Source organism: Nansenia antarctica (genome assembly GCF_963989245.1).
Source record: "Nansenia antarctica genome assembly, chromosome: 14".
Lineage (NCBI taxonomy): Eukaryota > Metazoa > Chordata > Actinopteri > Argentiniformes > Microstomatidae > Nansenia > Nansenia antarctica.
Window position 1 is genome coordinate 19475236 of NC_137684.1, and position 67736 is coordinate 19542971.

Consider the following 67736-nt stretch of genomic DNA (forward strand, 5'->3'; position numbering starts at 1 on the left):
TTCGTATGATTCGCTCGTAGGTCGGGCTGTGGTTGTGATAGAGACATGAGACCAGAGGGTTTTTTACGCACCTGAGTCTCCTGAACAGTAGATATCAGTGACGGCTGGCCGATAGAGGGCGCTGGGGCGCCGCCCCCACCTTCACTTCCTAGTTCCCCACCTTCACTTCCTAGTTGCGATTTGTAAACTTTTTTTTTTTTAAATAAACATTGTTTATTCACAAAATGCGGCTGATATTCTGTCGGCGCCTATCAGCATTCATTAAAAATCCTCCAATACAATAAACATTTTATCTGTGTGTGTGTAAAATTCACTGTTAAAATACATAGGGGGAGGCGTCGGGGCGCCGGTCAATGCAAGTCTATGGCAGGCCGAATACTTTTCGCTTACACGTGAGCTGTAGCAGCGCTCCAATTGGCTGTCTCCTATTTCTAGGCCGGGGCGCAAAAATGTGCGTCCTGAATATCCGGTTGTTAAGTCTGACGTCAAACGTGACGTTTTGCAATTTCCGGCTTTTACAAAAAAAGAAAACAATGTGGTGGTCTGTAAACTGTGCAGAAATGAAATGGCCTATCACAGGAGTACATCTGCAAGGAACGAGCACCTCAAGCGAAAGCATCCTGGAGCTCTTTGTGAAGACAGCCGCAAGATACCACCGTAAGTCAGCGTTGTATTTCTGTTCACTTTTCCAGCCGTGTATGAGTGAAAAATGGACAGCTACTAGCTAATGTTACACAAGCAATGTAGCTCACCACAGTTTGTATGTCTTGTCTTCTGGTGTTAGTAATAATATTTAAAAAAATATCTATTGCCTCTAAAATCACCACGAACAGAACGGCGGAGGTACGGGTAAACGTGCGCGTGCACGCGGAAAAAAATTCGTGCGCGCGAAAGAGGACCCCCCCGCCACTAATGTGAAAAATCCTGGAGGAAACACTGCTGTGCCCCACCCCAAAAAATTTGCACCAGCCGCCACTGGTAGATATCGACCCCTAGTCGATCAGACCTTCTTAGGCTGAGCTATGGTCACGTTTCCGCACCTACCCCCCTGTAATATTGTTTCTTTTTTCTTGTATTGTTTCTTTTTTGTAATGTATTTGCCTTACCTTGATTCCTAGATAAATGGTTCAAAAGGAAAACATTAAGTTAACAAATGTAAAACTGCGGTTTGAATTGTAAATTATTTGTAGAAGACTAAACAGGTGTAGCATTTGGCCCACCTAGAGCCTTAACTAGTGCGGGTCTCTGAAATAGAGGAATACATCTAGTTTGACATTAAATTACCAACCTTATTCTAAACTAAAATATTGTCAGGGTGCAGTAATTGGGGCAGATCTCATTACAACTTAGAGGCGCTACAAACAAGGAATCTTCTGTAAATTTAACGTAAATTAAGTGACATTAATATTATTACAATATAAAACCCTGTCTCAAGCCTGGGTACACAGCAGGCTACAGAGTGCTACAGAGTAAAAACAAAAAAACAGCCTAAAACATAATCAGTTAAAAACATTTAACTTTAACAAAAAAAACAAAAAAAACAAGAATGAACACAGTTCAACAGTCAAAGGCCTTTTTGAATAAGGGAGCCAATGTAGTGAGTGTAGAATGGGGGCTATGTGGGGGTAACCGCTATTCTCTATATCACACACGTTGAGAACAAAAAGGCCTATGCCAGAATTATGTTTGTTGATTTTAGTTCCGCCTTTAATACGGTACAACCCCACGTGCTCGTAGGAAAGCTCAAAGACATGGGTGTCAATAGTACTTTAATCAAATGGATCCATTCCTTCATGTTAGAAAGAGAACAGCAAGTGAAAGTCAATGGAACACTGTCAGTGACTAAACACTGCAGTACAGGTGTCCCCCAAGGTTGCGTTCTGTCCCCATCTCTGTCCCCCTTCTCAGTATACACCAACGACTGTAAAAGTAACCACCCAAGCAACCATATTATAAAATATGCTGACGACACTGCAATTCTAAGTCTCCTTGCTAAAGATACAGACCCCTCGGTGCTCCATGGTGAGATTAACATATTCACTAAATGGTGCGACAGCAACCATCTCATCTTAAACCTCAGACAAACTCAGGACGTTGTGTTAGACCCAAGGCAGGTAACTGACCATGAGCCTGTGGTCATCAAAGACCAAATAATCATCCAGGTGCCCTCTTATAAGTACTTAGGTATTCAATTAGACAACCATCTCTGCTGGAATACACACTTAGACAGTTTATGTAACAAACTACAGCAGAGGCTTTATCACCTGAGGCGACTCAGACTTTATGGGGTGAGAAAGCAGATCATGACTTTTTTTTTTTTCTATCAGTCCATTGTTGAAAGTGTAATCAGATATGGAATAATTGTGTGGTTTGGCAACTTAACTGTACAACAAAAAAACAGACTAGTCAGCATTCACAAAACAGCCATGAAAACTGTAGGTGAAAGAGACTATGTGATCCTAAATAAACTATATGAAAAAGCTGTCCTGGACAAGGCTAATAAGATCATCGCAGACCCCCAACATCTGCTCTCCACAGAATACGAAGTTCTCCCCCTAGGTAGAAGGTTTCGCATGCCAAGATGTAATAATAGCTCTTAAAACTATCATTTGTCCCATTCTCCATTAAACTAATCAATTCGCTCAAGCAGAAACGATGATTAGGTCATGATCACCAGCACCTGCACTTTATCTTAGACACCACTTGAAGGCCCATGTGCAATATTCGAAAACACCACTTGAAGGGTTATGTGCAATATATATTTATACCAAATGATGCCATGTCCAGGTGGAAACTGCTGCCAATGTCACTCAATGTTTGCTGCTGTCCTGTTGTTTACTTTGCCTACTGTGTGTTGTATGTATCATCTCTGTATTTATTCCATATAGTGGCATTAATTGTGGTTGCGCCAACTGACATACCGGTTGCACCACCTGACTTTTGCCACTGATTTCAAATTAAACAGGCTTCTACTTGCACACCTGCATTAGATTTGACCTATGCTAGCAATATCATACAAATCATTTTAAAACAGAATAGTAGTTTTATGATAAAATAACATTTTCCTAGTTTTACATTAGTTGTACCACCTGACATGGAAAATATACCCTCCTACCTCTGAGGTGAAACTATCTATTTTTATCAATATTTGAGAGCGCTCTACAAATCTTTTCACTCAGCCACAGATGTCAGACAGGGTCCTCTGGATGATGAAACATTTGGCTGATGCAATAGTCTCTTGATTTCAAAATAAAAGTCCCATGTTTACGGTTGTGCCACCCTGACATTTAATTTAAAAAATTACGGGACAAAAGTTCCTCAATTATCTCAATAGCTTTAAAACTATTTTTATTTGTAAATGTGTGTTTATTTGAAAGGTTTCAAACATAAAATCATGCCACAGTATTTTATATTGAATATATTATATATATAATAATATATAATAATAATAATAATAATAATAATAATAATAATAATAATAATGATGCATTTTATTTATAAAAGCACTTTACATATAAAATCTCAGAGTGCTACAACAGTAAGATAAAGCAAAAAACATTCAATTAAAAGGCTAAAAAAAGGCTCTATTAAAAAGGTGGGTATAAAAATAGGTATAAAAATACCACTACTCCATTGCCAGCCCACGTGATCCCCTATCACCTCTTTTTGAATATTTTAAATACATTTAACATTTTCTTCCCCCATGATCTTTTCTTTTTCTTCTTGGTCTGAGTCTCCTTCTCTTCCTCCTCCTCCTCCTCCTCCTCCTCCTCCTCCTCCTCCTCCTCACCGACACGCTCTTTCCACAGCCTGTTGCAATTCTCCACCAGCGCAATGTTCTCCCGCCTCCTCTTCTCCAGCCGGCTCGCCTCCGCCCACTCTTCCTCCAACTTCCTCATCTCCTCCTCCACATCCTCCTCCTCGCTGGATCTGGATCTTGATCTGGATCTGGATGACAGACTTCCAATCTCCTCCACCAGCGTTGTCTCTGGCCTCTTCTCCTCTTTCTGGAGCTGCTCTTTCTGGAGCTGCTCTTTGTGGAGCTGCTCTTTGTGGAGCTGCTCTTTGTGGAGCTGCTCTTTGTGGAGCTGCTCTTTGTGGAGCTGCTCTTTGTGAAGCTGCTCTTTGTGGAGCTGCTTTTTGTGAAGCTGCTCTTTGTGAAGCTGCTCTTTGTGGAGCTGCTCTTTGTGGAGCTGCTCTTTGTGGAGCTGCTCTTTGTGGAGCTGCTCTTTGTGAAGCTGCTCTTTGTGAAGCTGCTCTTTCTGGAGCTGCTCTTTGTCAAGCTCCTCCTCTTTCTTAAGGTACTCCTCCCGCATTTGAGCACTTTCTTCCTCTTTCTTCTTTCTTTTCTCCTCCATCATTTGAGCACGTTCTCTCAAACGGATCTGGGCCTTCTCCACTACCACCCTGACCTCCTCCTCCTCTTCATCACTGGAGTCCCAGTCTGAATTCCTCTTCTCCACCAGTCTAACATTTATCTCATCTTTCTCCCTTTGCTCTTTCTTGAGACTGGCCTCCTCCATTATTTTCCTCTCCTCCTCGATCGTTCTCTCCACTCCCAGCCTGGCCTCCCCCTCTTCCTCCTCCTCTTCATCACTGGAGTCCCAGTCTGAATTCCTCTTCTCCACCAGTCTAACATTTATCTCATCTTTCTCCCTTTGCTCTTTCTTGAGACTGGCCTCCTCCATTATTTTCCTCTCCTCCTCGATCGTTCTCTCCACTCCCAGCCTGGCCTCCCCCTCTTCCTCCTCCTCTTCATCACTGGAGTCCCAGTCTGAATTACTCTTTTCCACCAGTCTAACATTTATCTCATCTTTCTCCCTTTCCTCTTTCTTGAGACTGTCCTCCTCCATTCTTTTTCTCTCCTCCACAATCTTCTTCTCCTTTAACTTTCTCTCCTCCATAATCTTCTTCTCCTCCATTCTTTTTCTCTCCTCCTCCATCTTCTTCTTCTCCTTTAACTTTCTCTCCTCCATAATCTTCTTCTTCTCCATTCTTTTTCTCTCCTCCTCCATCTTCTTCTTCTCGTTTAACTTTCTCTCCTCCATCTTTCTCTTCGTCTCCTCCGTCCTTTTCTTCTCCTCGATTTCTCTCTCCTTTTCCTTGAGTCTGGCCTCCTCCATCCGTTTCTTCTCCTCCTCATTGATCTTTCTCTCCTTCTCGATCTTTTCCTTGTCCCTGATCTGCCTCTTTGTCTCCTCCTCGTCCTCCATCTTTTTCTCTTCCTCTTCCATCTTTTTCTCCTCCTCTTCCATCCTTTTCTCTCTCTCCTCCATCTTTTTCTCCTCCTCTTCAATCCTTCTCTTCCTCTCCATCTTTCTCTCCTCCATCTTTTTCTCCTCCTCTTCCATCTTTCTCTCCCTCTCCTCCATCCTTTTCTCCCTCTCCTCCATCTTCCTCTCTTCCATCTTTTTCTTTCTCTCCTCTTCCATCCTCTCCTCCATTTTTTCTTCCTCGTACTCCCTCCTTTGCATCCCCTCCCTCGACTTTTTTTTCTCCTCCTTGATTTGTCCCTTTATTCTCTTCTTCACCTCCTGTATCCTCCTCTCCTCCTCCTGTATCCTCCTCTCCTCCTCCTCCAACCTTTTCCTCTCCTGCATTATCCCTCTCTTCTCCTCCTGTATCCTCCTCTCCTCCTCCTCCAACCTTTTCCTCTCCTCCTCCAAACTTTTCCTCTCCTCCTCCAACGTTTTCCTCTCCTCCATTATCCCTCTCTTCCCTTTGTCTGCCCGCTCTGTGAGGATCTTTTGGAGGGAGGGAGAGAGAGAGGAGGGGTGGTAGAGAGATGGTAGAGGGGGGGGGGAGAGAGGAGGGGTGGTAGAGAGATGGTAGAGGGAGGGAGGAGAGAGGAGGGGTGGTAGAGAGATGGTAGAGGGTGGGAGGAGAGAGGAGGGGTGGTAGAGAGTGGTGTAGAGAGATGGTAGAGGGAGGGAGGAGAGAGGAGGGGTGGTAGAGAGATGGTAGAGGGAGGGAGGAGGGAGGAGGGGTGGTAGAGAGTGGTAGAGAGAGATGGTAGAGGGAGGGAGGAGAGAGGAGGGGTGGTAGAGAGATGGTAGAGGGAGGGAGGAGAGAGGAGGGGTGGTAGAGAGATGGTAGAGGGAGGGAGGAGGGAGGAGGGGTGGTAGAGAGTGGTAGAGAGAGATGGTAGAGGGAGGGAGGAGAGAGGAGGGGTGGTAGAGAGTGGTGGAGAGGGAGGGAGGAGAGAGGAGGGGTGGTGGAGAGAGGGAGAGAGGAGGGGTGGTAGAGAGAGATGGTAGAGGGAGGGAGGAGAGAGGAGGGGTGGTAGAGAGATGGTGTAGAGAGATGGTAGAGGGAGGGAGGAGAGAGGAGGGGTGGTAGAGAGTGGTGTAGAGAGATGGTAGAGGGAGGGAGGAGAGAGGAGGGGTGGTAGAGAGTGGTGGAGAGAGATGGTAGAGGGAGGGAGGAGGGGTGGAGGAGAGGAAGAAGTAGAGAGAGCAGCAGAAAAACAACAGAGGGAGAGTTCTATTAGTTTATTACTAGGTTATCTGCCCACTGCTAGTCACCCCTCCTCCCTCCCTCCCTCCCTCCCTCCCTCCCTCCCTCTCCACCCTCCCCCCCCTCCCTCTCCACCCTTCCCTTCCCTTCCCTCCCTCCCTCCTGCCTAAGATTTCGTTAAACTCATTCCATATACCTCTTTCAAACGTTGCACCTCCCGTCTGCTGCTAGCCCTCTCTTCGTCTGCCTGCTTTGTGAGGCCCTTTTGGAGGGAGGGAGGAGAGAGGAGGGGGGGTGGAGAGAGGAAGAGAGGAGGGGTGGTGGAGAGAGATGGTAGAGGGAGGGGGGAGAGAGGAGGGGTGGTAGAGAGTGGTGGAGAGAGATGGTAGAGGGTGGGAGGAGGGGTGGAGGAGAGGAAGAAGTAGAGAGAGCAGCAGAAAAACAACAGAGGGAGAGTTCTATTAGTTTATTACTACCGGTAGGTTATCTGCCCACCGCTAGTCACCCCTCCTCCCTCCCTCCCTCCCTCTCCACCCTTCCCCCCCTCCCTCTCCACCTTTCCCTTCCCTTCCCTCCCTCCCTCCTGCCTAAGATTTCGTTAAACTCATTCCATATACCTCTTTCAAACGTTGCACCTCCCGTCTAATGCTAGGCCACTCGTCTGCCTGCTTTGTGTGGATCTTTTGGAGGGAGGGAGGAGAGAGGAGGGGTGGTAGAGGGAGGGAGGAGAGAGGAGGGGTGGTAGAGAGTGGTGGAGAGAGATGGTAGAGGGAGGGAGGAGGGGTGGAGGAGAGGAAGAAGTAGAGAGAGCAGCAGAAAAACAACAGAGGGAGAGTTCTATTAGTTACTAGGTTATCTGCCCACTGCTAGTCACCCCTCCTCCCTCTCTCCCTCCCTCTCCACCCTTCCCTTCCCTTCCCTCTCCACCCTTCCCTTCCCTTCCCTCCCTCCCTCCTGCCTAAGATTTCGTTAAACTCATTCCATATACCTCTTTCAAACGTTGCACCTCCCGTCTGCTGCTAGCCCTCTCTTCGTCTGCCTGCTTTGTGAGGCTCTTTTGGAGGGAGGGAGGAGAGAGGAGGGGTGGTGGAGAGAGGGAGAGAGGAGGGGTGGTGGAGAGAGTTGGTAGAGGGAGGGAGGAGAGATGAGGGGTGGTAGAGAGTGGTGGAGAGAGATGGTAGAGGGAGGGAGGAGAGAGGAGGGGTGGTAGAGAGATGGTAGAGGGAGGGAGGAGAGAGGAGGGGTGGTAGAGAGTGGTGGAGAGAGATGGTAGAGGGAGGGAGGAGGGGTGGAGGAGAGGAAGAAGTAGAGAGAGCAGCAGAAAAACAACAGAGGGAGAGTTCTATTAGTTTATTACTAGGTTATCTGCCCACTGCTAGTCACCCCTCCTCCCTCCCTCCCTCCCTCCCTCCCCACCCTTCCCCCCCTCCCTCTCCACCCTTCCCTTACCTTCCCTCCCTCCCTCCTGCCTAAGATTTCGCTAAACTCATTCCATATACCTCTTTCAAACGTTGCACCTCCGGTCTGATGCTAGCCCACTCTTCGTCTGCCTGCTTTGTGAGGCCCTTTTGGAGGGAGGGAGGAGAGAGGAGGGGTGGTGGAGAGAGGAAGAGAGGAGGGGTGGTAGAGAGAGATGGTAGAGGGAGGGAGGAGAGAGGAGGGGGGGTGGAGAGAGGGAGAGAGGAGGGGTGGTAGAGAGAGATGGTAGAGGGAGGGAGGAGAGAGGAGGGGTGGTGGAGAGATGGTAGAGGGAGGGAGGAGAGAGGAGGGGTGGTAGAGAGTGGTGGAGCGAGATGGTAGAGGGAGGGAGGAGGGGTGGAGGAGAGGAAGAAGTAGAGAGAGCAGCAGAAAAACAACAGAGGGAGAGTTCTATTAGTTTATTACTAGGTTATCTGCCCACTGCTAGTCACCCCTCCTCCCTCCCTCCCTCCCTCTCCACCCTTCCCCCCTCCCTCTCCACCCTTCCCTTCCCTTCCCTCCCTCCCTCCTGCCTAAGATTTCGCTAAACTCATTCCATATACCTCTTTCAAATGTTGCACCTCCCGTCTAATGCTAGGCCACTCGTCTGCCTGCTTTGTGTGGACCTTTTGGAGGGAGGGAGGAGAGAGGAGGGGTGGTAGAGAGATGGTAGAGGGAGGGAGGAGAGAGGAGGGGTGGTAGAGAGATGGTAGAGGGAGGGAGGAGAGAGGAGGGGTGGTAGAGAGATGGTAGAGGGAGGGAGGAGAGAGGAGGGGTGGTAGAGAGTGGTGGAGAGAGATGGTAGAGGGAGGGAGGAGAGAGGAGGGGTGGTAGAGAGTGGTGGAGAGAGATGGTAGAGGGAGGGAGGAGGGGTGGAGGAGAGGAAGAAGTAGAGAGAGCAGCAGAAAAACAACAGAGGGAGAGTTCTATTAGTTTATTACTAGGTTATCTGCCCACTGCTAGTCACCCCTCCTCCCTCCCTCCCTCCCTCCCTCTCCACCCTTCCCTTCCCTTCCCTCCCTCCCTCCTGCCTAAGATTTCGTTAAACTCATTCCATATACCTCTTTCAAACGTTGCACCTCCCGTCTGCTGCTAGCCCTCTCTTCGTCTGCCTGCTTTGTGAGGCTCTTTTGGAGGGAGGGAGGAGAGAGGAGGGGTGGTGGAGAGAGGAAGAGAGGAGGGGTGGTAGAGAGAGATGGTAGAGGGAGGGAGGAGAGAGGAGGGGTGGTAGAGAGTGGTGGAGAGAGATGGTAGAGGGAGGGAGGAGGGGTGGAGGAGAGGAAGAAGTAGAGAGAGCAGCAGAAAAACAACAGAGGGAGAGTTCTATTAGTTTATTACTAGGTTATCTGCCCACTGCTAGTCACCCCTCCTCCCTCCCTCCCTCCCTCCCTCTCCACCCTTCCCCCCCCTCCCTCTCCACCCTTCCCTTCCCTTCCCTCCCTCCCTCCTGCCTAAGATTTCGTTAAACTCATTCCATATACCTCTTTCAAACGTTGCACCTCCCGTCTGCTGCTAGCCCTCTCTTCGTCTGCCTGCTTTGTGAGGCTCTTTTGGAGGGAGGGAGGAGAGAGGAGGGGTGGTGGAGAGAGGGAGAGAGGAGGGGTGGTAGAGAGATGGTAGAGGGAGGGAGGAGAGAGGAGGGGTGGTAGAGAGATGGTAGAGGGTGGGAGGAGAGAGGAGGGGTGGTAGAGAGATGGTAGAGGGTGGGAGGAGAGAGGAGGGGTGGTAGAGAGATGGTAGAGGGAGGGAGGAGAGAGGAGGGGTGGTAGAGAGTGGTGGAGAGAGATGGTAGAGGGAGGGAGGAGGGGTGGAGGAGAGGAGGAAGTAGAGAGAGCAGCAGAAACACAACAGAGGGAGAGTTCTATTAGTTTATTACTAGGTTATCTGCCCACTGCTAGTCACCCCTCCTCCCTCCCTCCCTCCCTCCTTCTCCACCCTTCCCCCCTCCCTCTCCACCCTTCCCTTCCCTTCCCTCCCTCCCTCCTGCCTAAGATTTCGTTAAACTCATTCCATATACCTCTTTCAAACGTTGCACCTCCCGTCTGCTGCTAGCCCTCTCTTCGTCTGCCTGCTTTGTGTGGATCTTTTGGAGGGAGGGAGGAGAGAGGAGGGGTGGTGGAGAGAGGGAGAGAGGAGGGGTGGTAGAGAGAGATGGTAGAGGGAGGGAGGAGAGAGGAGGGGTGGTAGAGAGAGATGGTAGAGGGAGGGAGGAGAGAGGAGGGGTGGTAGAGAGTGGTGGAGAGAGATGGTAGAGGGAGGGAGGAGGGGTGGAGGAGAGGAAGAAGTAGAGAGAGCAGCAGAAAAACAGAGGGAGAGTTCTATTAGTTTATTACTAGGTTATCTGCCCACTGCTAGTCACCCCTCCTCCCTACCTCCCTCCCTCTCCACCCTTCCCCCCCTCCCTCTCCTCCCTTCTCTCCCTCCCTCCCTCCCTCTCCACCCTTCCCTCCCTCTCCTCCCTTCTCTCCGTCCCTCCCTCTCCACCCTTCCCTCCCTCTCCACCCTTCTCTCCGTCCCTCCCTCCCTCTCCACCCTTCTCTCCATCCCTCCCTCTCCACCCTTCCCTCCCTCTCCTCCCTTCTCTCCGTCCCTCCCTCCCTCTCCACCCCTCCTCCCTCCCTCTCCACCCTTGCCTCCCTCCCTCCCTCTCCACCCTTCCCTTCCCTTCCCTCCCTCCCTCCTGCCTAAGATTTCGTTAAACTCATTCCATATACCTCTTTCAAGCGTTGCACGTAACGTCTGGTGCTAGCCCGCAGTCCACTCCATTCACGCGTCTCTTCTCCAGGTTCTCTCATGTCTCTGCTTTCTCTGCTATGAGGAGAGAGGGAGACGGGATTGTGACCTCAGCCTAACTCCAGACAGACAGACACAGGCAGACAGACAGACAGACAGGCAGGCAGACAGGCAGACAGGCAGACAGACAGACAGACAGACAGGCAGACAGACAGACAGGCACGCAGGCAGGAAGATAGGCAGACAGACAGATAAACAGACAGACAGGCAGGCGGACAGACAGCTAAACAGACAGACATGCAGACAGACAGACAAGCAGACAGACAGACAGGCACGCAGGCAAACATACAGACAGACAGGCAGCCTAACCCGAGACAGACAGAGAGGCAGACTGACAGGCAGAGAGACAGATAAACAGACAGACATGCAGGCAGACAGACAGACAGACAGACAGATATGCAGACAGATAGGCAGGCTGACAGACAGACAGACAGGAAGGCAGGCAGGCAGACAGGCAGCCTAACCCGAGACAGACAGAGAGACAGACAGGCAGAGAGACAGACAGACAGACAGGCAGGCAGGCAGGCAGACAGACAAACATACAGGAAGGCAGGCAGACAGACAGACAGATAAACAGACAGGCAGGCAGGCAGAAATACAGACAAACAGACAGGCACGCAGGCAGGAAGATAGGCAGGCAGATAGACAGACGGACAGGCCGGCAGGCAGAAATACAGACAAACAGACAGGCAGGCAGATAGACAGACAGACAGGAAGGCAGGCAGGCAGACCAACAGACAGACAGACAAACAGACAGACAGGCACGCAGGCAGGAAGATAGGCAGACAGACAGACAGACAGGCCGACAGGCAGGCGGACAGACAGCTAAACATGCAGACAGACAGACAAGCAGGCAGATAGACAGGGGGACAGACTGGCAGGTAGACAGATACTTCTTAAACCGTCACTACATCAAACTATACACCTCCTCTATTCACCTATTCTACAGGTAAAGTAATATGACCTTACCTGTTGGAAGTTTCTCCAATAATGACCACTTGACACTTTGACACTCAGTTTTGTCTTGACTCCACTGTGACATCACCACCCCTTATCACCATAGCAACATCATAACACACACTGAGGCATTGCTCTAGTTGATAATAATAATAATAATAATAAGAATCATAATCACAACAACAATAATAATAATAATTGTTACGACGGTCCAGATGCACATCGATTAGTTAGTTTGATTAAGTTCATTTTGAGTAATTAATAATTAATAAGAAATTACCTTGCCCCCGCCCTCTGACATATTTATATATTTATTTGTATTTACATATTTATTAAGTATGGCGCATTATTTTTGGGAAAGACTGTAATGATATGGGTTTTTAAAGCTTGTAGGTTCCCCTACAATTAGCATAATCATTTGTTTGATAAATATGGTTTTGTTGTTTTATCTGTGAAGGTAGCTAGCAACTATTTAATGAGTGATTATGCTAATACGAACTTCGTAGGCATTTCTATGCTAGTAACAGAATATCTTGTTAGCAAGAGATTTCATACAAAAATAGTGTAGATTTATTTCAGAAACGTTAGTGGAAAGTTGCCTTGTCGAAAAATGCTAACCCTGACCCCAGCCTCAACCCTTGCGCATGCGCAAAACCGCTAGGTGGCGATAGGTAGTAAACCTTTCTTCCCATTGAAGACAACGGAGAAGGCCAGGCAGATTGAACATCGTGTCCGGTGGACACAGTCCCTTGGACATAATTCTTCTGTCATGTTTAAATATTTATATAAATAAATACACTATTACCAGAATGGTGATGATGCTAACGTTGTGTATAACTCCCGTCTGGTGCTAGCCCGCACTCCACTCCAGTCACGAGTCTCTTCTCCAGGTTCTCTCATGTCTCCGCTTTCTCTGCTGTGAGGAGAGAGGGAGACGGGATTGTGACCTCAGCCTAACCCCAGACAGACAGACACAGGCAGACAGACAGACAGACAGACAGACAGACAGACAGACAGACAGGCACGCAGGCAGGAAGATAGGCAGACAGACAGATAAACAGACAGACAGGCAGGCGGACAGACAGCTAAACAGACAGACATGCAGACAGACAGACAAGCAGACAGACAGACAGGCACGCAGGCAAACATACAGACAGACAGACAGGCAGCCTAACCCGAGACAGACAGAGAGACAGACTGACAGGCAGAGAGACAGACTGACAGGCAGAGAGACAGACAGACAGGCAGGCAGATAAACAGACAGGCAGGCAGACAGACAGATAAACAGACAGACATGCAGGCAGACAGACAGACAGATATGCAGACAGATAGGCAGGCTGACAGACAGACAGACAGGCACACAGGCAAACATACAGACAAACAGACAGGCAGCATAACCCGAGATAGACAGAGAGACAGGCAGAGAGACAGACAGACAGACAGGCAGGCAGACAGACAGACAGACAGATAAACAGACAGGCAGGCAGGCAGGCAGGAAGATAGGCAGGCAGGCAGACCAACAGACAGACAGACAGGCACGCAGGCAGGAAGATAGGCAGACAGACAGACAGACCGGCCGACAGGCAGGCAGACAGACAGCTAAACATGCAGACAGACAAGCAGGCAGATAGACAGGGGGACAGACTGGCAGGTAGACAGATACTTCTTAAACCTTCACTACATCAAACTATACACCTCCTCTATTCACCTATTCTACAGGTAAAGTAATATGACCTTACCTGTTGGAAGTTTCTCCAATAATGACCACTTGACACTTTGACACTCAGTTTTGTCTTGACCCCACTGTGACATCACCACCCCTTATCACCATAGCAACATTTTTTGTCGAAAAATGCTAACCCTGACCCCAGCCCCAACCCTTGCGCATGCGCAAAATCGCTAGGTGGCGATAGGTAGTATCGACAGAACACCGGTGTAGGTACCGGATTTTCCCACCCTACCAGATTTTCCCACTTTTCCGGTTCCGGTCAAGAACCTTTCTTCCCATTGAAGACAACGGAGAAGGCCAGGCAGATTGAAAATCGTGTCCGGTGGACACAGTCCCTTGGGCATAATTCTTCTGTCATTTTTAAATATTTATATAAATAAATACACTATTAGCAGAAAGTACAGTCTGAGCACAAATTACCAAGAATGCTTCAATGGTGATGATGCTAACGTTGTGTATAACACAGTAGTGCGTGTGCACTATCGATGTTGCCATTTATATGATATGAAACAATTCTAATCACATTATGTAAATCGATAGTCATGTGATCAACATCATGTGAGTGTGTCTATGTACAGTATACACAGACCATAGATGTTTTTATGGCTACGGTATGGATTTTATGTAATGACCTTTTAGTAACAAATATTTCATACTATGTTTCTTTTAAAAGTTTTCATAAATGTTATGCCACTCAAAATATATATTTATTTATTCTTCATCCACTTTACGCATGACAGAGGATGAAACTATTATTCATCTGTTTTGTGATTGCTCCTTTTATGTGTGTTTGTTAATAATTAACATCATAAAGAGAAAGGTTTGTAAAGAGTAGAGGCCTACCACTGAAACCCTGGAACTGAACTAATTGCAAAAACAATCTAGAAAATATAGTTTCAGTAGAAACTTGGTACTTGGTGTGCTTATTGCTTTAGCTGGCTAGTATTCTAATTATTGTCAGTGGAGAAAGTTTATTGACATAGTATAGTTCTATCTTTTATCTACAAATAAGATACATTGAAACCCCATGTTGAGTTGTACAATATGAACAGTATTAAAATAATTTATTCAGCAAGTTATAAATACCATATCTATACTTAAGTTGTTCAAGAAAGTGAGTCAGGTCAACTAAATGTCAATTTTTAATCCATTCTGTCTCAAATAGGCTGTGTTCGGAATAGCGTACTAGCATACTACTCATACTAGATATGACGTAGATTTTGAGTATGTAGTACGTTCGAACTGTACCGTATGCGAGATTTGAGTATGCGAGACATTTAGTAGCTAGTATGCTAGTTTGAAAGGGGCGGGTCTGAACTTGACGTGACGGTTTCCGGAATGAAGGCCCCACGTGTTGAGGGAAGCTGGCGTACATACGCACTATACTGAACCTCCAGAGAAGCAGGTAGCTAGCAAAACCAGATGTTAAATAGAAACAGTTTGGTCTCTGGCTTGCATTTATGTAACTATAAGCAGCTGTCTCCTGTGTATTGTATATGTGTATATGTGTGATTTAGCGTCATTGCGAGATTGCTAGGCTATGTGAGCTAGCTAGCTAGCTAGCTTTCCATTCATGTGATCAGCAACATTTAGGTAGCTATGTGTTGATAAAAGTTGGCAATACCTTTACTGTATCAGCTGAAACTTTGGTGCAATTCGCCAGTTTGGTTGTGCAATGTTATTTAAAGCAAGCTTCGGTAAGATCGTCGTTCGTTTTAATGGCAAGCTTACAAATCTGATCAGATATTTGACTAATCAACCAGTCGTGACGTTAGAATTACAAGGTTCTATCTCCATTTTTGTCCAAATTGAGTTTTTTTTTTACATAATCTGATCCATTGGGTGTTTATTAATGCCTGTGTGGTGTTATTTTTAAAATGTTGACATTTTTGAGTTAGTAATTCATAAAATACAAAGGTTCCATCTCATAAAACATAATGGAATGTAAAAACTTTGACGCTCAATATCTCTGAACTGCCCTAAACGGAGATAGAACCTTATCATTCTAAACGGAGATAGAACCTTATCATTCTAAACGGAGATAGAACCGTATCATTCTAAACGGAGATAGAACCTTATCATTCTAAACGGAGATAGAACCTTATCATTCTAAGCTCACGCAGTGTTGAATAGCCTGACATGCTGCATGCAACACAGTTGCAACAGCTGCATGCAACACACATTGTGTGTTGGAGAATGAAGAATAAGACTCGCTTATCAATTGCTAATGTTATTATTTGATGTTGTTATTTATTCATATTCAGGAATAGGTTTAGCCCTCTGTCATTTTGGCCTCCTAAAAGTGCCTTGTTTTACACCCTATCAGAGTCATCAGAAGTTATTTTGGTGCTGCTGTGAAGAACCACTTCCTCCACAACCCAAAGACACACATCCAAGTCACCGGCATCTCCCCGTTACACAGCTTTCTCCTCCTTCCCTTCTTCCGCAAGCTGTAAGTCAGTCAAGGGTTGACGTGTGTTAACTATGTTCACATGTATACTGTGGAAAAGAAAGTGGTTTGAGGGTTTTAATTTTAATTCACTCGGCTTGTCGTTGTCCCCCCAGCTTGGCCACCATGGCGGATTCTGAGCCCATGCAGGCCTCTGCCGTGGCGGGAGAGAAGAGGGCACGCCTAGAGGAGGAGGTGGACCACACCACCAAGAGACCCAGAGTTCACAAAGATGAGGATAACGGAGGGCACGCTGACAAGCTGGTCCTGGATGATGGAGAAGAGCCAGAGGGGGACAAGGACGAAGAGGACGGGGAACAAGGGGAAGAAGGGCAACAAGAGACCTTTGCAGACATGATGAAGCATGGCCTCACAGAGATTGATGTGGGCATTCTGAAGTTTGTCAGTGATCATAAAGGGTTCTCTGGCATCTTAAAGGAGAGGTTAGTACCCGACTGCCCTTCTGGGAGCTAACTTAAAGCATTATTGTTTGTCTGTTTGTTGTGTGTGTGTGTTTGGTTGGGAGTTAGGCCACATCACATTGTGCTCTGTGTTTTAGGTATTCTGACTTTGTGGTTCACGAGATCAACAAAGAAGGCAAGACGCTGCGATTGGACGACCTCTCCGTTCCCCCGGAGGTGGAGGTGAGATGGGGGACGCGGCAGTTTGGTTCAGCATTGCATAATACGACTGACTGACATAGCCTTCTTTTCTCTCTCTCACTCTGCTCAATAGAACATACTGTAACGAACCTGTATAACGTCCGTTAGCGGCTCCACCAAGGGAGTTAACTCTCTTGGTGTTGTGGTTAGCGCGGCCGGGGGTTATGCGGGAGATCGGGGTTTAACTTTTATCGGGCCCTCTCCTTGTAGGAGGAGGTCGTCCCAGAACCCCAGCCCGAGGACTGCTCCCCGGTGCTGACAGATGAGCAGAAAAAGGAGTTGGAGGAGCTGCAGCTCTACAAGAACAAAGAGGGCGATGTGTCCATAGAGGTCAGTCCATTTAGACCACCGGGACCGAGCTCCGCATCCGGGGTGATGGGGCCTTTTCAGCCGCAGCCCCGTCCCTCTGGAACGCCCTCCCCAACCACATCAGACAGGGCCTAAACACCCTCCCAACATTTTAGGCCCTCAAAACCCACCTCTTCATGCTTGCCTTCACCAGTTAACCCTCTCCCCCTCCCCTTCCCATGTGTCCCCAGCACTACCGTAATTAGGCCCCTATACTTTATTTATTTTGTTTCTTTTTATTATTACTACGATTACTTCGATCTTTTCAGTTTGTAAAGCGTCTTTGAGTGTCTAGAAAAGCACTATATAAGTTAATAATAAGGTATTATTATTATTATTATTATTATTATTATTATTATTATTATTATTTATGTCACCATACTATGGGATGGCACATCGTTTCTGAAGGGGATGCCTAACCATTGCCAGCTTTGCGTGCCTCTATATTTAAGACCTCTAGACTAACTGAGGCACCTAAAGACTTGAGAAGTGACTTTTTCTGTTTTTGGACGCTCACAGGTGGTGGACGACACCAAAGAGAAGCGGACCCTGGTCCACAGAGCCATCAAGACCCTGTACCCTGGTCTGGAGACCAAGACAGAGGACCGGGAGGGCCGCAAGTTTATCGTGGCCTACCACGCGGCTGGGAAGAAAGCTTTGGCAGGTACAGCAAAAGGGGAGAGAATGGAAGACGGGTTTCTCTTAATGAAACGTGATGATCTGTGACGATATGAATACCGCACTTTAGGGACTGTAGTGTTTTTTAAGGGATAGATCAGCTTTGAAAACATTTGAAGTTCTATCCGATAGTAGGCGATTGCTTGCTTTTCAGAGGACCGAAGTACTTTGTTTGTTTTATTCAGTTATTACAAAAATATTCTAATAATAATATCTATTAGGTACTTTTTAATATAGTGACTGACTATATTATAGTAATATTATTATATTATATCATCAGTCCCGGTGTCTACATGTACGGTAGTTTCTGGAACTATCCGTAAGAAGTTTGATGTATTTCAGAGTGATGTAGGAAAATCGTCGTCATCTATTATATGCTGCAATTCATATTTTGTACAAGCCAACCTTCTTGCGCCAGTGTATGGCAGCTAAGAACCCCTACTTTATTATACCAATTAAAAGTTATAGGAAATATGTTAACTACAATGTCTGTTGAAAATATCTGGACAATATCTGGCAAAGTGGGATATACTAATTGGATATACTCAGTCCTGAGGTTTCTGTTATCGTGTGGTTGGAAAAGGGTTTTGTTGCATGTCCCTTTATTGTTCAGCTTGGCCTCATATTGTTGCATTGCATGTGGTTCTGTTGGGGTCAGGTGGACGGTTATGGGGTATATAGGCTGCATGCACAGATGCATGTGCAAAGCCAACACACCTGCATGATGCTGGCTAAAGATCCAAACCAGTTCAACTTGATGTCTTTGGGTTGTTAACGCACCAAATCGGAATCTCAACCTTTCTGTAAAGCACCTCAACCACCAGACAGAAGATAGAGTGAGTGTGTGTGAGTGTGAGTGTGAGTGTGAGTGTGTGTGTCAGTCAGTGTGTGTAAGTGTGTGTGTGTGTGTGTGTGTGTGTGTGTGTGTCAGTCAGTCAGTGTGTGTAAGTGTGAAAATGTGAGTGTGTGTGTGCGGTAGGGCTGCACGATTTGGGGAAAAAATCGAATTGCGATTATTTGGACAGATATCGCGATTGCGATTAATTTGCGATTATTATTTTTTTAAATAGCAAAAAAAAAAAAAAAAAAAAAAAGGGAGTTTTTGTAAAGTGTGGCCATATCTCCGGCTAGGAAGGTCGTATCAACGTGCAGTTTGTTTGTACGTCTTCAGGGGACTTAGAGGCTCCCTCCTCTAGCACCCCCACAGCCCGAGCTACGAGTGAAATAACTAAACTTACATTGGGTTGCTTTAAAGTTGGGTTGCTTTAAAATCAAGCTTCAGATTAAAACATGTGATGGAGCATTACTAACCTGACTCAGGTGGTTTGTTTCACACAACCATCTAGGAAAGCTTAATTGGAAGCTGTTTGGAAAAGGGCAGGTACTTTCAAAAAATACTTGGCAGGTGATTGGATGAATCTGTCTATCACCTATTTTCAGAGAGCATTACCACATGATACCATCAAACTATTAACTGCTCTAATTCTAATGCAAGGATGAGAACTTAAAAGATATGAATTGTATATATGATAACCTCATCTCATCTAGACAGGTGGCTACTTTCTAAGATGATCCAGCTATTAAAATGATCATTTGGGGATACACTGTGACTATAACTGAAAGGACCACATCTAGATGACTCGGTCAACAGTCGAACTGATGAATGATAGAATGGTGGTCTCTGACTATGGAGCACAGACACACGTCACCTTGACTTAGGAATCTGTGACATACTTCAGCCCAAGGCTAGGCTAGGCTAACCTCTGCGTCTTTAAAGCCGGCTGGTATGAACGAATGGTATGAGGTTATGCATACAGGACACATTCATGTTTGACAACAGAACAGTTAACTTCCATGTATCCATAAGCCTGCTATACTATATAAACACCAACCCGCAGGTTGCTGAGACTGTCAACTCTGTGTCTGTACTTTAACGCCGGGTTAGCATGAGTAGCTAAGCTAAGCTACCGTCTCGAAGACTACAAGTTAGCTAAGCTAAGTTTAAGGCTGGACTAACAGCACCGACATGCACTTGGCTGGTACAGTTAGTATAGTGAAATTGTACACTTACCTGTCGCAATTATAACATACTAACGTTTATCATACGTCCAGTAAGCCATGTGGTGTCTAATTGTCTCCGTTACGTTAGCCCAAAGTCTCATAATAATTGGACTGACTGTCGTGACACAACCTATGCCTGCGTTCGTAAATTCGCTCTGAGAGCGCCGGGTTCAAAGTCATAAAGAGACCAAGTAATTTGATTGGACAAGAGGCATTCCATGAGTGCTGATCAAATTTCCAAAAGAGGTTTTAATCTCAATGTGACTTCCTGGTAAAATAAAAGTAAAAAAAAAAAAAAAAAAAAAAAAAAAAAAATCGCGGGCAAATCGCAGGCTTTGCGATTAGCTAATCGCATCATTTCAAATCGCGATTTCGATTTAAAATCGATTAATCGTGCAGCCCTAGTGTGCGGGAGTACACATTTTCTTTAATGGTAGCATATGATATGGTATGCACAGAGATGGAGGAATTGGCACAATCAAATCACCATTGATGGATCACCATATCTTGACCCATAGTGGCGTACTTTTGTCTGAGTGTGTTTGCTAGTTTTTGTTCAAACCTGAAACACTCCCTGTACTGTGGCTCAAAGCGGTGAAGATTATTGACAACACAAATATAGCATTTGCATGAAAAGCTCCTTATGATATGTGAATTTGGCACATTTAAAGAGCTTAGTACTTTAGTACTGCTCTGTTGTGCCAATGTAACAGTCCAGCTGCACAGAACAGTTTGGACACAACCCTCCACCCCACCTTCCCCCTGCATGCTGACAGTCACCTTCCCCCTGACAGTCTGTCCGGTCCATGAGCGTCTTTTAGTAACATTCTTTTATCCTCCTTTTGCTCTTCTCTGGGTGGACAGAGGTCAGAACAGCAGCAGGTAAGACTTTCTCGTCCACTCTGCTCAGAGAGAGATGCGCAGAAGTGTTTGAGGTTACTGGATATGGAGAACCGATTTTTTTAGACTGTTCTGTGAGTTTTATTGGTGGTGTTTTTCGCAGCTTACCAAGTCGCAGGTTGTTGTCTGACATGGCATCATCAGCCTTGAAGGATATGTCGATTCCGCAATTCAGAGGGTTAAAACTTGAGGTTGATCCTTGGAGTGTCTTTATCATAGGGGTTTTGCAGAAGAGTGTGAGTGAAGTATCCATATTTGACTACAGACTCTTAAGATCTTTTGTTGTGTCTTGGGAAATACAGGATGCCCCTTACATGGAAATAAATGCATTCCCCACAAATGAACAGAGCTGCCTCCACCAGAGAGGATTGAGGAGCCAAAGAGTAGTTTGGAGTCCATGTCAAAGCCCCTGTATACTGATGAGGATTTATGACATTGTCCCTCAGGTGCATTATCGTTACTCTGCCGTCATCCTCTAACCTCGTCCTTTTCTCTGTCTCCTCGGAAGCCCCCAGGAAGCACTCTTGGCCCAAAAGCCGCGGCAACTTCTGCCACTTTGTCCTCTACAAGGAGAACAAGGACACCATGGACGCCATCAACGTGCTCTCCAAGTTCCTCAGGTTGTAGCCCTCCATGTCTTAGCCTTTCAGACACTGTACAGAGCCTACATACCGGCAAGACTCTTAATTCTATCACTTTTGCACTAACGTGTGTGTGTGTGACTGGTTTTCACCAGGTTGAGGCCCAATGTATTCTCCTACATGGGGACCAAGGACAAGAGAGCGATCACGGTGCAGGAGATCGCAGTTCTTAAGTAAGTGTGTGACGGTCCGGATTACAACAAACAAATTAAGAAGCACGAAAGAATACTGCGCTGAGATTAAACAAGAATACTACGCTGAGGTTTGACACCTTATAGTCAGATAGTTCCGTGCCCCGAAAGTAGTCCATGGGCCAGGAGGAGCTGTACTCCATGGTTCAGATTTGTTAAAATGTGCATTAGCAATACGTGGCAGTGCGTGCCCCTGCCAAGACCCTGTGCTTTTTACAACTTGCTTATTGGCTACCTACTGCCTGAGGTTCAAGCATTTTGTCAGTGCTGGAAGCCGGCCTAAGCAACTGAAGCTTTGTGTGCAAAACAAATCTGTGATAGACGAAGGCTTCACAACGCATAGCTGGTGTGTAGTTTAGGTATATCTGTGAGAGGTCTCAGTATGAATGCACAGCTGCTGGTAAAGCACTCGTTTTATGTGAAATGTGAGTGTCTCTGCTGGCTGGTTCATTTCCATGTTCATGTTTCCATGTACATTTCCAAACAAAACAAAAACAATTGATTTCAACCAGACAGATCCCTTTGCTAATTTCAAGGTCATGTATCTTACGCCACCAACCTTACCTTACTTGTGCGTGGCGGAACTTTTACTGGACTTTTTACTGTGTCGTCCTCACCAGACGCAGCTGGGTTGCTGTGTTACCTCTGGCGCGTGTCTAAAATAGTGGGTTTTCTGTTCTACAGGTTTTCAGAGGTGTGCAAAAACATGTATGCACTGTTGTGTCTGCTTATGCTGGTCTTACTGTATAGAGTCTGTTGTGTTGGTTCAGAAGGTCACACAACACAACCCTCTGTTGACCGGTCCTTTGGTCTGCCCCTCCAGGATCACAGCAGAGAGACTGTCACACCTAAACAAGTGCCTCAATAACTTCAAACTGGGAAACTTCTGCTACAAGAAGCACCCGTTGAAACTGGGAGAGCTGCAGGGAAACCACTTCACTGTGGTCATCAGGTAAAGAATGAGGCGCCAGAGATGACCGCTTTTCTACCATCCCTAAGCACTGAACCGTCATATGTGACAGCAGCTGGTGAAACCGGTGAACAAGTCGCCAACCGAAGGACTGAACTGAATACATTTCAGCGTTGTTGAAAATCAATGACACACTCGCTAGTCAAGCCACAACATTGCAATGCAATTCGGTGAGTAATCCCCACTACTAGTTAGTGTAGAGTTACGGGGGTTACTCACCGAATCCATTGCATTGCATGCTGCTGTCACATATAGAATTCATACAAGCCATTCAAATGCATGTGATGTGTTGGTTGACATGCGGCCCATATCGTCTCTGTGTTCAGGAACTGCACCGGTACGGAGGAGCAGATCCAGCAGGGCATGAGCACCCTGAGAGACACAGGCTTCATCAACTACTACGGCATGCAGCGCTTTGGTACCACGGCAGTGCCCACATATGTGGTCGGCAAGTAAGAACATGAACCCTGCAGACAGTAAGCATGGATGGGGTCAGATGTCACGGGCATAGAGGAGGAAGGCGGGGGGAGATGATTGACTGATGTGTCCCCTTGTGTTTGGACCAGGGCCATCTTGCAAAACAACTGGACTGAGGTGATGGATTTGATTCTGAAGCCTCGTCCTGGAGGTAAACATTATCCATAACCCCCCCACCCTGAACTACTGACAGTGAACCTATGTACAGGAGAACTCCCACTGCTGCAAAACATAATCCAGCAGGGACAAAGTAAGGGACAGTAAGGACAAAATACATGGGCTCCAAAGGAGATTCCCCAAATAAATGGCTTTAGACAATTATTCAGAGATGTTAAATGGCAGTCTGAATTATTTCCAAGGGCGGTGTATATGGTTAATATGATGCAAATACAGAATTTGTACAGTATTCCTTAGTCAGGAAGAAAGAAAGTCTGTCCCTATGACATTGTCAAAAGAGAATTTACGAAAATGTCAGATCATGCAAGGCTCACTGTCTTTGAATACATTATGGAGATTGATTTGAGCTTTTTAGCTGCTTGCCCCCCCATAATAGGCCTCTTTACTTTGCCTTACGTGATGTGCGCCCTCTGCTGCTAACGTCAGGGAAACTGCAACTCACTTGAATGGGAAAGGTCAGAAGTGGAATGGCTACCCTACAAAGGCTGTGCTACTGATCATAAAACATCAGAGCAGGGGCATGTGTTAATGCATTTGTTATATCCTTATATCCTTCACCCCTCCAGCGGAGAAGAGTTACCTGGTGAGCTGCAGGGAGGAGTGGGCCAAGTCTCAGGACCCAGAGGCGGCCCTGAAGAAGCTACCCGTCAAGCGCTGTGTGGAGGGACAGCTGCTGCGCGGCCTCTCCATGTACGGCAAGAAAAACGTCATCACTGCCTTCGGACTGGTGAGCTTTCTTTTGCTCTCCCTAACAGGCATACACACACACAGACACACACACGGCCATGCTGTGAACAATCATGCATGCACACATGCCATCATCACCAGTCATACTACAGTTTTTTTCCCATGAACTGTATTTGAATATTATATTTTTCAACATTGTTGTTGTTTTTCGGCCCTCTCCACAGATCCCCCGTAACAACCGGTTGATGTATATCCACAGCTACCAGAGCTTTGTGTGGAACACCATGGTGAGCCGGAGAATAGAGGCCTTCGGCCTAAAGGCTGTGGAGGGGGATCTGGTGCTCAGGGGAGGTGTGTGTTGTGTGTTTGGATATGTGTCTGAGGGAGCATGTCATGCAATGTCAACACTTGCACACACACACACACACACACACACACACACACACACACACACTATCACAAATGATCTACCGATTCATTGAATCGGACGCCAAACAACGTGCAAACCATGTCTCGTCCAGCACCTGCTCGGTCGGCCTGGTCTGAATTAAGTAGCTTTTACAGTGGTCTGTATTTTCACTGATGTTTCGTGGGGGGTTTAGACTAACTAGTTCGGACATTATATTCTCCAGGCACTGCGTGCGTGCTGACTGCAGCGGAGGCGGAGACCCACTCCATCCATAACATTGTGATGCCCCTGCCAGGGTTTGACGTCATCTACCCCACTCACCATGGTACGTGGATCTCGTGTTCCCTTTCAGGACAAAGTCCCCCCAAGGCACTGTCTCATTTTGCATGCCCTCTGTTCAGATCTGCTGTCTAGATCTGTGTTTTGATTTGTAATCGTTTTTGTGTCTGTCGTCGTCGTCCTTGTCTCTTGGCAGTGGGGAAGGGCTACAGGGAGATGCTCTCTGCTGATGATCTGGACATTGACAACATGAAGCACAAGGTGCGGGACTACTCTCTGGCCGGGGCTTACCGCCGCGTTCTCATCAAACCCAATGACGTCAGCTGGTCAGTCACCGGTCACCCCGTTACCACAGAATCGAACCAATACAGTCGTGTGTAACCGTAGCTGCCCATAGAAGAGTTGTATTTCCTGATGTTTTTAGTTTTTTCCTTGAAGGGAGGTGATCCACTACGATGACCCCCGTATCTCCCTGGTCCACACTGATGTGGAGAAACTTGAGGATAAACCTGCCCCTGTCTTTAACAAAGGTCTGCTCTAGTGTGTTCGTCGTTGGTGCACAATACATTTACCTTATGGACTGGACTTGCTTGAACATGACCACATTACAGAAGATACTAGTATTCTCTTTGGTAATATTTGGTAATAATAACTCTCTTTGTAAATCGTTAATTGTTCTCACACTCACACTGTCACACTCTCTCCCTCTTTCTCTCCTCTGCACCCACCAGAGGGGAAGTACAGGGCACTGAAAATGGACTTCTCCCTGCCTCCCTCCACCTATGCCACCATGGCCATCCGGGAGGTGCTCAAGATGGACACCAGCATCAAGAATCAGACACAGCTCAACACCGTCTGGCTCAACTGAGCATCACTCACACGGCATACGTTACATAGACTAGGCTGCTTTTACAGACTGCAGAGCAGTCTGCCTGATAGCGTGTTCTTACTGTATGTGAGAGTTTATATTATGTGTGTGTGGGGTTCCTCGCCAACCCAAAGGCCATTCCTTTCAAGGTGCCATGATGTGTGACGTAATCAGATCCACCCATAGAAAGAACAGCAACAACTCTGACATTATGTCATTAGTGCTCATATTTAGTTCATTTATTTGTTTTTGTTTTTGTTTTTATCAGGAAGCTTTCCTGTGCTGGAGAAATGTAGAGAGTTATCATTTCGGTCTGACTAATGTGCTGAAACAGCACGTCAAGGGGATGCGAGTTTCTCTGTAAGCCCATGGTGCTGTGGGGGACTTGTGATGGAGAGATCCCATCTACGTAAGGGTCCTATAAGACTCGTCACACAGAGACCCCCCCCTTACTTCCCAGGGTATTTAAATGAATTTTACTCTGGTTTGTTGTACAGAATTATTCAACTGTTTGCTTTTTAACTGTAAATGGGTTTGTTTTGAGAGCTCTCTTGCGAAGAGAATTAAAATGTTGACTGCAAAAACAGAACTGGTGGTGTGTGTTTCCAATTCTCTCACAGTATTGTCATCTAATGTTTGAGACTGTTGTTGACAAGGCATGAAGCATTCACACTGAGACCTACAGTAATGGTTCAATGGATGTAAACCTTAAAGTTTTCGAGTTTTAAAACCTTGGTTGCTCTTTGAGGTTTACTGTAAAGAAACCTATCACGCCACCTTACTGCAGTGTTTTGCAGGCCTCTAAATAACAGTCCTATTTTCAAAGTGGAATTTATTTAGCTATTAGTTGGGAGTTTCTTAAACCGATGTTGCTAGTGTGGAGGTCATGATGTTCTAGCACTAGCATGCCTATGGGAATTCATGAACATTGTTTCAGAGGATAAGTGTCTCGTACAGACTTTATTTGGCCTCCAATCTGCCGTGAGTCACTTGTCCTGCTGCTGGTCATAGTTGGTCACCGTGCCAGATGCTGCTGAGCTGGCCATCTGGCGTGGTGGCTGATGCCAGCTGGCAATATTTGCTGTCATCGCCTCTAAAAAAAATGTGTTTGACTGGAACCAGTACTGTATTAATGACAATAAAGACCATTCATTCATTAATTCAACTCCATCATCACGTTTGCTGATGACACCACTGGGGTTGGTCTGATCACTAACAACGATGAGACAGGTAAGAGAAAATAACCTCTCCTTCAACATCAGCAAAACTAAGGAGCTGACCGTGGACTTCAGGAAGAAGCGGGGGGGGGGGCGCTCTCTGATTGGTCCGTAGATGCACAGCCCGGTGGTGCTCTCTGATTGGTCCGTAGATGCACAGCCCGGTGGTGCATTTTTCGAATGTTTTCGAGTGTTCATATTTGTCGTGTAATAGTAGGATAATAGTCTAGATTTTATTTCGGTTGACTTGGATCTGGGGAAACGATGCTGAATATATTCGAGAAGCTGTCAGAGAGGCCTCCTCTCCGAGTAGCAGGTCATCGTACTCCCCCCGCGGGGAGCGGCCACCGCTGCGTGGCAGACAACACCAACCTGTACGTGTTCGGAGGGTACAACGCCGACGGCGACTTGTTCAGGGAGATGTGGAGGTACCACTTCGCCACGAGCACCTGGCGACAGATCCGCACAGAGGGCTTCATGATCACCACGAAGCCGTTAGCCGTTCTGCACGGCAACAACCTGTTTGTATTCGGAGGGTACGACGTCCACGTCTTCAACGTCAAGTACAAGCGGTGGTCGCTGCTCAACTGCCGATGGACGAAGCCCGACAGAATAATATACCAGGCCATGGCCATCATTAACGGCTTCCTGTATGTGCTTGGAGGAACCCCATCGTACATCTTCCGCACAGACGTGCACAGGCTGGACCTGACCACCAGGGAGTGGATCCACCTCAAGCCCAACAACCCCCAGCCGGGGGAACGGTACGCCTGTGAGATAGCACACGACGGACAGAGGATCTACATCCTGGGAGGGGGGACCCACTGGACGTCCTACCCTCTGGACAAGATTGACGCCTACAATCTGGAGACCAACTCGTGGGAAGAGATCGCCACCAAGCCTCATGATGGAATCGGGTACCCGGCTACTAGGAGATATCACAGCTGTGTGCAGATAAGGAACGACGTGTTCCTGTGCGGCGGGCGCGGCGGGCACGACGGGGAGCTGATCCTGGCGGACCTGTGGAAGATGAACCTGCAGACGTTCCAGTGGACCAGACTGCCGGCGGTGATGCCGGAGCCCGCCTACCTCCACTGTGCTGCCGTCACCCCGGCTGGCTGCATGTACATCCACGGTGGCGTGGTGAACACCATCGGGAACACGCGGACTGGCTCCCTGTATAAGATCTGTCTGGTCGTGCCCAGCCTGCTGGAGCTGTGCTGGGAGCGGCTGCTGAAGGCCTACCCCCACCTGGCCCAGCTCTCCACCATGCAGCTGCTCAACCTCGGCCTCACACAGGAACTCATAGAGCGCTTGAAATAGGGGAACGGACGGACGGACGGACAGGGAGGGAGGGACGGACGGGATGGGAGGAGAGGAGAGGTTGGAGGGAGGGAGGGATGGGAGGAGAGGAGAGGAGAGGTTGGAGGGAGGGAGGGAGGGATGGGAGGAGAGGAGAGGTTGGAGGGAGGGAGGGATGGGAGGAGAGGAGCGGTTGGAGGGAGGGAGGGAGGGATGAGAGGAGAGGTTGGAGGGAGGGAGGGATGGGAGGAGAGGAGAGGTTGGAGGGAGGGAGGATGGGAGGGAGGATGGGAGGAGAGGAGAGGAGAGGTTGGAGGGAGGGAGGGATGGGAGGAGAGGAGAGGAGACCATATATGTTCACAGTGACCTCCTCTGCTCGTGTCCTCACCTTCATCTGAACTGAGAGACAAGGGAAAACAGTTTCAAGCGTGGTGAATGCCTGCTGGGAATGAGTGTTCACATGTCCAGTATCGGTCCTTTCCATCCGTGCAGATGAGAAGAGGAAGGAAACTACATCGGACTATACAGCAGTACCACAAGTCAGACATGGTGAGTTGACTAACTCAGTCGTTTGAATTATTTATGGAACCTAACATGTTCAAGCCTAGGTGAAAATTAAATCAAATAGGCTAATATGCTACGTAATTCATTCAATACTTAAATCAATACTTTAATCTGTTTAGGAATTCCCTCTCTGTTTAACTGAGGCTATTTGATAGCAGTGATTAGGGGCTTAGTTATGCCACCTAAATGTTGACAAAAGGTATGGAATGTTGAGGGTGAAGTACACTGCTACACGCGGGAGTTATGGCGCGACTTTCCAGCGCTACTGGGGGGCAGTGTCGCGCCACATCGCTCACATTCACTCTTGTTTGAGTTTGGGAACAATGGCCTACCGGTCCATTGAGTTATAGCACCGCACAGTTGTTGTTGATTTTATTGTAATCTTCAACGAATGCACATTTAACTTAAAATAAGACTAGCCTATCATAAACTCTGTTATGGCCATTAGGCATAATACATCATTGGTTATGACACGGGTTACACCAGCCACCCATTCGTTCACCATGGGATACTGACAACTCGCCGTCCATCTTTTGTGGTGTCACTTTTCTATCATTATTATGTAAATGTCTCCTAACACATTAGAAAAAAGATTTCAAATATCTCTACAGGGTGTGTTGACAGTAGCCCCTAGCCTACACATGATGGGTACTTTGTTCATTGTTGAAGTTTAAAGTTGAATAGTCACAAATGATAGAGGAAGAGTTTGTGATGATACGAAAAGTGACAGTAAAGCTGACAGTTGGGTCCATAAGCTCCAGTAGACACTGTAATGCAGTTTGTAAAGATGATGACTGGCATCTTATCTTTGTCATGCCTTTTCCTGCCTCCTGACACATCCATGCAGATCCGTCTGAGGTTTGAGCCACCATGAGATAGGTTTGTTACGCAGCTCCTCTTGTTGAAAACATTTTGTGAGAAGGCCACGCTTATAGTTTTGAAAATATATTATTATTATATATATTAAATATATTATTATTATAATATTTTGAAAATATAGTTTTAAAAATTGTGAGAAGGCGGAGCCTACGCTTATAGTCACGTGACACAACAAACATGTCTGCGCCCTGACCAATAAAACCTGTCAGGTTTCAAAAACGTACAAGCTCTGCCACATCCCCCGCACTGTGCAAAAACATTATCGGATTAATTAATAAAAAGTATTTTTTTTACAGTGGCTACTCGGTTTGTATACGGTAGGTCTGCGCTAGTTGCTAATATTGTGCATTATATTGTGTGGTCACACTAAACGAGGAGTAGGCTAACTAATGCTGTTGCCAGCCTGCTTGACATGTCGTGACGTTAGAATTATAGCCTAAGGTTCTATCTCCGTTTTTGTCAAAACTTTTTTTTTACATAATCTGATCCATTAGGTGTTTATTAATGCCTGTGTGGTGTTATTTTTAAAATTTTGAAATTTTTGAGTTAGTAATTCATAAAATACAACGGTTCCATCTCACAGAACATAATGGAATGTCAAAACTTTGACGCTCAATATCTCTGAACTGCCCTAAACGGAGATAGAACCTTCAGACATTCTAAGCTCACGATTTCCCTCTAATTCTTTTTTTGTGTTATGCGCATGTGTGCATATGTGCATTTATGATCATAGGTTTATGCATAAGCCTCCTGCATATCTTTCACCATGTTTTTAGTCATCGATTATGCCTGCCCTGCCTGAATCTTGATTATCCTGATGCTTGGCTACGTGCACTTTTGCAGAAAGGCAAAGATCAATTGTTTTATTGGTGAAGTGGTTATCTCTGTCAATGTGTTAATGTCTCTGGCAGTGAGGTCTGGACATCGTTGAAAGATGGCATCGAGCACTGCACTGGTATATGACGAGGAGATGACCCGCTACAAACTACTATGGGTTGAGTAAGTAGACCTACCTACAATCATTTCGTTGCATTGTCTTGTACTATGTAATGACAATAAAGTGAATCTGATCTGATCTAATCTAATCTACTGTGCCCTGTACCTTACATAATCATGCATAGTTAGCTCTAATTTCTTGGATGTCCCAAAGGGGGACTTTACTCTTTGTGTAGTATGTGTGACCACACATTAACCTCCTGTGTACAGTATTATGTGTGTGTTGTTTTTGTCCCCCACGGTGAGGGCACTGTGGGTCGTTCTCCACCAGTTTGTAAGTTTATGTCACACACCATATCTCCGACTCTGCGACTGGGACAATCTTGCCATAGAGATCCGGCATTTACAAGATTGCACTGATTGGCTGCGGTGGACAACATGTTTACTATAGACTGGTGTTTTACGAGTGTTTTTAAATTGTATTTCCTCAGCCCAGCATGTAAGATAGAAGTCCCTGAACGTCTGACTGTGAGTCACACAGCTCTGCAGGAGTGTGGTCTGGCTGAGCGCTGTGTCTCTGTGCCTGTACGCCAGGCTACTGAAGCAGAGATCCTACTGGCTCACAGGTCCGTCTATCTCTACCACACACACACACACACACACACACACACACACACACACACACACACACACACACACACACACACACACACACACACACACACACACACACACAGAAAAAAGTGTGTGTGTGTGTGTGTGTGTGTGTGTGTGTGTGTTTGTGGCCCCTGGTTCTAGCATAGATTTGTTTTTCTTATGATGACTGATGTATAGATGATTCATTTACTTTAAACAAATCTACTTGTTGTAAGTCACTTTGGATAAAGGCCAAAGTGACTTACAACAAGTAGATTTGTTTAAAGTAAATGAATCATCTATACATCAGTCATCATAAGAAAAACAAATCTATGCTAGAACCAGGGGCCATTTGCAGTTACAATGTTAGAAGAATTACTTTTTGTATTTTTATTTACAGTAGAAAAACTGTACAGGATAGTGGGGACGAAGAGGTCTTTAGGAGGGACAGTCAAGATGTATATAGGCATCCACTTAGCCCCTCTACTATCCCTCCTACAGTGAGGAGTACCTGGAGGCTGTCAAGAAGACTCCTAACATGAGCCTGGAGGAGCTGATGACCTTCACCCAGCAGTATGGAGATGTCTACTTCCACCCGGTGAGATGGCACCATAGAAATAGACAGAGTAGATCTGTACCTATGTATGGTAAACTACAGCAGGCATAATAGATGAGCAGACCCTGAATGAGACCACGGAAACACGAGCAGCAACATAGCAGGGCTCTGAGTGGCTAGCAAGAGTGTGAAACCCTATGTTGTCTATGCTTGTGTTCTCAACTCTAGAACATCTACCACTGTGCCAAACTGGCTGTAGGGGCCACTCTCCAGCTGGTGGACAGTGTGATGACGGGTAAGGTGAGGAACGGCATGGCTCTAGTCAGGTGAGTGATTATCTCTATAGAGAAACAGAATTAGAGACTGTATAGTGAGTTTAGAGCCTCTAGCTTACATATTTGCAACAAAATTAGATTTTAAAAAAAATGTTTATTACCTTTTCTTTTTTAATGACTCTTATATCTGGCAATATCCCCCAGACCCCCTGGACACCATAGTCAACGCAGCGCTGCCAATGGCTTCTGTGTGTTCAACAACGTGGCCATCGCTGCACACTATGCAAAGAAAAACTACAATGTCAAAAAGTGAGGAGAGTGTCATAGGCTCTACTTCCTGAGCCACAGCCACCCACAATGTCAATATGTTCCCTAAAACAACCATACTGTATATATATACTGACCAAATTGTTGTTGTTGTTGAGTGTTCATTAGAGTATCTTTGCTTCCCCAGGGTACTCATAGTGGACTGGGACGTCCATCACGGACAAGGGGTGCAGTACAGTTTTGAGGACGACCCAAGGTTAGAGTCTTTAATTCTGTACCCCTACAGGACCATTGAACTAGACTTTTGTCTGATTTCTCCAGCCCTCTGACATCCCCACATCATTAACATCACATCATTCCTAAATCAAGTGTAGTGCTGAGGCACAAATATGTACATTTCAAGCCTGCAAACTGCGACACTTTAAATGAATGTGCAATAACACTATGTGCAATATGACAACCCTAGTCGTCTATCTGTACAGTATAGTAGAGTGGATAGTGTACATAGCCTTTATTTATGTAAACCAGCTCCTTTCCCTTCTTGTTTTTTTAGTTTTTTTTCTTCTCTTTCCTAACACCAGGGGAGCCACCCCTCCCAAATGTCGTTGTTTGGTACCTGTACTATAGCAATGACAATAAAGACCATTCATTCATTCATTCATTAACACTTCATTTCCCAGTGTGCTCTACTTCTCCTGGCACCGCTACGAGCATCAAGGCTTCTGGCCCAACCTCCGGGAGTCCGACTTTGACAGTGTGGGCAAGGAGAAGGGCGCTGGCTTCAACATCAACGTACCCTGGAACAAGGTTAGCTCCACCCGCCGCCTCTACCTACCCCAGGCCTTCTCACAAGTGTTACGCACACCACAGTTCTCATTTGACCTCTGACCCTGTTCCAGGTGGGGATGGAGAACAGCGATTACCTGTCGGTCTTCTTCCACGTGCTCCTTCCTATTGCGTACGAGGTGAGTCATCATCCTGGATAAGCTCTCACAAAAAACACATAATGATGTTAGACCTGTCAATATACTCCACACTTATACATGAATGAATTCATGCCTGTTTATTTACTATACACTTTGAACTAAAACTTCCATCTCAAATGAACGATCGCTCTGTGTTCCAGTTCAGTCCGGATTTGGTCTTGGTGTGTGCCGGCTTCGACTCAGCTATCGGAGACCCAGAGGTGAGACGTTCAACCCGTCAGGAATATCCAGCTAGTGTATCATCTCCTGTAACGTGGTTATTATTCTGATGACTGTCTATGCTGTGTCCTAGGGTCACATGTGTGCCACCCCAGACATCTTTGCCCACTTAACCCACCTCCTGATGTCCTTAGCTGGGGGCAGGCTCTGTGCTGTCCTGGAGGTGAGGGTCACCCCACTGGAAAATGACTCACATCCATCCGCCAGAATTAAACAGGAACTAACTTCAGCTACTGGTTCCTTCACACAAAATGATTTTTAAATACTGTTTCTAGGGAGGGTACAACTTGGTCTCGCTTGCCCAATCAGTGTGCCAGACAGTCCAGACCTTGCTTGGAGATCCCGCCCCTCAACCATCAGAACTGGGAAGTCCCTGTCAGAGGTCAGCTGGGCTGTTAATTTGAAATGTTCTGATTTTAAAAAGTGTCATAATACTTAAGTAGTGTGTTCAACACAGCCCTGCAATGCATCTGCCTTTCTCTGTCCTATAGTGCCAGTAATGCCTTTCTCTTTCTCTGTCCTATAGTGCCAGTACTGACTTTCTCTTTCTCTGTCCTATAGTGCTCTTGAGTCCATTCAGTGTGTCAGATCAGCACACCAGCAGTACTGGGCCTGCCTCAAACATGCACGTATGACATCAACCAATTCACTGCATTGCTTTCAGAACTGAGCTGCCTTGAGATTGTGGAACACCTAACACACACCACGGTCCTCTCATCTGTCACGTCTCTCACTCTTCTAGCTGCCCCACCCATCTCTGAGCCTAGCACCAAAAGCTCCAAAACGGCAGAGAAGGAAGGAGGTGTCCAGGCTAAGAATGGTGAGGAGAAGGAGGAGGAGGAGGAGGAGGAGAAGAAGGAGGATACAGAGGAGGTGATATGGGAAGAGCCTCCGTCACGACTGGCTCCCCCTATCCAGACTGCGGCAGCACTCCCTGCTGGTGTGGAGACCCCTGACCGATGTGAGCGTTTGACGTCCCCACCGTCTCCTGCTCCGGAGACACTAGAGAGACTGAGGTATGTATCTCACCAACAGCCTCATATTATTCACCCACAGTCTGAGTCTTGTACATTGCAGTTGTTCCTGTGTCATTGTTTGTGTTACTTCCATGATATGAATGAATCGTCCAAATTGGTTCGTGTCGTTGCTTTTGTAACTCTGCCTTTTCTGTTTCATGAAAGGTCCTTTGTCCAAGGCTCAGAGGACAAGGAAGCGCTCGCATCCCTTTGCAGTGTCTCCTCCCTTCTTGATAAGATGGAGAAAAAAGAGGTGAGGGCGCTGTTTACAACTGTCGTTGGTTTTGTGGAGTATTTAATCTTACTGTATTCGAGCAGTTTGTTAAACATGCTATTAATCTGTGGTGTTTGCTTTCAATAACATGGCATTGTGATCCAACTTTCTGTCAGATTCGGAACGGCTTGGCGCTGGTGCCTGATGTGTCCATGGCAATAAAATGTGCTGTACAGCATGCTGTGATGTCTCTCACCAATCGGTATTCCACATCGGTATTCTGACCTTTTGACCCCTAGTCATTTTGCAACATTGGAGCACATGACCTGCTTTGTTCTTTGTAGGGTCTTGCTGGTGTTCCTGGGGGATGGGGAGGTCCCGATGCACATCACAGAGGATGGGTGAGTGTTTGTGTACAGTACAGTCTGTCACATTGCCTTTGATTGGAGAGGTCACAAGGTGGTGTTTTTATAAACAGATCTCATAGGTTGTAAAATGCTGTTACCTCAGCATACCCTAAAAACAAACAATGGCAAATAAAAAAAGGTTAGTAACCATACAGTGTGCATACTTGCAGACTGCATACTAAGCACCTCAACCTCTTTGTTTTAGGAAAACACTGGTGGTGCAGATAACCAGTAAGGAGACTGAGGTTCTGAACTCCAAATACCATGTTCCTGTGTGTCTGAAAAAGGTAGAGTGTATGATCAGTGGGGACACTATAGTGACAACTACATCCTCATCCATTGTCCTCATGACAATGGTCGGCTCTAATTTGGGTGCAATGAAATGGCTCTGTGTGTGTGTGTGTGTGTGTGTGTGTGTGTGTGTGTGTGTGTGTGTGTGTGTGTGTGTGTGTGTGTGTGTGTGGTGTGTGTGTGTGTGTGTGTGTGTGTGGTGTGTGTGTGTGTGTGTGTGTGTGTGTGTGTGTCTGTGTGTGTGTGTGTGTGTGTGTGTGTGTGTACTCCCCAACAGGGTTGTGGTGACGTAGCAGGGTTCATGCTGGCAGTGCTGAGCCTGCTCCTGCCCCTGGCCTATGAGTATGACCCTGGCCTGGTCCTACTGGTACGCGGGCAGGGCAGCGGGGTCGGCAAGGCAGCCTGGGCACACCTTACCAGCCTGCTACAGGGGTTGGCACAGGGGCACACTCTGGCACTCATACAGGTCAGAGGGGCTATTCACTTATAGATTATACATTCTGTACGACAAAAGGGGTGGTGGTCCTCCAACTCGCCTTTCTTCTGCTCCAGGTGGCTGAGGAGGGGGTTCTGAAGACCACGGCGGCCTCTCTCCTGGGGGGCCCTGCCCCCTCCCTGGGGCCCCTGGGAGCCCCTTCCCCCGAGGATGTGGAAGCCATGGAGAGACTGAGGCAGAGGCTGCAAACTGACTGGAGGCTACTGCAGACTGCAGGTGAAAACATGGCAGCCTCTTACCATAAAACCATTGAATAACTCAAATTAATAATAAAGATAATGGCAAACTACATCAGTAGTGACAAGTTCTAAATGTGTCCAACTTCTTGGATTGACGGTGTATTTTTGCCTCCTAAAAGCAACATCTGGGAAGGAGGCGCAGATCCAGGACAACTGAGCTGATCTCCATACCTGTTGGATTTACTACCAGGGGAGAAAATATTCTCTGTATCATTTTTGTAATACTGTTTTGATACTAATTTCTATTTCTAATCATGTGCCATTGAAAATGTCTGGACATGTCATTACAAACATTGTGTTTCAACAACAACAAAACAAAGACTTAATTTGATAGTCTACGTTCGTGATTTCCAAAGTTCCAAAGAGGAAGTGTCACCTGTATTGGGTTGACCAAATGCATCCAGCATATGTTTTGTGAAATACTGAAAATACTAAATAAACGAATTATTCAACGTGTATTGTTTATTCTTCTTCTGTGATAGTTTGAATGAAGCCTAATGAGCTTGTATATCATAACAAGTGTAGCATTTGAACCGTGGTACTGTGACACATTCTCAGATTCAGATTCAGATTCAGATAACGTTTATTGCCATTATGCTTGACACATATAGGAATTTGTTTTGGCATTACAGAAGGTGCATTTATGCTTTTTTCACATATACATGAACAAAACAAGTACAAATACAAATGCAAACACAGGACAGACAGTGCATGGATAGTGCTGTATATAAAGTGCAGTGCAGAGTTATTTAAGGTCCAGTGCATGTTCAGTCATTCTTATCATGATCAGGACAGGATTTTGTGCACAATATGAATATAATCCCTACATGGGGTCCTCAGTGAGGCATTATCAACACTCTGCTCTCTGGACAACCTGCTTATCCTCCATCCAACCATTGACGGGCGCTGTGGGGCAGCATAGAAGGAGATGAAGGCAATGCCATGTCTGTTCCATGAGTCATCCGGCCCCATGATTTGATACCAAACAAACACACTTCTGTCTGCCTATTGTAACCTGTGTTTCTGATTTAAAAGCGCCACGTCTTTTTCCTGACAGCGGGTTCCAGATGTTCCTGATGAATCACACGGTTTGAGATTTCACAGTAATAGCTGTCGCTCTAATAGTCGCTCAGAGATGTCCGCAAATCCGAATAGATCTGCAAACGCGCAATCGGGCAAGATGAAAAAGGACGAAGGATCTTTCCTTGGTAAACTGGGAGGAACGCTTCGAAAGAAGAAGTCGAAAGAAGGTAATTTGTGGGTAACATTGTGAATACATTGACATTGCTCAGGGTGGAACGTGTTAGACGATAACACGTGTTTACCCCTGTTCACTGCTGCAACTGTCCATGGTGCTGCAATCATTTCCTATCAATATAATTCGTGACGTTTTTGTCTTTTTATTTTTTTTATTTTTTTACATAATCTGATCCATTAGGTGTTTATTAATGCCTGTGTGGTGTTATCTTTAAAATGTTGACATTTTTGAGTTAGTAATTCATAAAATACAAAGGTTCCATCTCACAAAACATAATGGAATGTAAAAACTTTGACGCTCAATATCTCTGAACTGCCCTAAACGGAGATAGAACCTTATCATTCTAAACGGAGATAGAACCTTATCATTCTAAACGGAGATAGAACCTTATCATTCTAAACGGAGATAGAACCTTTCTAAGCTCACGATATGTCATGCTAAATCTAAAGGTTTGACATAATGTGAATGCTTGAGTTGAAAGCTAGAAATTGAAGGATTGAGTTGAGCTAATGTTGTTGAGTCAATAATTATTCCTCTTGTTTATATTTAAACATTTGTAAGGACTATTATTACTTCCAGAATTACAGTAGGTTGTCTTTTTGGATGATACATGAATGTTTCACTTCAGTAGGCTACAGATGTTATTAAACTTTGGAAAACTGAATGTGAAGCCTCAGTTGTCAGCCAGTGAAAGGAAACAATGCCACACAGAAAAGTAGACTGGCATACCTCATGATGTCAGACACATGAATAGATAGGTCACCCATGCCAAGAATGCAAGGTTATTAAGATAAGGTATAAGAGGATTACTTTCCTCATTTCTTTTCTCTTTCAAAAGAAGCTTAAGTCTTTGCTATTTCAACTGTAGCTGTGCATTTTCACTTTTATTTGTTTACTAAGCTATTTTGAAGCCCCTACCAGCAACACCAACACCAACCCCCTTCCCAATTCTCTGTCTGGTTGTAGTATGGACAGCTGCAAGGTTTTATGTGTGTGTGTGTGTGTGTGTGTGTGTGTGTGTGTGTGTGTGTGTGTGTGTGTGTGTGTGTGCGTGTGCGTGTGTGTGTACGTGTACGTGTGTGTGTACGTGCCCCTGCTTAGCCATGTGTTGTCATTCTCCATATAAGGGCCTCAAACAGAAGGAGAATGGAGGCTGTGCTAATTGCTGTGGAACCCCAGTAAATTCCGGTCATCAACACTCTGTACGTCAAGGAGGTTTTGACCACTTGTTCCATTGTGGAGAAGTTAAAAGAGATGTCTTAGACTTAGAGGCAGAGTGTTATGTGTTACTTTCCCTGAAGCTTAAGCTGGCAAAGTATAATTTTGGGAATAGCGTAGTAGTAGTAGTAAATAAAACGTTTAAAGGTTTCGAAGATGTGTCATTCCATGTCAAATCAACGGACAAAAGAGGATTTAGACACCCACCATCTCAGACTGTTCTGACATGTTTTTTTTTGTAGTTAGATTGCGTCGTTATGTATACATGTAGTTTCATCCCTCAGAAATGAGCTAATCAATTGTATCCAATTGGTCGTTTCATTTAGTGGGATTCATATAATATTCTGATAATGATTAAGACATGAGGAATTCAAAACAATGGTCACAAGTCACCCATGAACCTTCCAACCCCCTCCTTTGTATAGGCCAGTATGGAATATCAGTTCTCTTTGGCTGACAGGTAATATGAAGCTGCAGAGTTTTGTTTCTTCATACTATGTTATGTATTTCTAGTTAATCTGGTAATCTGGAGGTTGCCCTGTCCAAAGGTATTAGTCTTTGAAGGTGTGTGTCCAATGTCCCATTATACAGTGTGATAGTTAGTACCAGAAAATGTCCACTAGATGGCACTATTATGTGATTACGGTATTACTGGTTTGTATTGTTCTTCGTGTTAATTCACAACTTTACATTCAAATGATAATGATTATACCTGTAGGGTGAAGAAATAAAGTGAATAGTTTATTTTATGTAACTTTTTTTTTAAACGGGGGAACAATATATAAAAGAAATGGTCATTTCTAAGTGGTGAAACCAATATGTACACAAATAGGCTACCCTCAAATAAAAGCTGAGAATCTACTTTAACCTTATAGTAATTGTCTGATTTGTAGTATAGAGCCCCCCCAAAAAATAAAAATGCTTCACTGTCCCATTACATACGCAGGCCGCTGTAAATGGATTGATGAAAGGGGGGATGTATCGATGAGAGGACGAATAGATCAATAACATGAAGAGTTTCAGAGAGCTATACAGAGAAAGCAGTAGTGATTGGCAATAGGAAGAAAGAATGATGGCTGAGTAGTTGAAAAAAAAGTGAGATAGTAGGATGGACAGATGAATAAAGATAAAAGATAGCCATGAGAGAAGGTTATACAGTTGGATGGATAGAGAGACGGGATGGATACATGCAAGAGAGAGATCAATACAAGAGGTTAACCAGTATGGATTTTCCTGAGTAAAGCAGTAGTCACTATGATGATATGAAGAAAGGATGATGGCTAGATAGTTGAAAGAAAGTAGTAGGGTGGACAGCAGTGGTTTGAGGGTCGGAGAGCCAGATACACTTTTGAGTTTTAATGAATTTCAGGAATGTGAATACAAGTTTAAAAGTTAGATTGGTATGAATTCCTTAAAGGTTGCAGGAGTACCAGTGTGACATTTCAGAAGAATTGGAATAGTAATTATAATAAGTAATAGGACAATAGTTGGGCTTGCTGAAACAACCCCGCTAAGCTACCCAAAGACACTCAGCTAGCTGCAATGAGATGTGGTTTATGGTAGGTGGGGTGTGGTGGTTTCATCTGGTCACACCCAGATAAAACAAGTTACCACTAGCAGAATACATTTACTTCCTCTGGATAATTATGAATTTATGTAGGCCTATCTATGCTATATTCTCTTTTTTTTTATTATTCTTTCCTTTTGGAAACACCATCATCTTTGTATGTAGTCTGGCTGGGTACCTGAAAACATAGTCACCCACGCAATGTGTTGTTGTCCTTGTTTGTATCGAGGGCTCCCCTCTTTGTTGCCTTGCATAACATTTGGGTCTACAAATACAGTATGCTCAGCAAGTGGAGTGTGATGCCCTCAGATTTAGGGAAGGCAAGGCCGACAGCAAATTACAGTTCAGTTGCAGTATTTCATATTTGTGACACACTCAGATTCCAGCTGTGCTGGACCTAGCTGTATATCAGGAAGTCTGTTTATGTAGATAAACTTTTGTCGAGAGGATGTTTTTTTTTCTCCTCACCCTGAGTATATGTATATTGTCACTGTCACTTCATTGCCCTGGACATGAGAATGAAAATAGTTTTAGGAAAATGCAAGTCATTGCCTGAAATGTCCTTAAGGGAAGATTGCTTGCTCACATCCTCCAGTAGCAATATCTTAGTTCGTGTGAAGAATACTGTGCTCCCTAGAAAGTTCATTATAGTACACTTCTCTCCAGTAAGGAATTACTCAAGAGTAAGTTTTCTTCTTTTTTTTGTCTCTCAGGTTTATTATGTTTTGTTCATGATCTGAAAATGTTTCTGTCTCTATTCTGTGAATAATCATTATTGAACAATAAAGAGCAGGTTATGGTATGGCTCTGAATTCCTTCCACAGAAGAAGAAAGTCAGGAGGTCAGAAAATGAACTCATCTCGATTAGGGCTGCAACGATTAGTCGTCTAGTCACGACTAATCGATTACGAAAATTCGTCGGCGTGAATTGTTGTTGTCGACTAATCGCATAAAAAATTATATTTTAAAAAACGTTTTTTTTTTTTTTTTTTTTTTTTTTACGGGAGCCATGCAAGAATCAGCTGGGGAAGTTTTAGCTAACGTTGTTAGCCAACTGGCTAACGTTATATTGTTAGGGTCGTAATGTTTATGTTAGCTTTACTGTTACATGTTGGAAAACAACGTCTCATGGACAGGGCTGTACATGCTATGAGCGTTTGTGCTATTAATTTATTTGCCCTGTGGCACGCATGTGACAGACAGAGGCGCTTGTATGTAACGTTACGTAGCAGGGGTTTTCCATGTTGAAACCAGGAGAACGCGAGATGAAATGAAGTGAGGGGTGGTCGCTATTAAAATACCAGGTAGTCATGGTGGATGATCATGAATGATGCTTGATAAGTGAATGCTATTTCAATTATGTTGAGTCCACCAGCGAGCTGTCTGTAAGATAAACAGCGCCAAGCGTAGCCTACTAACGTGAGCTGTCTGTAGTCTAGCCAGCAATGCTAGCTAGCCAGTCAACTAGCTCTGTGAGCAGCTGTAGCTTGGCGTAACGTTAGGTTAGATAGCTAGTTAAGCCGGATTTATGCTTCTGCGTCGCCATTTACGCGCAGCGAAAAGCCACACGACTAATCGCGACTAAGCGAAAAAATAATCGACAGATTAGTCGACTACCAAAATAATCGTTAGTTGCAGCCCTAATCTCGATATAGCAACATTATAAATATGTGTTTAATATGCAGCAAACAGATTTGCTATTGTATTGGATGATATCATGGTGGTATTGTTCACTTAAGATTTGATTAAAGGCAATCAAATAATTAAGTACTTTCTTTGCCTTGGAGAACTCTAAACTAGATTGTTTAGGGAGACAGGAGTCACCATCATTCTCCAATGATGGACTTGTAATGCATTACCCCTAGTATCATTATCATAATGATTATGACCACCATGTTCCACTGGTGAACTGAAAGTTCTACTGGGACACCTGAAATAATCTCTTGGCTGTGACTGCTCTGCACAGTGAGTGTGTGTGAGTATTCTGTGTTCGGTTAGTAAGTCGTACCAATGGTGTCATAAATAACCTAGGCTAAATTTAAGGCGTCATCTGTCACCTCTGCTCTATGCAGGGTCATTATGTATATTTATCTCCCCCCTCATTTCACACTAAATAACCTCCCCCTAGGGGGCACAGGAACCTTTATAGTGAAAGTCTTTACTAAAACCCATACTTACATTATTTCCCTGGTTTTCAGGGCGACAGTCACAGTAAAATACTGTTGGTTTGCTGTTGTTGTTTTTTTTGCTCTTTTGACTGCAGTCATTGCTTCAGCCTACTAATGATTTTGAGTGAGTGTTCCACATAATTCCTGCACCGAGGCTGGCAGAAGATTTATGTCAACTGCAAAGCCTGGGTTAGTATTGAATTAGTGTAATTATATTAAGAGGAATACATTTAGCGCCTGATTGATTATTCAATGCAGCAAAAGAGATTAAGCTGAATAGAGGGAGAGATAGGAGAGAGATGTACACACCATATGTCTATGAACATGTCTAACCCTGTATGACAGCATAAATACTGTCAATTTACTGTTGTAAGTAGTAAACAAAAAAGAGGAATGTCGCATTGTTCAGAATTAGACTGTTGTTCACTATTACACAATCATCTCTAATGGGCATGTTGATGCTCCTTTTCATGCGGTGTTCTCTTAGCTGAATTGGGTATAGACAAACACAACATGGTACCTGTCAGTGTGCAGCAGTATTCCCCATGTTCCCCGTCCTGTCACGTCCAGGGGCTGTCCAATGCCTTGTCCACTCCATTGAGTCTTAGGTGGTTAGGTGGTTTGCAAAGTGTTGCTACTGTGCCGGGTGTCCCCTTCCTGTTCTGTAGACCCCCCCCCCCCCACACACACACACACACTCCTCCTGTAACTGGACCGCAACCAGGCGCTGGGGGTTGTGACAGAAATAAATGCGTGATGACGCTTCTGCCTAGCCCCACCAGCAGCGGGACCCTATACACTCACTCCCTCATACACACTCTCTCTACCTTCACTTGCTGCTGCTGTGGGCTGTGTTTTGGGGGAGATGGCGGGCCTGCTGTGTGGGACCAAGAGAAAGAAACAAGGTAGCGCTCTTTTCATATGGTGTGATTGGGTTGGAAGGTGTCATCAGGTGGACTATGAGGGACTAAGCCTAACCCTATATCAATGGGGAAGCATTGCCCTGTACCATGTCACTTTATTTATATTTAGCACTCGCTTTTTCTACTCTTGTAGTGTTGTGAGTAGTGAGAATTGTTGTGTTCACTGTGGGAACTTAATTAGACCACCATTCCAGGTTTAAGTGTGTTTACTGTTAATTGTTATGATGTGTTACTGTACCATACCTTAATGTCAGTTGGCATATTGGAAATAATAGTAATACTTTGCCTGGATTTTTATTAGGTGATTTTCAGTAGACTTGGCTAGGCTTTTCCCTGTAAAACCTCAATCACAGTAGTGTTTCACTGTTGTGTACACTGTTGCAGCATTCCCATGACTTGGTCAAATGTTACCGCTGTCCCTTGGCTCACTAGCGGCATCCAGAGAGCCAGATGCATTGTACTGGAGCGAGGGAGGAAGTAGCACAATTATTATGATGTAACACAGCGTAAGATATATCGCTCAGCCAGTCTCCAAGGAGCCGTGCCCTCGTCCCACCAGGCCATAGACACGCAAACCAGCTTTGAAGTGTAAGCGTTATGAGATTTCCCCTTCCTGGACTAATGCCATCAGAGGGTGATGGAGGTGGATATCTCCGGCAGAGACACAGCCTCGACCACCCACTAAGGCCTTTCTGATAAGCAAGGTGTTCACTTTTGGCCGATCCACAGAAATGGCCAGAGTTTGGAGAAGATCAACCTCCTACTGAGCCTTTGTGAGAAGCCTTAAACCTTAGAACTAAAACAGAAAATGTAATACCACTTGCCCCTCTTTTGATTGGCTCTCCCCCTCCTCTTTCATTGACAGGCCTTATATTGTTGTGGTTCGCACCAGCGTGACCCATTAACATTATTATTTTCCTGTCCAAATTACTGTAATTAAATAACTTGCTGTTATCCATTCAATGTAACCATCAATTGTCTTTTGTACATGTTTGTCGTGTTGGCCATTTATAGGCCTAACCCTTTGAAACCATCGATTGATTGACTGACTATGTTACTTATTGTATTTTCTTGTGATACAAATCTCAGACTTCGAAGAATTTGTTTATATTGATCAAATTATCAGACCTTCAGAAATAGTTGTATTATTGTTGCGTTATGGCTAACGATAACCAAGTCAGAACTTTCTAGAAGATCCTAGTTGTTTCCCCTATTTAGTGGGTGGAGCGCCTTACTTGTCATGAAGAGATAAGTCCCAAATTAAATATAATAGACAGGCTGACTTCGTCGGCAGTAGGACTGCAGTAATTATGAAGAAAATGCTGATCTGGGGTGTGATGCAGGCTGAACGGTAGCCCTCTGGCCACGGCTTGCGTTTGAGCTCTACAATAGGGCTTAATCAGAGAGGAAATCTATAGCGACTCCTCCCTGAGTCCAACATCCCTTTTCTGCATACCTTGAAGATGTGCAGTCTGCTGTAAGAAGATAAAAGGATTGTAGCCATTACGGTCAGAAGAAGCCTATGTAGCCACTGAACCCCAGGGGTATAGTCCTTCTCTGAAGTGGAGGCCAGACTGTATCTTGTTGGGTTGTTTACATCCTGTATGGTCAATATACTGTTATGAGAGTGACATGGGTGTACTGACTTTCTCTGATCCCTGATCCCTGTTCTTTTGCTATGTACATTTGCTTTGGTTGGGACCAAGTAGGTTATATCTGACTGTTATTATATCATCTGTTGATGATGAGTGAGGGTAAAACCACCCATAGAGAGAGAGAGGAGAGGAGGGCTAGAGAGTGATGGTTAGTCTGCCCATGGGGGAAAGCGTGGCATCAGAGGCTTGATTCTCTAGGCACCGTGCTAAGCCTCCCTTAGACAGCTGGCCAGGTCACACACACACACACACACACACACACACACACACACACACACACACACACACACACACACTGACTGAAGCACACTGACTGAAGCACACTGCTGCCACCATTAGTCAACTGTCCGGGAGTAGTCTCTCTCATTGAGGTTTGATGAGATAGAAAATATGAATATCCTTTTCATTGACTGTATATGTGTATCTAATGGTGGCATTTGTGTTTTTCCTCCTCTCTCCAGTGAGCGACCTTCACGAAGAGGGGAAGAATGCCATCAATGCCCCCTTGCTGCCCTTAGGGACGGTCATCCACGCTGAGGACACCTTACTGGGTATGTACTGCACACTATATACTGTACTATAATATATACACTCATACACTAACTGTGCTTGGGGAGGATAACCACAGCCCTCCTGATCCATAAAGTCTAATGTACATTATATGGACAAAAGTATTGGGACACCCGAACATCACACCCATTATGTGCTTGTTGAACTTCTCATTCCAAAACCATGGGCATTGATGATATGGAGTTGGTCCCACCTTTGCTGCTATAGACTTTCTACTAGATTTTTAAATATGATTGTAGGGATTTGCTCCCATTCAGCCACAAGAGCATTAATGAGGTTGGAAACAAATGTTGGGCGAGAAGGATCAGCTAACAGTCGGTGTTCCAATTCATCCCAAAGGTGTTCGATGGGGTTGAGGTCAGAGCTCTGTGTACAGGCCAGTCAAGTTCTCCCAGACCAAACTCGGCAAACCATGTCATTATGGACCTCACTTGTATGGGGGCATTTTCTAGGCCTGTAACAATTCAAATTCAAATTGCTGTACAATTAATTCTCAGAAATAATTCTGATTAACACCCGAACATCACACCCATTATGTGCTTGTTGAACTTCTCATTCCAAAACCATGGGCATTGATGATATGGAGTTGGTCCCACCTTTGCTGCTATAGACTTTCTACTAGATTTTTAAATATGATTGTAGGGATTTGCTCCCATTCAGCCACAAGAGCATTAATGAGGTTGGAAACAAATGTTGGGCGAGAAGGATCAGCTAACAGTCGGTGTTCCAATTCATCCCAAAGGTGTTCGATGGGGTTGAGGTCAGAGCTCTGTGTACAGGCCAGTCAAGTTCTCCCAGACCAAACTCGGCAAACCATGTCATTATGGACCTCACTTGTATGGGGGCATTTTCTAGGCCTGTAACAATTCAAATTCAAATTGCTGTACAATTAATTCTCAGAAATAATTCTGATTAACAATATAGTTTCACTGTTATGTGACCCAGATAATGTAATAACACAGCAACCTATGACGTAAACCATGCCTCTTTATTATCCTGAAATGTATTTTTGAACATAAAATTGAACATGTGTCCTCATCAATAAAAAAGGGACTGTGTCATCTAGTTATGTGTTTTTAGTGTGTTTATGTTCTTTCAGCATGTTGTGATGTGCTTAACACTAGAACAGCCATGGGTGGGGTCATTTGACTCATTAACTGTGAGTATTTTTTTTTATATACCTTTGCACTCGATCACCCCCGAGGTGGCTCTTATAGTAAGTAAAAAAGGCAAGGCTGTTCTACTGTTAACATGCAGAGCAGCTATCTATCGATGTTCTTTGATGCGATGTTAGCCAGCTAGCTAGCTAGCGTGTTAGAACACAGTCAAAATTGCCATTAGACAGTTTAATTTCCATTAGGCAATTATTTTGTAATTGTTACAGGCCTAACATTGTCATGCTGAAACTGGAAAGGGCCTTCCCCAAGCCGTTGCTACAAAGTTGAAAGCATACAATTCTCTAGAATCACATTGACGATAATTGTGTCCACATACTTTTGTCCATATAGTGTATCTGTATTCCATATTGCATTGAACTCCAGTCCAGTTTAGTTTTTGTCACTGACTGATGAATAGACGATTCACTTACTTAGACAAATGTATTTGCTGTAAGTCGCTTTGGGTAAAGGCATCTGCTAAATGCCCCAAATTTAAATGTAGCCATAACTAATGCATGTCACAGTAGGTGAAGATACTGTAGTTGATGATCCTTTATTAGTCAGACTGCTAGTGCCTTTGATTCACTGTTGGTGACACTTGTGACCTTTGCACTTGCTGGTGCCTTCTTCCAACTGGTGTGACTACTAAGTGACTCGTGGATACATTCTGTTCCAATGCTCCTTCAACTTGGAATGTACTTCAGAAAAAGTTGAAACGTAGAATGTTCACTCCACTCTCTGACTTTAGACTGTGTGTTACGGAGACTTTGAATCACACATGCAAATGTGCTTAGGTTATATTTTATAGCCTGTATCTGCTCACTGTTTCTGTTGCTTGTTTGTTGTTATTTTATGTTGTATATTGTATGTTTTTATACTGTATGTGGTGTCTTTTTTTTAATTAAGTGCTGCTTTTCTTGGCCAGGGCTCATTTGAAAAAGAGGCTACTATCTCAATATGACTACCCTGGTTAAATAAAGGATTCATAATAATAATAATAACTGGTTACTGAAGTCGGGATTTAGGCGGGATTTTGTATGTGGGCTCTGTCAATATCAGTCCAATGTTTGACTTCTAGGGGAAGAGGGAAGTGAAATCAATGAGCAAGGGTGGCGAGAGGACAACACCCTGTGTCTTCCAGTCAACATATGAATCACTCTCAGTTCAGAGATGAGTGATGGAAGAAGTTGAGGGAGAGCAGGGGGGTGGTAGACTGTGTGTGTGTGGAGGAGGGAATGGTGGGGAATGTGTAAGACTATGATCTTTGAGTGTGTAAGTCGATGAATGTAGGTGTACATGCATGACCTGTATGTATCAGTTGTCTCACTCTGGCTCTGCTGTCGAATGACATTCTCGTTGAAATGTCTTGTCTAGAGGAGAATGCTGAAAGGAACATGCTGGACCCCACGTCCAGAGAGAACGCTAAATTCAAAGACCTTCAGAGGGTAGGTGTCCCATCCACAGTCCTCTAAATAGCTCCTTGTCTCATGTTATGGTTAGAAGTAACTCTACTAAAGCGTATCTTATCTTATTGTGTTCAGGTGCTGATTGACTGGATCAACAACGAGCTAGAGGAAGACAGGATCATTGTCAAAGACTTGGAGGAGGATTGTTACGATGGACAGGTGCTCCAGAAGTTATTCGGTAAGGAATAGATAAGTGTGAGTGTGTGTGTGTGTGTGTGTGTGTGTGTGTGTGTGTGTTTATAATGTCCTGGCGTAAGGTGAGCTCATCTGTCTCCCTCCCCTCTCCCGTTGATAGAGAAGCTGTCAGGGCGGAAGCTGAACGTAGCTGAGGTGACCCAGTCTGAGATTGGTCAGAAACAGAAGCTTCAGACAGTTCTGGAGTCTGTCAACGAGCTGCTGAGGCCTCACGGATGGTCCATAGAGTGGAGCGTTGACTGTGAGTCACTTACCGACACCTGTGTGTGTGTGTGTGTGTGTGTGTGTGTGTGTGTGTGTGTGTCTACCACATTTACCTTATTTCTTGTCTTGTGACCACTTATTGCTGTATATCATGTGTTGAATGTTATGCATTCCACTACCTTAGAGGTTGAACATTTCCTCCAGGCTCTGCTACACTACACGACATGTGTAACGTAGACACGTAGCCTATACCGCGTCATCCTCTGACGAAATTACGTTTTACGTAGCCTAATCTTATTCGCTCCAAGTACCAAAGTTAATGGAAACGCTCCACATTTCATGATTCGTGTTTTGAAATCCGCTTAACTTTTATGGAAACACACCGATGCTTAAATAGTTGATGGTACGTGACTGTAGATGTTGACAGTGTTCACTCACTCCTGGCTTTTCTCTGCAACAGCTATCCACGCCAAGAACCTGGTGTCCATCGTGTACCTGCTGGTGGCTCTGGCCATGCACTTCCTGGCCCCCATCCGTCTGCCTGAGCATGTGTCTGTACAGGTGGTAGTGGTCAAGGTTAGCACTCCCAATAAACTGTCAAAATGTACATTGACATATCATATTACTCATTAAGCTTTAAGACTTAATCGACATGATCATAGTGGTGTGTTTTGTTTTCCATTTAAGCATGTTACATTTCCAAAAGAGTGATGTATTGCATTCACACATTCTTGACCTGTAATGATGGTTTTGTTTGGAACAGAAAAAGGAGGGCATACTGCAAACGTCTCATGTGACCAAGGAGCTGACGAGCACCACAGAGTAAGTGCTGTTTTATTCCTCTGACAATATGGCTAGTGGTCCTCCTCTATTACCCCTTTTACACCAAGGCAGTCTGAGGGCCGGTTCGGAGCCAGTGCCTAATCTTGAACCAGTTCTTCCAGCGAAGAACCAGCGTTTCGACACCAACAGAACTGACTCTTGGTCAGGAAAACTAGTTCCAGAGTGACACCAACACTTGGTCTACAACAAAGAACCGCTTACGTCAGGGGCTGGGGGATGGGATTATCAATTAGGTGTGAACAGAAGCCTGAACATTGCCTGGTCCGGCACATAAAGAGTTACGTATGTCTGACGCAAGACGTTTTCACGTGGAACAAGTTAACCAATCACAGCGAGGAATTTCTCACTTTGTACTTTTGGTTCGCTCCGCTAATGTTATAGAGTTGGCTAGTTAACCCACATCACATCAGCCAAAGTAGTGATGAATATAATTCCACAACTGCATACTACTTCATTTCCAATCATAGTTAGCTAGATTGTTTACTAATGTACATTTTGTGATGTAGACGCATTACATCCACACCATCTCCTCCCACAGCTGTCCTGCATCGCGCAATCAGCAGGGAGAGAGCCCACAGCGCAGAGCGCATAAGAACTGCCCCAGACCCCGAATATCGCTACTACTAAATATAATTCCACAACTGGATAGAGTTAACTCGTATTATGCTTACCATCACCAAGTTCTCCCATGCTTTTGGACTAGTATAGTATGTTTATATCAACGGTAATCAAGTTCTTTAGTTGGCGAGCGAACTTGGTGATGGTAAGCGTAATACGAGTTGACTCGCTGTTAAATTAATGTGAAAAATATGATGATGAATACATATAAAACGGAGGTATGATATATAGCATATATATATATACAGTATGGTATATATATATCGTTCAAATTCACGTCCAGGTCCAATTCTACGTTCCAGTTCTGCATCCAGTTGAATGTGTGATTCAAGTAGCTTGTGCAAACACAGGAATGCTATTGACGTGTGAAAAGGTGCAACCCGGTAACCTAGCTCACATTTAGCTCATGTGTGAACGGCAAAAATCACTGGCGGACAGTTTACAGGGAACTATGTGTGAAAGGGGCTATAGTCCGTAGCAATCACAACGAACAGCACACATACGTTGGACCAGTCATGTTTGGATGCCAATGTAGGCTCGCGAAGCCAGGAGCAACCCTTGTAAAGATGCAATGTAGTCCGCTGTTGTTGTTGTTGTGCTTGAAGTTGGCGCATTGCTGGGAAAGTGGAGACGTATACAGACGTACAGTATACCGTGTCTTAATGACGTGGCTCTCTAGCCTGTGGAAAAGCAAACTGGGTGTTGAAGTTGAACCAACTGCTAACCGGCACTAGCACCAGCCCAAAACTAGAACTAAGTTTGCGTTGGTGGAAAGGGGGTACATGTGGTCTGGGGGGCACACAGGTGGAAAGCTTTTGCCCCAAAGCTCCAGTGATGACACCCAAAAGAGTGAGATGAGAAACCAATCACATTCAGGCACTCCAGGTCCCAGACATGTATTGAGGAGCATTGCCTTGCCCTTGTGATGTAGTACACTCTAGTGAGAAAAAAGGAAAATCAGTAAACAAGCTGTTGATGGATACGACTCCAGTGGTAGCTTGTGAGATCAGATTGAAAATATCATTTTTTCTTTTTTCTTTCAGGATGATGATGGGTAGATTTGGTGAGTAAATGTTGTTGTTTTAATGTTGAGGTATGTAGTAAAGACATTGAAGTCTTTGGTCTTTGCTGGATTTTTTTTTTTTTAACAAATATAAATGTTTTTCCTCTCAGAAAGGGATGCATTCGACACTCTACTAGATCATGCCCCTGACAAGCTCAATGTTGTAAAAAAGGTTTGCAATACCATTTTTATTTTTGCGTAATTGGTAACACTTTACAATAAGGATACATTTCTAATGTATTATTAATGCAGTAGTTAACATGTATAAATCATTTAGTAATGTATTTTAAAACATAAAACATTCTAATATTCGTTTGCTACACTAATAAAGACACTTATATACTATAATAACATTTGTTAATATGAATAAAGGGATGAAATTGTATTCTGATTTAACTTGATAGTTAGGTACTATACATGTTGATTTAAGTACATTAAATGGTTTATTAGGATATGTGTTCATGGGTTTGATGGGATCAAATACAAAAGGGATAAAAAGGTTCCTTTATATTTACCTTAATTTATTTACCTCATCTTGCATAGAAAGCAGTCTGTAATCATAGATTTAAAGATTCTCCATCTTTCTCCATCAGTCACTCATCACCTTTGTAAACAAGCATCTGAACAAGCTCAACCTGGAGGTCACTGAGTTGGAGTCTCAGGTAAGACATCTAATTACGCTTCATTAACCAAGGCTCCCGTGTGGGGACAATAATGTGCTTTCATTGTCTTATGGCCCATCATGCTATAAACGACAGTCAAAAAGCAGCATTGACGCAATATACTGTAACTGTACCTTGTTGGAATAAGAGATGTTTCATCCCATATCCTCATGTGTGTTCATGGTCTGTTATCCTCCTCCCTGCCTCCAGTTTGCTGACGGTGTTTACTTGGTGCTCCTGATGGGACTGCTGGAGGACTACTTCGTCCCTTTGTACAACTTCTTCCTGACCCCTGAGAACTTTGAACAGAAGGTATGTGGGACTTTCTACACGTGAAAGCAGCTGGTGAATTGGGCCACAACTCTGAAACCTCGCGATTGAGTGAAAATGCGTCTTTGTTTGAAAACAAACGTGTTTTCCTTTCTTTTCTTATATATGAAAAATGACCTCCCCGTACTTGCAGCCTTTTTCACCAGACCCTGTCACAAATGGGAAAGATGCACTATTACTATTACTTGGCAAATCGTTTTACGTTGATTTCTGACCCCCTCCGTTTCTACCCAGGTCCATAATGTGGCCTTTTCCTTTGAGCTGATGCAGGATGGAGGCTTGAAGAAACCCAAAGCCCGGCCTGAAGGTACAGTACAGAGGGACAGGGAGGGCAGTTATACAAGGGGATACAGACTAGAAACATTCAGTAGGGATACTGAGGGGAGGCTTTCTGCTACATATACTGTGCTCTGAAAAGTGAGATATTGGACACCCAATGGTAAATAAGACACACCCAGACAGAGTTACATTATTATTAATTAATAATGATTGCATAGTAGTACACTCTTATGTTGCTTGAGTAACTGTAATGCCATAGTTGTCCAATGGGTGGAGACCTTTCCTCACTATACCGAGCCAGCCTGAACGTGACCCACCCACCAACCTTTATCAAATCCCTGGTGATAGTCTCGCATGATGAGAAGAGTAGAACACATGTACATGTTTTTGTCATTTTGCCTTGCTTGAATGACCCTAATAAATACTGCAAGAGCTATTTACCTGTTGTTTGTTGATCCTTCTTGTAGAATAGTCTTGTTAGTTCTTGTTTTTATTACGAATGACTTCTTTCCTTTGCCTTGGTCTGTTCCAGATGTGGTGAACTTGAACCTGAAGTCCACCCTGAGGGTCTTGTACAACCTGTTCACCAACTACAAAAACTCAGACTGATGGACGTCTGCCATACACATCTACAGTACGAGGAGGCTGTGTTGTGTTTGGACTCCCACAACCCCAGACAGAAGCCCATACACTGGATCAAATACACTGGATCAACACACTGTGACTATATTTGTCGATGTCACATAGGACTTACAAAGGCCCAGGGGAACTGGCCTAAAGAGAACTCTGAATTTAATCCTCCCCCTAAGTATTTATTTCCTCCTCTATGGTTACTGTAACCCCCCACCTTACCAACCTTATGCTCCATGTTTGGATATTTAGTCTATACTGGAATGTGTTGGTTTGAACTGAAAAACATGGTTGTGTATTTTATGCAAGATGCCACTACTGCATAAAGGGATGCTCCACTCTAATTGCGTTGTATAGTTGTCTAGTACTAGTATTCAAAGTAGTATTCTACCCCAGACAGTTTTTATATTCATTGATCGTATATTTACATTATCTACATTTCTGTCACAACATAACAATAATGAAACTCAACTCTGAAATACTTTATGTTTGGTGTTTGGTGTTGAAAAATATGTCAGTTTGAGTTTCCAAATGAAATGTTGTGTTCTGTTTCAAACATACTCAATACATCAGACTAATATCATTACAAATGCACAAGTAAACCTCTCACGCTTTCAACTCTAATTGGTCCATTGGGTTGCCTCGGTGATGCAATGCTATCAAAGTGAAACCGAAACCTTTTGGATTGAAACCTGTTGCTGTAAAATGTAGTACAAAAGTGGGTTTATAAATAATGTATAAAAAAGTGAACACAGAAGCAACACTGGTGTAACATAAACTACTTGAAGTAGGACACTGTATCAAATCCAAGTGCAAAACAACTATATGATACAAATAGAGTGGAACATCACTTAAGAGGATATTGAGAGGATCCACTGCTTGAATGTGCACGCACTTGGAAATGCTGAATATTGTAACGGAAAGCTTTGTATATTATTATTATTATTATTATTATTGTTACTACTGCTTAATATTATGACCTCTACTGTTGTATTATATCTACCTGTTCCTTTCAGCATACTTTGTCTATGTGGATTGGTTCAAGCCATTTTTCTTAGCTGAAGCAGACCCTAATTGCCTTCTCGCCTTAAGTGCCATGTTATGCTTCTACCTGAGGGAATCACAGAGCATCATTGTATTGACCTGCCCTTCAGATTCCCAGCTGAGCTCCCCCTGGACAGACGGAGAAGCACTCAGAAAGCTAACACCGCTGTGAGAGACCACAGAGCCGCATGTACAGGAGCCTGCTCATGCATATCTGACCGAGGTTAAATTATTGAGAGGAATGAGTCAAAATCTGGATCCGTGAGATGTGCTTTAACAAAACAGCCTTATTACCCTGCACCTCGTATATTGCCTTGACATCTTGCCTGTCTGTCTGTCTGTCAAGAAATAAATGTTTGACCTCACGTGGTGAATATGTTATTTCATTGCACTTCACACTGAGGGTAGGGGTAGTGCTTCATTGTTAGTCTGCACAGTGATCACAACAATAGTGGCTTCCTGAAGCTTCTATGGTTTAAGTTAAACCAAAGGAATTATGGGTTTATTTTAGGACTTTTTCTTGTCTATTCTCTTGGTTACCATGGTTACTTCCACTTTTCTCAAATTTCCCTCTTCTCTCTGTGACAAAACTGGGTGTTGTTGTTGTTTTTGCTTCTCCTTTGACGTAGAGATCGTGCCCATACAGTATGCTCTCTCTCTCTGTTGAGGATATGAGAGTGCTTGAGGCCAGACTGCAATAAATTGATACAGCTAGCCTCAAACGGAAATGTATAAGGAAGGGGTTGCAGAGTGCCATGGGGCTATAAGGTGTCCATGTGTGTTTGTGCCTCTTGAGATGTTTGCTACAATGCATTTTGCTCAAAGGGAAGTGACTATTAAGTGAAGTGTCCTTACTTTTTTTCTCATCCTGTTCTATGTGAACTATTGAGTCCCAAACCATGAGGTTGCATACAACGGCTGAATGGCTGATCTCATCAAAAAACACTTTGAGTGAAATGAAACCATGGTGATGAAAAGAGGAAGTTCTCATTTCTTCACAGCCACTTCCTCTCGTCACCTCGTTTGTATCCCCCATTTGGTCCCTGCTCACGTAGAACACAACAGTATATAGATTTGAAGTTCTATTTTTGAAAGCCTTTAATGATACATGAATGATTTTTGGAGAACATCCTGTCAGATTGGTCTGAATTTCTCTTTCTTGTTCTGTGATTTTGACGTTTTCAGTATTGACAGGAAGCAAAATTCAGTTCCCCTATTCTGTCTATTTGCTGCTAAACTGCACTGAAGGTAAGATTATTCACCAAAAAATACTTTTGTAACGACTCTGCTAAAAGTTTGTGTCAATCTCAGGGAGAGTTGTGTACACAATAGCACACACAAAGATGTGCAGCTACATAGTATTTTGGGAAGACAGTTTGACACAGTTGGTCACATTGCATCCCAATTACATTACTGTTTTTTTGGTTTGTTTTTTTACATTTGAGACCAATAATGCAAAAAAAGTATCCAGACATACAATTGTATGCAGAGTTGTAGTGTGACTACATGAAGTTGTACACTGGGGTTATTGGGCTACAGTTTGCTAAGATAAATGTTGTGTGCTTAGCTTAGGCATGAGGCATGAATGAGCTCCCATAGAAGGAAATGGTCAAACTAAACATTTGAACTGCCTCAGTTTCCTTCATCAAAGGTTTACAGTAAAATGGCACTTAATGCTATTAAAATTGACGGTTATTGACACCGTACACTGGTTTCAGGAGCTGTCATTTCAGGGACTCAGAGGTGAATTTCTTGCTAAACGAAGGAGAGATGGAGGGTAGTTGCTTTGACATGCAGCAGGAGAAAGACCCTGTGTACGCTGAATTTTCCCTGGGTAAGTTTTCATCCAAGTCGGTCTTGACACAAAATGACACCTAACCTTCATCAAGGCATCTCATTTTAACCGAATTAGATCATCATTAGATCATCTGTTTGGATTAGTTTCGCCTCCCAAATGGTTGACGAGCAGTGTTTTTTGCTTGGTGGCACAGGTGAGAGGAGAAAAATCATTCAGCCGACATCTGTAAAAGACCCCAAACTTGAAAAGCTGAAAGAGGTAAGACTACTAAGCCCCTAGTCAACCCCAGCTGACTGACAGCTATAGGTATTAACACTCACACTTAACACTCAGCCACTAACCTTCCAAAAATGTCCCTATGGTGAACCCTGAAGGTCTTGATTTACTGGATCAACGACTCTTTAAAGGAGGAGCACATCATAGTGCAGAGTCTAGAAGAGGACCTCTTTGATGGACTAGTGCTCCATCACCTCTTGGGTGAGACACACACAGACACACACACACACACACACACACACACACACACACACACACACGTTATTAGAGCCTGACCGATACTAGATTGTTGTGTCCAATGCCGATTTATGAGGGGGCAAAATTCTGCTAAAAAAGGAACTCAAATATATTGGTTTTCATAAGAAAACAATTGAAAAAAGATGCTCTTAATGCTGATTAGGCAAACATCCATATCTCAATAATGACCTGCAATGATCTCCATTGATATATAGAGAAACTATTTATTTGATGTGCAAACTTCATGTCAAATGAAAATATCCCCATGTTCGGTGCACTGCATTGATATCAGTGATTTTGCTGTTCAATCTACCTTGTGACAGTTTGATCATCCGAGTAATTATTGTTGTTACACTCAGTTATACTCACTGTGAAAATAGTTCCAGTAATGGTTTATTAGCCTACAGCCCTCCCCCTCCCAAGACGAACTATCAAAGTGGTAAATTATTCTCTCTTCTGAGAGTAAACACGCTCGTGTCATGTCTTCCATGCTACGGTTGATTGGAACTATGCACACAAATTAACTAGAACGTCTTACTCTGATAGCCATATTAACTGAATAAATGATAGGTAAATATTATCTTACTGTGTGACTCCTTATGCCGAATAACTGTCTTGTTCAGTCAACATCCCTATTGCTAACGTTACTTTGCTAAATTCAGCCACTTCAGAAGGCACTCCCGTAACAGAAAACATGTTTATCCGTTCATGAAAATCCATAAATGTGTATATTTTGCTCTGGAAAAATCAAATTACACTGATTACTGGTGCATTATCGAAGACGGAGGTTTCTGGAAAAAAAACAATATCAGCTGTAGGCTACAAGTCTTACACCTGTTAGTACTATTGATTGTGTATTGCATTGTTGTTACTGTTAGATTTCATTCCTATCCTTGTATTTCACTGCAGTGTTGAAAGGGTAGCTCATGTAAACCATTTCATTGTACTGTTTACTGCTGTATCCTGTGCATATGATGAATCAAATCAAATCACATGTGCATATGATTTGACCCACACCCACACACACACAAACAAACTAGAAGCACATCAGTAAAAGTGTCCCTACACAGAACTGTGATTGGAGTATTTGATACTATCATTTTACAACAGCCACTATTCTCCATATCGACTGGAAAATGATAGAGTGGAAGGATTTCCCAATTAATGAATCAGTCACGACTGAGGTGATGTGTCAGCTGTAACTTGTCTGTGTGTATGTGCTTGTGCTGGTAGGCACGTTAGCAGGTGTGCACCTGTCTGTGGAGGAGATAGCCCTGAGCACCCTCGCTCAGACACGCAAGCTCGAGGCCGTCCTCAAGACTCTGAATGAGAAACTGGGACTGCAGGAAGACAGCGCTCTCAACAAGTGGAGCGTGAAACGTGAGTCATACTCACGACCTTCCCTCAACGATGAGAAAACAAACCAAACATCGCTGACTTAATGGCTTCTGATGCATATTTGTTTGTTGAAATCTCAATGGGATTTGAAGCTTACCCTGGTGTGCTGCTGGTTTCCTCACACCAACTGAGAGGGATTATTTCTGGGGGGGGAAATGGCTACAGGGTGCGATGTTAATCATCGGTGGTGGAGATTATTTTTGTTTTCTTGTGCCAATAAGATTGGCTTTCATGTCACAGCAGGTTGATTCCTAGTTCTCTCCATTCTCCCTGTCAGTTATCCACAACAAAGACTTACTGGCCACTCTTCATCTGCTGGTTGCCATGGTGAGGTGCTTCCAACCCAGTCTGAATCTACCTGCGAAAGTCAGTGTGGAGGTCCTTCTAGTGGAGGTGAGTTTGGAAAATTACCTTTGTATTCTGTATTCTCTTTTGTGTTCTCTATCTGAAAAATCACTTTCAAACACCCCTCCTTAAAAAGATTTCTCCCCCCCCCCCGCCCCCTTGTTACACACAGGTCAACAAAAGTGGAATCAAATCTGACAAACAAATGGAGATCCTCACAGATGAAAGGTTGGCCAATTCACTCTGATTATAATTTACCTTTATTTCACCACAGTGAATTGACTCAGAGAATCAGAGAATCCGAAATAAATACAATATGTTTGCTATCTCTACAGCGACTCTTCTGCAGACTCACAGAGCAGTTCAAACAGTGAGTCAGACTTTTGGGGTCGAGGCAATGTCACACCTTTTGAAGTAGTCCATCCAGTACTGTGCAAGGACTAACAGTCATTTCATATCTCTTATCACAGAGGAGGATCCTATTGATCAGCTGCTGACCCTGGACTCTCAGAAGGTCAACACTGTGAAGAAGGTGATGGAGAAAGATTCCTCTCATATTTCACAAATAACTTGCAAGTAATGATAATACTGAAGTCAACAGAACCGTTGATGTTCCGTTGAGCAATTCTCGTTTGTACAGTACGCAAGGCATTGTGCAACTGAATTGAATAGATGGATTGAACCAATGAATGCCCTTGAACACTTTTAAAACTCTTACTCTGTTTGATGTATACCATACTGCATGTAACATTGTTTAAATATATCATCATTTATTTCAGGCTATTATGCACTTTGTCAACCAGAACATGTCAAGCCTAGGACTACAGGTGATAGACATGGAGAAACAGGTAAGCTTGGACTCATGAACATTGATGACACAGGCCTGATTCTCATTTGAGGAATCACTTGAGGCTTGAATCCCAATCGAGAGTTGCCTGAACGAGGCTTTCCTTTTAATCGTGAATATATACTAATCAACGTACGTGGAATACCCCCCTGGTGTTCTTGTTCTTTCTATTCTTGTCCAGTTTGCAGATGGTGTGATTCTGCTCTTGCTGATTGGACAGTTGGAGGGGTTCTTTGTCCCACTCTCTGACTTCAACCTGACCCCTGTCAGTAACACTGAGATGGTATGATCTATAACTACTGACCCCTGTCAGTAACACTGAGATGGTATGATCTAGAACTTAGTAGTGGTAGTGGTGGTCTAGTGGATAGTGAGTTGGACTTGTGATCGGAAGGTTGTGAGTTCAAATCCCGCCTGAAACCACACCACTACTAGTGTGCCCTTGAGTAAGGCACTTAGCCCTCAGTTACTCCAGGGGGAATGTCCCTGTAATTCGTAATTGTAAGTCGCTTTGGATAAAAGCGTCTGCTAAATGGCAAAATTATTATTATCTAGAACTTGTATAACTTAATGGTTAATATGACCTGGTATAAAGGGATTCTTTATAGGATTCTGCACTTCTACTGTAAGGTTGATATTTGGTTTATTATTTAGAAATCCATCTAGAGAAGGGTAGAATTCACAATATGTGTTATATTATTGAACGCACTCCAATGGGACCATAATGCCACGGGAGGGCATCTGTGTGGCCACGTTATTAGTCCTTTCGAGTGGTGTGGTGTCGTGCTCTGCCGCGGATGACGTGTCTCTCTCTTTGGTCTAGCTCCACAATGTGACCCTGGCCATGGACCTCCTGAATGACATGGATGAGCATCACCTGTCTGATGTCGACCCTCAAGGTAACAATGTTGACCCTCAAGGGAGCAATGTTGACCCTCAAGATAACAATGTTGAACCTCTGTATTCCAACTGAGAGTTAATGAATGTTGTCACACCAACCCTGAGCTAAATGGGTCTTTTCAAAATGCACTTTGAAAAAAAGGAGCGTAAAAATATCACAGCCACACAGAAATTGATCTCTGAAATGGGAATGTGAGCAGGAATGCGCTCGGCAGCAATTTTCACAGCAGAGAACAGCAGCTCAGAGACAGTAATGACAGTAATGTCAAGCTAATTCCGATGATTTCTTGTATCAAAAGCATTTATCTGGGTGACAGCGGTGTGTCACAGATTGATCATACTGTACGTCAAGTGGGAGAACCGATTTGTGCCGATAGTTTGAGTTAAAGCCCGTTACTGAGTGTGTGAAAATGAATTTGGTTGAAGGACGGAGAGATTGGAGGGAGAAATGGAATTTCCATGGAATATGAATATGAATATTAAACCAGGTAAGTGAGTACCTCTCTGGATGATATGCTCAGTCTGAGGTCATAATCGTTCATTTAGAGAGCTTCTCTCAGGGAGAAACTACCGCTCTCAAGGGAAGAATGAGTGACATCGGCTGTTGATGGACAGAGAGACTTAACCTTTCATAACCATAATGCTACGTGAAGCTGACAAGAGGCTCTGTGATGTGTGTTCACACATATTTTCTCATTTCTGCTTTGGATCCCAACAGTATGATTACTGACTAATATTTTGGATTAAGATGCTCAGTTTAGGCCATGTACTTTCTTTGATAATTAAAGCAGTAGCATAATTTGCCTTCTAGCCTAACCTGTCATTTAAAAATAAAGCTTCGTAACTGTTAATGATTGGACTGGCACAATTCGTTTAACCCAGGAGCAACTGACTAATTTAATTAGTTTTTAGAGTCCTTTTAATTACAGAGTAATCTCTCTGATGGAATACGAAATCCCACTGCTCAAGGTCTACAAGCACACACTGTGTGCATTAATTAGGTTAGCTAGCGGTGGAGTCGATCTTAATAGAGCATTCATTCATTTAATAAGCGCATCATGCAAGGAAGAGTGATATTGTGTTATCTCTCGCCGGGTAAATATTAATTGGATTGAATCTAATAATGTTTTTGGCCCGCATTTATGGTTACTTAGATGCATTTCTGTATTAGTTTTCTGCCAATATTGGTAAAAGCAACCCACTCTAAATATCAATGTTCCAATGGTTGATGATACATACTGTAGTAGATCATCTGTAAATGAGTCTCTGTCTCCAATAGATATCGTCTCTCAGGATGTGACATCCACCTTGAAGGTCCTGTATGCCCTCTTTAGGAAGTACAAAAGCAAATGAGAGTGGAAGAGAACGTGGAGGAGAGATGAAGATGTCTGAAGACTTGGCCCAACCTACACCATTACTCTCTGTATCAATTATTTGTATACATTTTCATTTAATTTATTTTTAAAGCTTTGTGAACGTAGATAGATAGTGCTCTTGTAGTAATGTAATATACCGGTATTCTATACTTTTTTAAATTTACTTTTATTATCTTCCTTTAGTTTGATCTTGTATTTGTATTTACTGTCTTTTGTTTGGATTTATTTTTTCTCCACTTTCTTCCCCACCCTTAACAGACTATTGTGCACCTCGTCATTTATGAGCAAGTTTATGTGGGTATGTGTATTTTCTGTTGTATTTCATTCTCTATTTCCATCTCATTCAAACGCATAGTTCAGTCAATCGTAAATGTGTTTTTCAGTTTGTCTTCACTGTGATGGTTTGAGGAATAAAGTGTGGGTAGTAACTCCAGGTGAATACATTACCTTTCTAAAATGTTTATTCTGTGTAATTCTGTGCTTTTGTGATAGTTTGTGGACTCACACTGGGCTTCTTGGCTGAAATTGGAAGAACAATTAAGTGAGACATGAAGTCGATGTACTGTATGTGATTGGAATTAAAACAAGGGAGAGTTGGGAGGTGAATACAAAAGTATGTACCATGAAGTTCTTTGTTTTAATTTAATCTTTGTTACTTTGCAGTATGGGATTTTTTTAATGAGCCTCCTCCCACACACTGCATGAATCAGGGAAGTTGTCAACGATTGCGGTCATAGACTAAATAAGATATGCAATGAAATAAACATTAACCTTTTCGAAGAGAGTCAAGCTGACGGGAGAGCAATTTCCCAGGAGCAGTTTACGCCTGTCAGTTTGTGAAAAGTTGCAGGATGTGTTTGTGATAAGAGATTGCATATCCCTCCATCCATACTAACTCCATCCCCCTAGCTACAGTTGAGGTTTATCCCTATAACTGACTTGTGATCACAGATGGCATTTTAATGATGAACTGATAATGATGGCTTGGATAGGGCATCCAAACAGGCTTCATTACCGTACAGAAATGCAAATACAACAGCAACATTAAAAGCCACTTATAGTGGCCTATATGCCACTGAGGGGCTCTGCCCTGCGCAAGGTATGGGCATATAGCCACACAGAGAGGGGAGGGTCTAATGGGGTTTTAATAGATGAATGCCATCAGCAGGGTGAATCTTCACCAGGCTCCTCTGTAACAGCAGGGGATGGACACCCGGGCCATGTTTTTTTCCTAGTGATGAATGGCTGTAATTAGTTTGACTTTTTCATATAATGCTATCATAGCAATGAAACACACATGCGCCCAGGAGAATGCAGATGTGATTGGTGGCAAGAATGGACATGCAAAGGGAAGATGAAGGAGGAAAGAAAAGTTAGAGACTCAAGTATGAACAGATGAGAGGATGGAAGAACAAATAGACAAGTTGAGTAGTGTGATGGATAGAGGTGAATGGGGGCAGGGGAACTTGGAAAGTCAGCTTATTATTATCTTCAAAGGACTCGCTAACAAACCGTGACATCTCCTTGGAAAGCGCTGGCCTTTGACATGATCTGGTAGTGGCAGGTTTCTAATTTAGAACAAGGTCTTTAGGTGTGACACGGTTGTCTCTCTGTCCCCTATCTCGACCTCCTGGCACATTTCTGTCATCTTCTAGCCCTTAATGATGTATCATCAGGTCTCGGCCAGGGCTGTGTGATTCAGGGGGCTCCGGGTCCGCTCTAGGCCACTGGATTGAGTCAGAGAGACACGGTGCACCCTCTGCTCTGTCCAAAAATAACCTCTCAAAGGATAGAAGAGAACATTATTTTGATGCATTTGGCTTTCAGGTTTTTTACGGATTTGGACTTTCAAAGAGCAGCACACACAGGAATTTAAACACACTGGAAAAGATAAATCTTTATTTCTCCCTGTTGTAACAATACAAAGTCTACAAGTACAAGAACAAATTCAATTCAAAACTGTACATTCTATCTAGTGGTAATACATAGACTGAACGTGGTGCGCATCATCATCATCATCATCATCACCATCACCACACCCATAGTGATGTACCAACCAACTACTACAAAGCTTGTACGGGTGGACATTCACTGTAAGGCAACTGTTACCATGACAACCTTGAGACTAAAACGGTAGACGGATGCTCCCATCCTTACAGTTATAAGGCGAGGATTACAATATTGATTACGTCACTTTCAAAGTTACTTAACAAAACTAAGTATCAAATGTCTCCTGTAAAGACATCACCGAGCTTGTTGTTACATTGCAGGAGAGAAGGGTACATCATGTTCAGTGGTTCCAGTTGGAGGGGGGCCTTGCCTGTGCTCCCCTTTCCCGCCCTTATCTCATTGCTCAGATCGACTACAACTAGAAAGGATTTGGGAAGAGAACCTGCTTTGGATTGTGTTGCAATGTTCTGCAATGTCTGTCTGTCGACAACGCCTGAGGATTCTACCGTCGAATACAGGGGCTTTTTTTCCTGGGTGTCACAACGACATGTTGGCGATGAAGAACGGGGGGGACTCCCTGCTCACAACTTTGCCTTATTACAGAGGCACAGTATACCGGGACTCCAGAGGAGATGTGTGTTCCCTACCATGTCTGATTTCCCCTGCTTTGAGGCCCAATTAAATCCCCTTTGTACTGCAGAAGCTGTTTAAAATTCCTGTATCTCCCAGTTTGCTGCTGCCACCACTGCTCACTTTCTGGGGAGGGAGGGAGGGAGGGAGGGATGGAGGCAGGGAGAGGGCGGGTTGCAATTTAGCACCATTGCTGCTCTCCAGGGCAATCATTTCATTCCAGAGTTGGGCACATCCTATCTCTATATGGTAGAAGTCTTCTGGTCATTTACTAAGTGGAAGTTAATTCTGATAACTTGAGAAATGTAAACGTTATTGCTGATAACCGATTATGGTTCATGTCAGGGTCACTGTTGTAAATGGAACACTGTGAAGGGGTTTTTATAGACAAATACAGTGTCTTTTGTGGGTGTGTGGGGGGGATGCTTTACTCCCCCCCCGACACAAAAATTCTGCACTATATGGATCAATCAGAAAGTTCATGACAGCAATTAGTTAAGAGCTAAGCAGGATTCACGGTGAGGCAATCCCTTTTTCCTTACACTGAGGCGATTATTTTGTCAGCCCTCTTTTCTCTCATTGCAAAGCTGACAAGTAAAGGGAGGGAAACCGAGGGAAACCGAGGGCCACCTACAGTATGTTCAATATGAATTCATTATCCTGAAAAATGTCCGTTCCATAGACTTCACCTTCCCATTAAATCTATCCTACAGAGACCTTCTCTGATACACCCCACTGGTTATTTTGCGCATCACTCGGTGTAGGCTATGTTCTAATTTTGGTCAGTTACTCCAATTGCACTCTCAACGGTGTACATTATTGCTGACGACGATGTCATTTTATACGTTTTAAATGTTTTATGTTATGTTCCATCTCTTACATTTTCTGTTATGGCTAATATCAGTATGGTACCTTGGTGCTTGTAAATGAACTCAATTGATTTTCACTTTCATCTTATTGCTAATGGAGTCGTTTTTCAGCTACACTAAAGCCTCAGTCAAGACAGGGGCTGAACACCTATTTGCCGAGGTGGTAGAGCGAGAAAACCTAACCATATAATTGTATTCATGCAATAATGCACAAATCACAAAAGACACACGTCTGCCTTTTTTTTTTTAAACAGACATTGTAGCATAGAGATAACTACTGTCACTAATGATATTGCATGGTTGCTGATCAATGCTTTAGTTTTGGGTGTGACAACCATCCTATTCGCTGTTTTATAATCTGTACAAGCCCTTCTGGTATCACCATATACATTTTTAGCTGATTTTTTGTCCTTATCTTCAGCCTCCAGACAAAAATACCACATATTATAGAATCTAACACAGCGGGAGAGGGCGTCTACGTTGTTTCTACAAATAACTTTAGTGAGATGCTCAGCATCAACCTCGACTGTGACTGGTACACAATGTTTTCCACTCATACAATTCCCTGACTAGTTGACATAAATAGATCACCAAATAGATAAAACCCACAACTGCTTCTAACCGCTACTGAATCAAAAACCCACACAGCAGTGCAATCAACAACCTATATCTAGAAAGGTGGTTTTTAAAAAGTGACCCTCCTTTGCTTTGTAACTGCAGTTCATCCAGTTCAGTTGAGGCTTGCTCAGAATGTCCCCAAACAGTGTTTGTAATTGAGTTCCTGTAGATAAACATGGTCTCTTGGTCCTTTGCAGTGGTTTGCTAGCCGCGCTAGGGTCTTCCATTCTTTTGTAGCTCCTCATAGAAACGGTGTCCTTAACCCTGCTTAGTTTCTATGGCCCATATTAACCTGGTTTTGGAAGTCCAGTCCATGGTGTTGGCTTGGAGGTCAGAGGGTTGGGGACATGGTGTGTGTCCAGACCATGGCTACTAGTTGCTCCGGCAGGGCCAGCCTACCTGTGGTGCTGTGTCAGTAATCCAGAAACGGGTGTCAGATTTATTCTCCTCTGTGGTAAAACTCTTGGCTTCGCTGCATTCTTCTATTCATCCTCTCACCACGTCACTCTGTCCAGAAAAAAAAAAGAAGTATATTAAAACACTAACTAATAGTACAGATACAATAACTGTCAGACACAATCCCCAGCCAAATGAATCATAACCACATACAGTACACCATATTTCTGTTCTCTCAATTTGTTATTGTTCTCTTGTGTATGTGCACATAGACCTAAACGCATGTCGTGTTATAATCATTTATAATGTTCTCAGTTCGCCTACCTGTTAAAAATAATTCTACTCCCTGTGCTTTTTCACAAGCTGCACTGCGACTCTGGAATTCTCTCCCCCAGCCACTCAGAGACTCACCTTCACTCTCCACTTTTAAATCCCAACTCAAAACCTACCTGTTCTCCCATGCATACAACCTTCCCTACCCTTAACCATCTCCCCTAACCTTGCCACCCACTCCCTCCCCAGGACATTGCTGTGTTAATTGTTTCCTGTGCCTGTTCGTTAATACTGTGTTCTATGTGCTCATGTTATCCGATGCCTGTTGTTTCCGTGTTTCTGTGTGCCCATATTGTCAGCGTCTTTGAGTCACTGAAAAGTGCTTCATAAATATAATGAATTATTATTATTATTATTATTATTATTTATTGTTCTTTCCCTTGACATACAGTTGAAGACTCTGCCAGGCTGTCTTGTGCAGTTCCTGTAATGTTAATTAACTCACCCCACACGGAGAGTGTGGTGCTCCACATGGAGACAAGGTCTGGACATTTACAGACAGACCAGACAGGTGAGCTGGTAGTTACATTATTTCCTACACCATTATTACCACACAAGCCACTCCAGGTACGGTTATGGTTATGGTTCAATGGTATGAACAGAAATAGAAATATATATATATTTATTTTTTTACTTCTCAAGCATATTCTGCAGAATCTTATCCGAGTTGTATTCACATGTCAGTTCTCTGGGAGTTAAGCAATCAGGCAGGCAGCCTTATGCTTGCTTTGACCAAAGCAATGTAATCGACACTGACTGGCTGACTGGCTGACAGAACACAGACTCCATTTGCCAGGCAACAGAAGATGAGTCACTGAGCTGTGACTGCAAATGGCTGTCTGGTGACAGCTCTGAGTCAGGTCCTCAGAATGTGGTGACAGATGCCATCTCATTTGAACTACTCCGCCTATGCTTGACCTGGTGAGGTATCCCAGGAGGTGGGTGGTACATGGCACCGGGCCCTGCTGTGAACCTAAGCCAAGCACTCTGCTAATTACCATGGAAAATCTTCCCCAAACGCCATGGATAACATGCAGGAGCAACATGTGCTGCCACACTGCCTACTCTGTTTTCTTACCATCCATGCTGGCAGATACTGTACTCAATGTAATCAATATACAGGAATGTATTTTTAATTTCTCCAACAAACATGAGCGACGAGAGAATAGCTTTTATTTATTTTAGGGCACATTACACACTAAGCCCAGGGCACAGAATATACAGTATTCACCAAGTATGGCACAATAAATCAAAATGATAACTGCATTTACTGATGGTTTGAGGCAGAGTATCAGCACACGGGTACACAAGAGGAATGCAAAGAGCAGCACTAAAAATAGAGGAGACTCCCTCTTCCAGTCAATGACCCACAACTGAATCCAGTTTGTCTCTCTGGTGCCCATCACAGGGCCAGGGCAGCTGTTTTATTCTTGAGCACTGAGTGCTTTATGGCAATGCTGGGAGCTTCCAGCAACAGCTGTGTTTACTGGGTTGCTACAGTCCCAAGAGGAGGATCATGTCTGAACTATCGCTTTTTTCAGGCCATGCGCTCTGCGTGCATGAATAGTCTGTGTGCACAAATCAACTTTTTTTAGTCAAAGATTGTTTTTGGAAATGTCCCAATATGCCTACTCCTTGATCAAGCTTCTTATCAAGCCATTGAATAACTTGAAACTGCTATGAGCCTTGAGCTTAGCTACTGTAACTATGTACACACCCACAGGGGTCTTATTGTGTATCTATTTTGGTTCAATGTTATCATTGTCTAAATCCTGATGGTACTTAGGAGAAGGCTACTGGGAGGAGCGTCTTGCTTTTTTAGTGGAGGATTAAACATGCCTGTAATAAAGAGGCAATATTACACATTTACGGAATATATATATGGTACCTAGACTCTTCGTTCTACTCAAAGCATACCATCATTGTCACTATATTTTGGCTAGAGCATACAGTACGCGAAACGGTTTTTTTTATTTGCTCAATCTGAGTTCAATACCTGAACGGCAAACTTTAATAAAGGGTGTCCACAGAGAGAAAGAAATAATGATGGATTGCCAGGTCCACCCACACCAAACCCAGAACAGATCTAAGCCTGCAGTGCACATACCAGCCTTCTCACGTAGCATTATGGTAAACAGTGTTCCCACACATTAACTTGCAATGCTGCAATTCCGCCAAAGAAACAGATCAAAGGAAATTATATGATACTTTAGCTTGTAAGTA

General features: G+C 44.1%; 5 protein-coding genes across 7 annotated transcripts; all 5 read left to right on the plus strand.

Annotated features, from left to right (window-relative positions):
* The first annotated feature begins 14741 nt into the window (after positions 1–14741).
* On the plus strand, positions 14742–25759 carry pus7 (pseudouridine synthase 7). The gene is made up of 17 exons (XM_080545368.1): positions 14742–14798; positions 15720–15845; positions 15959–16285; positions 16402–16486; positions 16715–16834; positions 17372–17516; positions 21000–21111; positions 21228–21305; positions 22147–22275; positions 22620–22745; positions 22860–22921; positions 23514–23674; positions 23859–23985; positions 24267–24368; positions 24519–24648; positions 24761–24852; positions 25054–25759. The coding sequence occupies exons 3-17, from the start codon at positions 15969–15971 to the stop codon at positions 25188–25190; spliced, it is 1923 nt and encodes a 640-aa protein (XP_080401494.1). The 5' UTR covers positions 14742–14798; positions 15720–15845; positions 15959–15968; the 3' UTR covers positions 25191–25759.
* Positions 25760–26671: 912 nt separating this feature from the next.
* LOC308169933 (kelch domain-containing protein 10-like) lies at positions 26672–27730 on the plus strand (the record flags this gene model as incomplete). The annotated part of the gene is made up of 1 exon (XM_080544666.1): positions 26672–27730. The coding sequence occupies one exon, from the start codon at positions 26672–26674 to the stop codon at positions 27728–27730; it is 1059 nt and encodes a 352-aa protein (XP_080400792.1).
* A 1672-nt stretch (positions 27731–29402) lies between these two features.
* hdac10 (histone deacetylase 10) lies at positions 29403–36004 on the plus strand. Its single transcript, XM_080544668.1, has 21 exons — positions 29403–29469; positions 30064–30151; positions 30580–30714; positions 31226–31322; positions 31509–31606; positions 31760–31864; positions 32010–32078; positions 32503–32629; positions 32722–32787; positions 32949–33008; positions 33101–33190; positions 33303–33409; positions 33589–33656; positions 33770–34043; positions 34209–34296; positions 34434–34519; positions 34602–34658; positions 34870–34951; positions 35233–35421; positions 35508–35667; positions 35810–36004. The coding sequence occupies exons 2-21, from the start codon at positions 30087–30089 to the stop codon at positions 35845–35847; spliced, it is 2061 nt and encodes a 686-aa protein (XP_080400794.1). The 5' UTR covers positions 29403–29469; positions 30064–30086; the 3' UTR covers positions 35848–36004.
* Positions 36005–36870: 866 nt separating this feature from the next.
* On the plus strand, positions 36871–52475 carry parvb (parvin, beta; the record flags this gene model as incomplete). 3 transcript variants are annotated; one of them, XM_080544915.1, is made up of 13 exons in its annotated part: positions 36871–36940; positions 44941–45030; positions 47581–47651; positions 47748–47850; positions 47968–48108; positions 48532–48647; positions 48835–48893; positions 50576–50595; positions 50706–50767; positions 51189–51257; positions 51468–51569; positions 51822–51894; positions 52399–52475. In XM_080544915.1, the coding sequence occupies 13 exons, from the start codon at positions 36871–36873 to the stop codon at positions 52473–52475; spliced, it is 1053 nt and encodes a 350-aa protein (XP_080401041.1). The 3 variants fall into 3 exon arrangements, with proteins under 3 accessions (XP_080401041.1, XP_080401042.1, XP_080401043.1); XM_080544916.1 differs by lacking the exon at positions 36871–36940 and adding an exon at positions 42767–42827; XM_080544917.1 differs by lacking the exon at positions 36871–36940 and adding an exon at positions 42767–42806.
* A 2793-nt stretch (positions 52476–55268) lies between these two features.
* parvg (parvin, gamma) lies at positions 55269–60694 on the plus strand (the record flags this gene model as incomplete). The annotated part of the gene is made up of 12 exons (XM_080544669.1): positions 55269–55374; positions 55532–55596; positions 55713–55815; positions 57085–57231; positions 57527–57642; positions 57767–57822; positions 57930–57964; positions 58065–58126; positions 58374–58442; positions 58623–58724; positions 59265–59340; positions 60621–60694. The coding sequence occupies exons 1-12, from the start codon at positions 55311–55313 to the stop codon at positions 60692–60694; spliced, it is 969 nt and encodes a 322-aa protein (XP_080400795.1). The 5' UTR covers positions 55269–55310.
* Between the last annotated feature and the right edge of the window lie 7042 nt (positions 60695–67736).

What these genes read in the sequence shown, in the direction of transcription:
- pus7 (XM_080545368.1), top strand. Translation starts at nt 15,969, where the DNA reads ATGGCGGATTCTGAGCCCATGCAGGCCTCTGCCGTGGCGGGAGAGAAG. An exon ending in CCGTTCCCCCGGAGGTGGAG is followed by an intron (nt 16,487 to 16,714) that starts GTGAGATGGGGG and finishes CTCTCCTTGTAG; the next exon opens with GAGGAGGTCGTCCCAGAACC. An exon ending in TCTGAAGCCTCGTCCTGGAG is followed by an intron (nt 22,922 to 23,513) that starts GTAAACATTATC and finishes TCACCCCTCCAG; the next exon opens with CGGAGAAGAGTTACCTGGTG.
- hdac10 (XM_080544668.1), top strand. Translation starts at nt 30,087, where the DNA reads ATGGCATCGAGCACTGCACTGGTATATGACGAGGAGATGACCCGCTAC. An exon ending in GAGATCCTACTGGCTCACAG is followed by an intron (nt 30,715 to 31,225) that starts GTCCGTCTATCT and finishes TCCCTCCTACAG; the next exon opens with TGAGGAGTACCTGGAGGCTG. An exon ending in TCAACGTACCCTGGAACAAG is followed by an intron (nt 32,630 to 32,721) that starts GTTAGCTCCACC and finishes ACCCTGTTCCAG; the next exon opens with GTGGGGATGGAGAACAGCGA.